Below are 72,089 nucleotides of genomic sequence, written 5' to 3'. Positions count from 1 at the left end.
AAGAGAGAAACCATGAGAGTGAGTTCCTTTAGACTGCTCTTGTTCTGGGAGGAGGCCACTAGAGAGAACACCCTTCACCCTCTGTGTGATGGTTTCAGCGAATACCTGGAGTCCTTTATTGCCTGACTGGATTATTCATGCTGGAAAGTGTAAGATCATTTACTTTCCTCTTGGAGCCAGAGGGGCTAGAGTCCAGTCTTGCCACATTGCTCCAGCAAACCTCAAGGGTAGCGGAAAGCCCAAACAGCGGCAAAAGCGAGCCAGGGCTCGCTGGAGTTTATTGATGCGTCACCATCATCACCGACATAATTAAGGTTGTTACTGTTTACTTTATTGCATCTCTGGAGAAGCAGGCTCTGGTTTCACCAGGAGGAGTGGGAAGTTGGCTCTATTTGAGCCAGCATGCTCTGCTCCCTTGTATCCTCTCTGCAGAGCTGTCTGTAAATCTCTAACACAGACTTCAGGTTTCAGATGATCTGAAGACCCTCTCAACTGGGCAAAGAGAAAGGCTTGATTTCTACGAGCAAAACAAGGCTCCCATCAGAGCGGCCACCTGGAAGCCACATTGACTCGAGGTTGCTGTTCCTTTGTCCTTTCCTTTTTTAACCTGTTGGCAGGCTCTTAATCTCTCTTGGCATTCAGTCTCTTGCTATGGGACTTGTCCCAGTGGATGCCACTCGTGCAAAGTAACCCCAGGACAGGGCACAGACTCAGCATAAACATGGTTCCTCATGACTCAAGCATCTGGGATAACTAAACAAACACTGGTCTGAAAACCTGGGACTGGCTATTATTGAGTGCCGTCACCTGCTCCTCGTCTCCAGGGTGCTTGGGACTAGCCAGGCTGTGGCGTGATGTCCATGTTCAGAATTCCGTAATGGTCAACATTGTATCAACACTCAACGACCTACCAAACACTCGAATCACTTACTTGTTCCTGGCTTCACTTTATTTGATAACAGAAGTGTTCTGTGGAGAAATAACTGTTTACATGTGGGTATTCGTGGGGCTCAGAGGCCCCCAAAGTGACGCTCTGCCAGGTGTTTTATTGAATGGAAGGACGTTTTGTCACATGAGGTTGAAGGAACCCCGTGGTTATTATAAACTGGGGAAGAATAAACAGACTATTTTATAGCTCATGTAACTGATTCTATCCAATGAGGGGCTGCACTGAAGTCTTCCCACATCCTGCCTGTTTCAAGAGGGCCTCATTCTTCTTGTTCGCACTGATACTTTAAGAACTACCCACAAACCCGGAAGACCTGTGGGGCCAGAGCTTCTTAGCTGCTGCCACACAGGGGCTGGTGACAGTGGATGCAGTAAGCGTTGTGGTAGGCAACCTGGGTGATTTATAGAGATCATTTAATATAAAACCATGCCCCGCTTCATGTCAGTCTCTAAGATGTGGGGAAAATGTGAAAGATAAAGAGGTGATCGTAAGGGAATGTGTTCTTCTGCGGTAGTGGGGCCTGCTGGTTAAATCTGCCCATGTATTTCTGATAACTAAACAAATACTAGACTGAAAACTTAGAACTGAGTATCTTGGAGGTAAACTGGGAAAACACAAGTAGATGCAGCCCCTGTGATTAGAGAATTAAGAGTGAAGGGGGGGGGGCTAATGAGTGACATCTTTAGAGATGCCATCTAGAAATTACGTTTTATCCTGGGACAGAAGACTTGCCAACATCGGCCTTTGGAGTTACTCCGAGGCTGGCCCATCAGAAGGTAAGGACAAGCCCTGGGGAGCAATGCAGGATGTAGGGAAACTTCTGTCCTCCGATGGGGATAAGCATAGTATGCCTACCAGCAGGGGGCGCTTTCAAATATCCCCTGAATGACTTGGCAGTGCTTAGCATGGGGGTCTGTGAAAATGGAGAACAGAGGAAGTGGAAGAGGATAAGAGCCCTGTCTTCGTTGCGTGGTAATGCTACTCTGTAAGGGAATGCTGGCCAGCTCCGCATGAGGAACCATAGCCAATGGATTCGTGCATGTGCTGGGCAAAATAGAGAGCTCAATCAATGTTCTCTCAAGTCAACATGATCATGTGCCCATCCACATTGTGTGGCTCATACTAGGTACCAACCGTGGTCTGATATCAATGATAAGGTCATGGGTAAGGAAGAGGTCTTATTACCCTTTCCTAGCTCAAATGTTGGTCTATGGACCAACTGACTACAGAGATGGCTGTTGCCATGGAGAATATCTTTTTGGAGTCCTACAAAACTTCTCTTTTTATGGAGAACCTACAAGATCTGAGAATGAGATTGAGCACTTACACAACTTCAAGGGTTCAGAAACAAAGACAGAGACACCCAACAACGGAAATGTCTTTTTAAGCCTCTGACAGCCTCAGGCTCTTCACTCAGCTGTTGCAGGGACTTGAGATCTGTTGGTCATCCTTAGTCACCTCAGGTTCCTCTGGATCAGCAGTGACTGGCAGGGACTTCATAGCTCTGCCTGGGGCCTGGCCCATGGGTCTCTGGATGGATTTTGATGGTATATACAGCACTTTTCCTGAGAGATAAAGCCGGGTTGTTGGGCAGCTGTCAGAGTGGGCTGCTGGTCCATGTTCACGGAAGTTGTCTGTCACTCAAAGGCACAGGGATAAGGTAGGAAAGCCTCCTGTTAGAGCAGCCGCTCTCAACCTGTGTGCTGTCACACCTTTGGCAAACTTCTGGCTCCAAAAATATTTACATTCATAAAAGTAACATAATTATGAAGTAGCAACACAATAGTTTTATGATTGGGGGTTACCATAGCATGAAGAACTACATTAAAGGGTCACAGCATTAGCAAGGGTGGGGAAAACCTGTGAGAGACCTAAGGGGAAAGAACGGAGACTCTAGGTGGTAAAATCAGAAGTGTTGTGTGAAACTAGAACCAGAAGCAAAGCTGTGACCACCAGGAACAGGATCTTTAGAGAAACAGATCCCAGTTATGGACACCTGGTACGAAAGCCAAGAGTTCTTCATAAAGCCTATGAGCCCACCAGCCCTGCATGTTCTCCTGAGGATGAGCGCAGAAAGCTGGGGTCTGAGCTCCACCCGGACTATCAAGAACATATCGTTGTTGATGTTGAGTGTGGGAGCCATGGTTCTACCCTGCCTCTCCCTTTTCTGTCCTCTCTTCTCCTACTCATTAATTTCTTAAAGACACGGGCAGGAGGATATTAATAACCACCAAGAGAGAGGACTCAGTCTCTCCAAGGGGTGAGGCCCCTAGGTGGTTATCCAATACAAAGTGGTCACATCTGAACTCTAGATATCTGCAACATCAAATATACTTAGCAAGTTGTATTTATGTATTTACAAGTATATATATATGTGTGTGTATGTGTGTGTGTAATATACATACATATATATTATAAGAATAATACAAAGAAAAAGAGGACATTAATTTGAGAGGGAGTTGAGAAAGGGAAGGGTTGGAAAGAGGAAAGAGAGAAGTGGTTGTATTTTAATTAAAATTTTAAAATTACAAATAAAAAGACATGGGGAGGTAGAGTGCATGAGTCTTGGGGGACAGTGTCTTAGACTCTTCAGATCCTGTGTCTTCCTCTATCATTCAATACTCAACATCTTAGCTTCTTTGCTGCAAGGAGCATGACAATATCAACATGGAGGCAGCGTCATGTCCCACAGAATACCTACATCAAAGGAAGGCCTTGTTTTCCTGTAGGGAGCCAGATATTAAACATTTCAGGCTTTGAAAGTCACATACATTCTTTCTTCCTCTTTGGTTTTTACAACTCTTTAAAATTTTTATAAGAGACAAAATCATGTTTAGGCCCCAGGCCCCAGAGAAACAGGTCATGGAGCAGGTTGGGCTCCTAGATCATAGCCCTCCCCATCCCACACTACCACAGTGGTCTAGACAGCCCACGTCCCTGGGTAGAGCAACCGTGAGAGAGGGTGGAAAGTCTGTAAGGGTTTGGAGTCAGAGTGACAGTTTCTAAGTCCTACAGGAACAGACTCTGCAGCTGATCTTCCTAACTTAGATGATGAAAAGGGACTCGTTCCCCAGGTCAGAGGCAGAGTGCTGTGTGGATGCTAATGCCTCAGGCAAAACGCCAAGTGCAGCTAGTGGCTACAGTGTGTAAGATGTCATCTTTGTGTTTGTGACAGTCTAGTGTCATCTCTTTGAGGACCAGGGGGGTAAGGTTAAACAGGATCAGTTCTGTGACACCCCCATGTTCTTTGGACTTCTGCAGGTCACTGCCCCAGCCTCTTCTCTGCTGCTACAATAGAATGCTCAGGCCAAAAGCAGCACAGAGGAGCAATGGCTTTACTTGGCTTACACTTCTAGGTCTCAGACTGTCATGGAGAAAGACAGGGCATGAACCCAAGCGAACACTACGGAAGGTGCTGCTTGTTGGGTCACTGAAAGGGTCGCGCTTAGTTAACTTCTTTATACAACTCCAGAGCCACCTGTCCAGCGAATGGTGCTGACCACAGTGGGCTGGAACCTCCTATGTCAATGAAGACAATCAAGGAAACACTCTCCCCACCCCAGACATGATCACTGGCTAATCTGATCTGGAAAATCCCTCCATGGAGACTTGCTTCTCAGGGGGCTCTAAACTGTGTCAGCTTGGCAGTTAAAGCTAATTGGACAATCTCTATAACTTTCACCTTTACTCTAAGAATTTATTATTATTATTATTATTATTATTATTATTATTATTATTATTAGTCACAAGGTAAGGAGTTGGAGGAAAATGTCTGGAGAGCCTGTTGGGCTTTCTCCTCTATGGAGGTTGGGGGAAAAGATACTAACTTCACAGATATGGGCTTCTAACAGTCTCTAAGGTTTCCTACTCTGACTCTATAACCAGGAAAGCAGAATTTATCTCAGATCATAGTGTTTGTGGGCTCAGTCCTCAAACGTGGCACCATGTTACGGTCTGTCTTGGTACCAGGCGCCTGGGCAGAGCATCATAGTAATGGGAATGTACACAGAGAGAGACGTGCTGCTCAGCTCGGGGCAGACAAGGTAGTGGGGCCAGGGAGGCCAGAACCGTGACACCCTCAAGGTGTTGTACTTCCCAGCAACCCGGTTGCCTCAGCTAGGTCCCACCTCCTAATGTTTCTAAAACCTACCAGTCCAGAGCCAACAGCTGAGGACTAAGTTTTTGATCCACTGTGGGGTATTTCATATTTTAATCACAAGACTCACCCAGTAAGCTGAAGATGGAGAGAACGGACTGAGGTTCTCTGAAACAGAAGAGGTCCTGTCTCCAGGAGGCCTGGGGATGCAGGACTGTAACATCAACTGGTAGAGTTGTCAGCCTCTTGGCCTAGAATGTGGGTTGTAAACTTGGGGGTCCTCAGTACACACCCCCCTTTGTTGTGTCTGCGGAAGCCTGACTGAAACACCACAGAGTTTTGGAGAAAACAGATTCATCTTGGTTGTGAATGACTAGGGGGCATGCCTTGGGCAGAGATGTCAGAAGCACGTGTAGAGAATGAATGCACTGGGGCTTTGACAGAATGCCTTGCCATCGTGGTGAGGGCAGACCACACCCCTTCCTCCAGGAGTGCCTCCCATTACACTTTAGTGCAGGTGGGACCTAGTAACAACTTGTCTGGTGGCTGAGGGAGCACTCTAGGCCGCACTCAACACCCACTTGGCAAAGCTGAGGCCACTGTGGGAAAGAGATCAATCACTTGAGCATTTGCCATTTTCAAAGCTACCTGCCGTGAGCTATGGAGTTTGCTCAGTGGATAAAGCAATTACCACACAAACTGGAATTTGATCCCTAGAATTTACCTGGAAGCCCAGCATTTACAGAAGCTACCTCTAGTCCCAGCACTCAGGAGTCAGAGACAGGGGATCCTGGAGGCAAGCTGGTTAGCTCGAATAGCCGGAGTCAGTGAGAGTCCGGTCCAAGTGAGAGACCCTGCACTGACGAAGTGAAGAACTATCGAGGAGGGCACCCTAAGTCAGCTTTGGGCTTCCACACATGCATGCACACAAACGCATGGTCACACCCTCATACAAACACGTCAACACACATGAAAACACAAGCACACACGTAAATGGCATACCACACACACATTAACATGCAAAATAACCATAATCATAGCTATGCTTCTGCTAAGATCCAAGATCCCTGTTTGGGGCTAGAAGATGTAAGTTGTACTGAGGTGTGTGTTAAAAGAGAAATGTGCTTTTATTCACTTTTTTTCAAGGGTGTGTTCTACCACAGCTTTTGTTTTTTTATGAATGTTCTTCTCTGTTATGGGATAGACCATGTCTTCTTCTCTCCCGGAATTCCTTTGTTGAAGTCCTAGCTCATAGGACCTTACCTTCTAACGGTATTTGGAAACAGGGGGATTCATTTAACATGAAGTTATGAGAATGAACCTTAGTATGACTGGCATACTTAGGAGAAAGAAGACAGAAGATCACAGAGTGCTGTAGAGATGTAGGGAGAAGATACCATCTGCAAGCCAAGATGCGAGGCCATGGAAGAAAACAGTCTGGCACCCTCCTGATCTCAGACTTCCATGACACTAGGAAATGCCTCTCTGATGCTAGGACTCCCAGTCTCTGGTACTGGTTATAGGAGTGTGGGCAGTGTGTTTACCCCTCTCTTGGATTTGTGTTTCCTGACCTCATGTGGGGCATCGAACTGCCGAATGGACGGGGTGGGGCTCACTCCCTAGACCTCATCAGTGTCTATACAAGTGATAGCCCAACAGTTGGCTCCTGGAGCTCAGGAGAGGAGCTCAGCAGTTCTAGACCCCAGGTCTCCTTCTGTACAATCTAAGGGACAATGTATGAAGGAGGAAGGTGGACACTGGGGGGGGGGGGAACTGGAAGCGGCAGCTTGGTGAGCTAACCCTAAATCCTCCACACACACAAACTTCAGGTCAAAGCTGCCAGTCCTTCTTGATGTGTCGCTGATGAGGACTCTCAAAAATTTTAAATGTCGAGCAAATCTCTCTCTCTCTCTCTCTCTCTCTCTCTCTCTCTCTCTCTCTCTCTCGTGTGTGTGTGTGTGTGTGTGTGTGTGTGTGTGTGTGGTTTTGAGACAGGGTTTCTCTGTGTAGTCCTGGCTTCCTGGTACTTACTCTGTAGACTCGACTGGCCTGGAGAGATCCGCCTGCCTCTGTCTCCTGAGTGCTGGGATTAAAGGCATGTGCCACCACCGCCTGGTGAAGATTAAACACACACACACACACACACACACACACACACACACACACACACACTGCTACAGTGGTCCTTAGGACACAGTGTATCAGTGGAAAGCCCCCTGTTCTTAGCGTCCCATGGCTGGTTTCAGGCTCTGGAACCTCCAAGGACACTGTGACTTGAGAAACTACAGTGTATTTCTACATCTGTGGACAGAGCCCCCAGATGTCACTCTGCCCTCTCACTTCTCCCCTCTGACTCCCCTTTCTCTTCCTTTCCTGTTGAAGGCATCATAGGCTTCAATGAAAGTAACTCTGAGATTCTGCCCTCGGTGCAGGTTTTACCTCATGAACTTGTTAGGTGAGTCCAGGTAGTCTTTCTACTGTGTGCTAGAGAGAGTTCCAGGATTGTCTGTGAAGTTATGATCTTACATCTGTCTCTCACATGGGTCTTGATGCCCAGGACACTCAGCTCTCCACCTGAGGGCACTCAGTCCCAGGCGGACTGGGAATACATCTTCCTGGTGTGTTCCTGAGGATTCGGGCAATCATTAATTTTATATGTAATATAAAATAAACTATAGAGTGGAATGTAAGGTTCTCATGAATTATTCAGATCAGTAGAAAACTTCAAAGACTCCTCATGTTCATTACAGGGTTGCTCCAAGCTATTGCTCTGACCCCTGGCCTTCTGACTTCCTCTGCAGTTAGAAAGAACTCGGTGGAACATTCTGAGAAGTTCTGGCTTACAGAGAATCATGGACATTGAGATTTGTTGCTGGCTCTTAGTAGTCCAGGGCTCATCAAGTCTTTTGGCCAAAGTGGCTGAATTTCAGGTGGACAAGCCTTTGGAGCTGAGTGGAAATGTCACCTTCAGGAGTAACACAGGGGTTCACGACACTATGGCTTGCGGTGACACCTGGGGGGCTCTCGCAGTTTCTGCTGTGTGGCAGTGCAGGTCAGTTACACACTGTGAGCTAGATTTGTCCCAAGGCTCATCTGGACTTGGGCCAGCTGTTTTGTCCCTCTGGCATCCATCTGCCATGGCAGCAAGGGTGGGGGCATGAGTTTGAACCTTCAGTGATGATCGTTGCCGGTATCCCTAGGTTGTTGCCTATCCCGAATCCTCAGGTCCTGTGCTAAACACATCAGATACCTCATCAAACACCCTTTCCATTGCAAGCAGGAAAGACAGCTGTAAAGGAGATGCCCCTCATTTGCACAAACAGGCCTCTCTTACTAAGAGAAGGTCTGTGGCTGGGGTGCCTGCCAAGTGCAGTTTAGATTCCAGGACTGCAGAAACTGGGTGCTTTGAGCAAGCCTGTTAGGGAGAGCCAGACCCAAGACTCAGTGTCCTGGTCTGTTTTAAGCAGGTCCCCACCATAACCCGGGCTTGTTTGCCAGTATAAAGGAGAGATTGGGTAAGGCTCAGATTTTGGCTGACATACACCAGGAAGTAAGAAGAGACTGGAGTCTGGCCCAGTTCCCTCCTAGCTGTGCGGTCTTGGGTTATATCCCCACTACCTGTACCAGGTCTCCGTGCCTGACTAGAACATAGAATTCATCCTTCACAACCAACAATGAAAGCCGTGAGTGTTAATTCAATGAATATGGGCGAATACAGCTCCTTTAATTTACCTCTTATCAGGACGGCTAGAGCATTGGAAGCCATCATTAAATAAGAGATTGTATTTTGCAATTGAGATGTGATAGCTCTCTCCAGGACTAAGATTCTGATGCAGGCAGAGGAACAAAGAAGGAATACAGGCTTCCTGGATGGATGCCTTTAGCCCCTAGGGTTGCACAGGTGCCTGACAAGAATGCTGTGCCAGGATGTTTGAAGGGACAGCCAGAAGAGGAAAGTTTCAAGAGAAGGGCTCAAGGAGCGCAGCGATTGGGGGAAGGGCACATTTCTAAGGAGCCTCAGTGGCATCTGGCATAGTCTGTGTTTTTCTGTCCATGACAAGTGGTTTCTCCAAGTCTCCCGCAGGCACCTGTCACAGTCTGGAATGTGTCCGAAGATCACTAATCACTAATCCAGAGAGGTAGGAACATCCCTTTGTTTCACCTTCTCTAAGCAGGGTGTGCGTGAGGATCCGGAGGAATAGATAGAGCAGAGGGAGGAAGACCTGCTTCCGCTCCAGTCCTGGTCCCTGCATTGGGATCTGGAGGAACAGAGACAGCAGAGGGAGGAAGACCTGTTTCTGCTTCAGTCCTGGTGCCTGCAAAATTCACATGTAAACTGAACTACCTTGGGGCATTTAATTTTTTTTTGTTTTTGTTTTTGTTTTTTAGTTTTTATATATGAATATTTGCCTGCTTTCATGTCTGTGTGCCATGTGTATGCAGTGCTCATAGAAGCTAGAAGGGGACATCTATTTATGGATGGTTGTGAGCCACCATTTGGGTGCTGGGAACCAAACCTGGGTTGAAACATCCCTCCAGACCCATGGATTGCCTGTGTAATAACTGTGTTAAGAAATGGAACTTAATGAATATGTCACGGGGACTCTGTTCTCCTGAAAGGATTTAGACCTTTATCATGGGAGTGGCTTGGTTACTGAGAGAGAGAGAGAGAGAGAGAGAGAGAGAGAGAGAGAGAGAGAGAGAGAGAGAGAGAGAAAGAGAGAGAGAGAGGGACTGGGCTTTAGATGTTTCTGGGTCTACTGCTTGAAGAATGGATTGGACTTCTGAGTCACAGCTCCCATTGCTGGGGCACAGTGGGGCTGTATTTTCCTAACTTCTTCTTGCCTAGAAGGTGGTATGGGATGCAGAAAGTCAAAAAGTAGCCAGAGCAAAGGAATGTTTAAGTAAAACTTTCTGACTTTGGAGGTAGGGTGTGGTTCCTGTTACCCTTTGCTAAACCTCTCTCTACTGGGTGTTTTAGGCAGTGGTTCTCAACCTGCGGGTCATGACCCCTGAGGGGTCACATATCAGCTATCCTGCATATCAGATATCTACACTATAATTTTTAACAGTAGCAAAATTACAGTTATGAAGTAGCAACAAAGTTAATTTTACGGTTGGGATCTCCACAACATGAGGGACTGTATTAAAGGGTCACAGTATTAGGAAGGTTGAGAACCACTGACGTAAGGGATCATACTTTGAGAGTAACACACCTGGGTTAGATCACCATCTCAGCTCTTGTCAGACAGATAGTGACAGCTCGGCCTTGGTGAAGCCAACCCTACCGTGGGGAAAAGGCTGTGGTGCTGGTTCAGAGAGGGCTGGCCCGAGACAGTTCCCACCTGTGGTATAAGGCCTGCCGTTAAGGCTTGGTAACCTACCGACCTCTGTCTGACCAGAGTAGGGTGGGTTTCTGTGGCTTGTCCACAGGCCCCTTCCATTCTGCTCACAAAGATCGTGACCCCTGCCAAACATAAACCTTCCTGACGAAATGGAACAGATGTAGTTGTGCTGATTTCTAAGTGGTGGAATTCAGTCTCTCACAAGCCAATCACAGCCTATTGTGAGAACCAGAGTCTACGACAGTTTCTTCTTATGCAGACATGCATGACTGGACTGGACAGCTTTAGATATTGCCATTATTTTGTGATTATTTGTGTGTGTGTGTGTGTGTGTGTGTGTGTGCGCGCGCGCACGCGCGCGTGTGTAATGTGTGTGGTATGTTTGTATGTGGTATGTGTGTGTATGTGTGTATATATGGGCATATGTATGTATGTGTGTGGGGTGTGTGTGTATGTGTATTACAGGAGAATTGTCTGTAATCTGTCAGTCATGTTATAAATAAACGCTGATTGACCAGGCAGGAAATATAGGCGGGAAAACCAGACAGGAAGTAGAAATGATCTAATGAGAAGAGGAGAATTCTGGGAAGGAGGAAGTTGATTACCCCCACTCCTGCCCAGATTACCAAAGCAGCAGGATGTGATCTGCCTCACTGAAAAAAGGTACTGAGCCACATGGCTAACATAGATCAGAAAAATGGGTTAATCAAGATGTGAGAGTTAGCCAGTGAGAGGCTAGAGCTAATGGGCCAATTGGCTTATAACTTTTAGAGATCTATGTGTGATTTTCTTTGAGGCTAAACAGTTGTGGGGTACCAGGCGGAGCAAAAAACCCCAACAACAAGCAGGCTCCCCACTCATGTTACAGTGTATGTGTGTGTATATGTGATGTGGGATTCCCCTCTTGTAGTAGGGGCTGTGGGCTGCATTCCTGCTGCCCAGCTCGGCCGCCTGGCTAGCTTATGCCCCGAAATAACAACACACAAATTGTATTCATTTAAACACTGCCTGGCTCATTATATCTAGCCTCTTCTGGCTAATTCTTACATCTTGCTTTAACCCATCTTTAATAATCCGTGTAGCACCAGTCTTCCCAGGAAAGATCCAGCATGTCTGACCTGGGTGGCTTGCTTCATCCCGTCTGCCCCAGAGAGGAGAGCTAGCAAGTCTGAGCTCACCTCCTCTTCCTCCCAGCATTCTGTTCTGTTTACTCCACCCACCTATGTTCTAACCTATCAGGGCCAAGCAGTTTCTTTATTTAACCAATGACCTTCCTCCATCACCCTCTGTTTGTATGAATATGTTTTATTGCCATTGGTTAATAAAGAAACTGCTTTCAGCCAGTAACATAACAGAATATAGCCAGGCTGGAAGAGATATATAGAGAGACAAGGCTGTGGCTTACTGGTAATAAAACATATTCATAGCACATCATCTCCCCTCTGTATGCTATGAATATGTTATATTACCAGTGCTTAATAAAGAAGCTGCTTTGGCCTATGGCAGGACAGAATAAAGCCAGGCACAAAATTCAAACAGAGATATATAGAGAGAGTAGGTATAGTCAGAGAGACACAATGTAGCTGCCAAAGGAAAATGATACCAGAACCTTTCTGGTAAACCACAGCCTCATAACAATACATAGATTAATAGAAATGTGGTAATTTAAGATGTAAGAGCTAGTTAGGAATATGCCTGAACCATTGGCTAAAGTAGCTTCTTTACTAACCAATGGTAATAAAACATGTTCACAGCATACAGAGGGGCTTCCCACATCAGACCTGTTACCCTGGTAACCAGAAATGAGACAACATGGAAAATCTAGCTCCATTCCCTGCCTCTTCTTACCCTTGCTTTTCTCTGAGACTGTGGCTCAGATAGCCCAGGCTGACCTTGAACTTGCCACATAGGAAGAGTAACGTTGAACTCTGGTTTTTCCAGCCCCTGCACCCTGACTGATGGGATTACAGGTATGTGCCACCAAGGCCAGTTTGTGAAGTGCTGGGGTCACACCCAGGGCTTTGAGCATTTAGAGGGGCAAGCAGTCTACTCCGGAGCTACATCCCTGGCCTGCCATGAGATTTTTGAGTTTGTTTCCTGAGCACATTGTGACAGATATGTGTGCAATTCTGGGACACAGAACCCTCTGAAAGTGTGACCTACCCAAACTCACCTTTTCTGGGATGATAATTTTCCAAACTTCCCCACTCTTTCCTTTCCTAAACAAACCCAGTTTTTAAATAGATAAAAGGTTCCTTTTGGTTCTTGGAAATTTCATTATGTATTTCGATAAATGAAGTGTAAAGAAGTGAACAATGTAGATCAAATTCCCCTTAAAAATACATGACTTCTCTTCCAAATGAGGGGAACTGTGCTTCGCAAACACCGTGGGTTTGGTTTCCCTGAACCAAAAGCACTTGGAAAAAAAGAATAGTTTGAGACATTCAGCAATTCCAAACTGTGGCAGGGTTCACCCACCCTCAATTTCAAGGGAAATTAAGTCCAGCTGTTTCTCATTCATGGCCATTCAGCTCACCACATGCTGTTTGGTCAGGGGCAATGGGACATCCGGGAAGCTGCTGCAAGGCTGTTTTCAAGCCACACCGCTTCAGCTGGGAAGTGGGCTTGGCCAGTGCCTCTCTTGGACCAGTCTCTGTCTTCCACGCGGAACCCACAAAGTCCCCAAGAATTAGGAACTCGCTGAGGCAGTGCGTGGTTACTGAGGGCTCTGATGGGTCAGCCTGTCCAGTCTCCTGCATCAGCACAGGTTCTAAGGTTCATCTTATGAGTCCTTCCACTCCAGTTCTGTCCCCATGTCATAGCTAATCGGTTCTGTCACCGCTGTTCTTCCCCTCAGGAAGTTCCCTCCCTGCTGTGCTGGCCTACTGTAATGGAGATTGTTGATTCATCTCATGGCTCCCCTGAGACCATTTTCCCAGCTGTCCATCCCATCCCCCAATTCCTTATCAGCTGGAATCAGGAGTCCTTAGAAAGGGGGTGGCCTACTTTTTATCTTAAATGGATGGAAATGCTTGGCTGGCTTGCCAGAGGTAAGTTGTCATAAGGCCTTAAATCTTGTCTGCAGTTATACCACGCTTTAGTCTAAACTGACTTCTGCAGTTCCAGGGATATTGAATAGCCTCCCGTTTCCCTGGTAAAGGCTGGAACTGTTCCTCCAATCCCCAGAAGCTCATAGTACACTTTTCTATCCTGTGGACTTTCTTAAATGAGTCCGTAGGGAACCACGATGCTCTGTTGGTGCTTGCTAGTGTAGTGAGGGTCCTCATTCTTGTGTGAGGCTAATGGTCAGCTTGATAGGAATCGGCTAGAGGCAACCCTCAGGCACACCTATGAGGAACTGTTTACATTAGGTTGATGTAGACTAAGCCTGGGTGGCGCCATTCCCTGGGCTTGAGTCCTGCTCTGTATTAAAAGGATCATGTGAGCTAGGCACAAGCATTCCTTTCTCTCAGCTTCCTGGTTGTGGATGCCATGGGGCTGATGCTTCAAGCCCCTGACGCTTTGGCTTCTGTGCCACGATGGTTTGCACCCTAGAACTGTGAGTCAGAGGAAGCCATTTCTTCCTTAAGTCACTTTCTGTCACAGTAATAGGAAAAGAAAAGGACAGTGAGGATTAAGGCCGAATGGGTGTAAGAGTTACAGCGATCTGCCGCACTGGGATAGTGCTCACCGTGGTGGGACGGGGCACAGGGCTCACCGCAGTGGTCCACAAGGCTCGCCATGGCTTGCTGTGGCCCACAAAGCTTGCTGTGGCTGTGGGGGACATAAGGCTCGCTGTGGCTGTGGGGGGAGTGGGTCACAGGGTGGGGGGGACACAAGACTCGCTGTGGCAGCTGGGGGGCGGGGCACCGGGTGGAAAGGAGGCACGCAGTGTGAAGAGGTTCGTTGCAGGATGCTTAGACTTGAAGCTTCCTCTTCTGACACACATTATGATTTGAACATGGAATGTCCCCCTAAAGCCTCACCTGACACGGGTCCGAGCTGGTGGCACTATAACACGGGGGCTGTATGAGGAAGGTGCTAACTTCATCGGTGGGATGAGCAAGTGACCAGTTAATAGTAGAATGGGCTGGGGAGGTGGGCTCAGGTGGAGGAGGGAGGCTGGTGCAGGTGGGCTTTTGAAGGACGTTTCCCCAGGGTTTCCTCTTTGCTTCCAGCATGCACGACTGGAGGGTTGCAGCTTCACCACACGATCTCCCGCCATGATGCTCATTCCCACCACTCAGGCTTGCGGCCACGGAGCTGGCAGAGCCTGGTGGGAACTTCTGAGACAGGGGCTCCAGACAGATATTTCCTCCCTTGAGTCCTTGGGCATTTTGTGACAATTACAACACTGTGGTGTTGGGGGAAGTCCTCTCACCTGTGCGAGGCTTAGTCGCCATATTTGTTATTATGGAGGAACCTGCTTTTAGATGGAGAAAGAGCTGAGTGTCAGTACGGCTGAGAGAATGTGCGGCAGTTAACATGGAAGTCAGAACAGACTCTGCTATGATTGTTTCCAGCAAATTCGCAGGTCTGGAGCGTTCAGCACAGGAATTTGGGCGCAGGATACAGCTTTACATTGTTGATAGACGCGTGTTAATAACCCGTGAGAAAAACATTCATCAAGTACCTCCAGGTGAACCTTATGTGGATTGGGTAATCTTTTGTTTTGAGACGGTCTCGCTGTGAATGTCAGGCTGGCCTCAAACTGAAGTGCCCCCTGCCTTTGTCTCTTGGGAATGGAAGGTTCTGAGGGTCAGGGTCCTGGAAGTTAGGAACTCTGCTCAGCAGGTGAGAGGCTGCTTGGGGGAGAGTCTTGCAAATGTAGAAACTCAACAGTGACCTAGGCTAGGTGAAGCAGGAACCGCCCCCCTTTAACCACCAGTCACCAGGCTCACACTAATCTTACAATCCATTTCAAGTGCTGAAACCCTGTGAATAGTCCAGGTTGATGCCCTGAGGGAAGCAGGGATTTGCGAACCATCCTTCTGTTAGGAGGTCCCAGGTGAGGGGAGGTCCTCTAGGACACCTCGGCGTTTGTGTCCTGGGAAGATGACCCGTGTGGAGGGAGTGAAAGTGACAGACCGTGATGATGGGAGGGAGGTGGCCCACACTGCAGAGGGAGGGACAGGAAGAGAGTGACATTTGGAGACCATGGGATCGGGGGATGGAGGGGTCTGGAGAAGTGAGTGTCATAGACATGGAGCCTACAGAGGGGCTGCCAGAGAGAGCTGACTGTTGTAGATCATCTAAGGGGCTGGAGGAAAACCAGCCACAGAGAGAAAAACAGCTAAAATGGCAAACGTTATTAGAACCAAGAACTCCCTCAAAAGGATGCGAGGAGCCTCAGAGGTGGGTATCTACGTAGGGTGGGACTTGGGGTTAAACGTCCATAAACTCTCAGTGCCCTCACGGTGGGTTTCTTGTCCTTCCCCCTGTCTGGTGCCACCCAGGGGCCTCAGCAATCTGTGTTGATTAATAAATGGTTGTAACATCCTCTGAAAGGAGGACACTCCCAGAGCCAGGAGCAGCCCCTCTTAATAGGGTCAGTCTCTGCTTTCCAGATTGATCCAAGTTCCCCTAAACCTTCTTCAGCTTCAGTAAAAAATACAAGTTCCTTTGCCCTAAGAACTGTTACCATGCTCCTTTGCAAGCCGCCTTTCCCACTTCCAACCCTAGCAACTGTTGCTATGGAGTGTGTTAGATTGTTTAGGATTTGTTGTGTTGGGTCTTACAGGATGTGTTTGTGTCTGGCTCGGGATGAAGACTTTGAAATCCGTCTATACTGCTATTGTCATTAGAGATCTTCCATTTTAATGGCATCCCATTGGGTGGACCAGTTGGCTTACCCTCTCATCTGCTGGTAAGCAGACTGCTTACAGATTCCAGAATGCTTCTGAATACAGCGTCTATAGACAATGGTGCAGGGGCCCGAGGAGATGGCTGGTTTCATGCCAGGGTGGAATGCTCAAAGAATGGCTCAGCCAGATTTTTCTGGTAGATTTTGGGATAATTTTTAAAGAAAACTAAGAGTGGCTGTTCTGCATCAACAGAATATGACGGCTTCTCTAACGACTCTCGCATTTGACTTAGCCGCTGTTTTTAAAATATTCCGTTTTGTTTTCTTAATCATGTGCACATGTGTGTTTGCGTGTGGGTTTGTGCACGTAAGTGCAGGTGTCCTTGGAGACCGGAATAGGGTGTCAGATCCCCAAGGGACAGAGTGGCAGGTGGTCATACAGTTTCCAGATTTTATTTCCTAAATCTGTGCTGCTGGTGACCCTTAAAAATATAGATTGAACTTTTGTAAAAGTAGAACAGAGGTTTTATTTTGTAACGGAGCTCTTATACCATGTGCCCTTATAAACTAAGCTAGCAGTTCAAATAACTTTCCCTAAAGATTTAATACTAATACTGTAACTTTTCAAATTTATGAGAATTACTATTATATCTAATTTAAGCCTATAAGGCTTGAGGTTGTTGGGTGTCCTGGCTACCCCTCATCTTCTGTGTGGCTGTTTATGTGTTCCTGTGAGGAGCACACACATTTATACATCCCATAAGGAATGTGTCGGAAGTCAGGAGCAGGCCATTGTCTCCATGTGTTATTGTTGATCCTGGAAATCGTTTCTTCCTGAGGTTTCCATCTGGCATTACTTCCTGTAAGCCTAAAGATATCCCTTTAACATAGGCATACAGACACAGACACACAGACACACATATCACACACACACACACACACACACACACATAGACCACATATGCGCGCACACAGACACACACACCAGAGAGACACATACAGACACACAGAGAGACACACACAGACACACACATAGACACACACACACATCTCTCTGTGGCTCTGGTAGAAGAGTAATTTCTCTCATTGTTCTGTTATTTGGTCGTTATTCTTGAAGCAGTTCTTTTTGGTGGCACTGGAATTCTGGACTGACAGTTTTCCGTTTGGGTACTTCATGCTCTGTCCCTGTTCGCTCAGCGGGTGGCTCCTCTTCTGCAGCTGGTGGGCAGTGGATCTCCATGTTCCTGTACACATCGGGGTCATTCTCCTCTTTCCTTTCAGAGGGTTTGTGATGCCGTTGTTGCTGAGAGAATCTTGACAGGCATTTCTTAGCACACACCGGGATTTGTGTCCTGTCTGGGAACCTCTGGGCTTCTGGAGCCTGTCAGTCTGAATTTTGTCTTTCACTAAGTGATTTCTGTCTCTGTATTTTTAATCTTTTTTCCGAACTATATTTTTCCATTTCTGAGGACACTGTTTCCTCTCACAGTAGACATATACTGTCTCACGGGTTCTTAGAATCTGATACAATTTTCCAACTTATTTTTCTTCAGTTTGGATAATTCTGTTGATTTATAGTCAAGCTCATTATCATTCTTATTTTGCCACTATCTTTTAATCCTTAGACAAATTTTGTTAGATGATTTACTTCTAGTTCTAAATTTTATGCTTGGTTATCTTCATCCTCTAGTGAGAATTACATTTTTACTCACTGATATTGTGTGCTTATTTACCTTTTGAATATGAGGGTGTTGCTTTGGTTTATTTTGCTTTTACCTAACAGGTTATTCAAACCCTCTGTCCCTGGGCTAAACCCCAACCTCATTCACCATCACTCCAATTAACTGCTTTAAGACCTTTGTATAATAAGTTTGGCATCTCTTCATCCTAGTGTGAGCATCTGCTGGGTCTTTTTTTTTTTCCTGGAGAGTGGATTACTGTGTGTTGTTTAGTTTTTGATTGTTTCCGAGACTTTATTGGAGATGCAGAAGTTCTTAGTTCCACTGTGAGCTCGTAGTGTGGGATATTCTCCCCTAAGTAAGCTTGGCTACGTGAAGCTTTCTCTTTTCCCTTTCAGTGAATATATGTTGCTCTCATTGGCTAATAAAGAAGCTGCTTCAGCTTATAGCAAGGTGGAATAAAGCCACGTGGAAAAGTCACACTGAAAATAAAAGAGGAGAAGGGCGGGGTCAGAGAAAGAGAAGAAGCCAGCCAGGGAGGACGCAAGACGTGTTAGGAAACACATGTGCTAGAGATGTGTACAGAGCCACATGGCAAAATACAGATGAATAGAAATGAATTCATTTAAGTTATAAGAGCTAACTAGCAATAAGCTTGAGTTATAGCTTATTGCTATACATTCTTTAACTGATCCAAGATTTTGTGTGATTGTTTGGGACCAGGTGGCCAGGACAAAAGGAAAGCTCCACCTCCATTTACAGTTACTTCTCTTTATTTTCTTCTTAAAATTTATTACTAATGTTTTTAAGTTAACTTACTGAGCAGCAGGTTTCCTTGCTGCGTTTTCATACATACTTCGTTTTGGTAGATCAGCTCCTCCTGTCCTGCCCTCTTCCCCGTTTCTACTCCCCCCTCTTTCCCCGTTCATGCCCTTTGTCCCAGTATCTCCCCCTCTGCCCTGTTACAGCCTATGTTCTATCACCCCATCTACACCCCACCCCGTTACATCCCGTATTCTGTCACCCCATCTACACTCTTCTCTAAAGCCTCTTATTTTATTTTTCTTCTCCCATGGGTTCTCTCACTTTCTCTGTTCGGTTCCTCCCGCCTTGATACACATATTGCACACATGAAACCTTCGCACACGAGAGGAACCATGCTGCTTGCCCTTCGAGCCAGGGTGGTCTCACTTTAATGTAATTTTCCCAGTTCTGTTAATTTTTTCTTGCAAATTTGATTCTTTCCTCCATTATGGATGCATGTGATCCCGTTGTGCACACACCCCATTTCCCTCTTCAGCCTGTCCGTCAGTTGGCATCTGGGTTCCCGTCCTGATGAAACTTGGTGAGAGTTGAACGTCAGAGCTGGTCTCAGAGGTGTTGACACCATTGGGATGCTTTGGGTTTTGCGTATTGGTCTGCATCCCTGGACTCCTCTCATCCATCACTACCCCGGGTACCTCCCTGTTTTTAAGAGTCAGAAAAATAGCAATACCCGAGTGGTGTTTTCCTTAGGACAGAGCCAAGGAACATGGGAACTTCCCTGTGCTGGCTGCTTTCAAGAACATTCTACTCCCTCCAAAGGCTGCCTGCCGTTTTGTTCATTCTCTCAAGTTTTTCTACAATTGGTTTTAAGTACTTTCCTAACATTCTTTCTTCTTTTTGAGAATGTAGATTTCTTAGAAGAAAAGCTCTTGATGATTTAGCTTCAATTTCATTAATTCTCTTCATCCTATTTTGGGTTTAATTTATTCTTTTTCCAATTCCTTAAAGCTATAGCTGAGATAAGAAATATTAGATCTTTCTTCCTTTCTAAAATAAACTCCCCAAACTCTTACTGACCCCATCTTTATCTAAAATTTTAGAATCGTGTCTGTCATAGGTGTTATATTAGTTTTATGTAAAAATATTAAATTAAAATATTATCTTGATTGCTGAGATTTTATTACTCCCCAAACGTCCCACCCACAGCAGAATCTCACGTTGTTCTCAATACTATTGACTTTAATATGGACTAGAGTAGAACCACCCCCTAAAGTGGGCACACCAGTGTTGCAAATGCTGACTCTGGTGATGCTCATATGTAATATATATATATATATATATATATATATATATATATATATATATATATATATAAAATACATATGGATAGTGTTCATAATTACCTTATATTACATATTTCAAGTCCTGTTGTTGTAGTTTGCTTTCTGTTGCTGTGATAAAAGCTATGACCAAAGAGAATCTGGGGGATGAAAAGGTTTACTTCACCTTACATTTCTGGGTAGCAGTCCATCAGGAAAGACTCAGGGCAGGAGCCTACAGGCAGCAACTGAAGCAGAGGCCATGGAAGAGTGTTATTTACTGGAATGTTTCTTAGCCTCCCAGACAGCTATCTTTTCATATACCAGGACCCCTACCTAGGAATGGTACCACGCACAGTGGGTGTGCCAGGTCCTCCTACCTCAATTTGTAATCAGGAAAATTCCCAGAATATGTGCTCACAGGCTAATCTGATCAAGAAAATCTCCCACTTACGACTTCTTCAGATAACCCTTGGCTGTGTCTGTTTGGAGGTAACGCTGACTGGGACACCGGTCATGATAGCAGGTGACTTGTCAAAGGGTGGGTGCTGTGAATCGAGAGGAAGATGTCCCTGGCTCATCCTGACACAAGGGTGGTGGACATTATCAAGAAAGCCATGACCACCAGGTAGCCTGCTCCCCAAGCAGGAGCTGGACAGGGTTGGGCAGGAGCATCCTGAACAAAGAGAGAAGACAAGCAAAGCCCAGAGGCTGAGAGGAGCAAGCACATGGGGCTTGCAAGTGTTATTAGAGACAGAGTGGAGAGGGAGGGAGGATGAGGGGAGGCATCCAGACCTGGTCCAGGAGAGGGCGCTATGCCTTTCTTCTGAAAGATCAGTCTTAAGTGATAGGAGCCAACCTCTGTTTTAGCAGGAGCAGCCTTGGCACAGCGTAAGTGAAAAGAGGGGACGAGACTAGAGACATGGTACCTGTTCGCCAACCAAAGGAGCTGGCCTGAACATGGAGGAGGGTTGGTATGATAGAGATGGTGGAATCTGAACGCTATTCCATGGACTGTGGACGATGGCAGTGGTGGAAACTGGTGGCTGGGGAGCACAGGACAAGGATGGCTCTTAGGCTTCTAGCTCCAGAGAAGGGGCTTGTAAGGGAGCACAGTGTGTATGACCATCGTCCTCAGAGAAGGGGCTTGTAAGGGAGCACAGTGTGGGGAGTGCAGTGTGTATGATCATCGTCCTCAGAGCAATGCAATGGTGCTCAGGTCAGCACAGTGATGCAAATGGGATGACTTTTCAGTCGCATGTTAGCTTACGATGCATGCAGTGCCACTGTGACAGTGCACACCTGGTCTCCTGTATTGTAGGAGGGATCCCCCAACTCCACTGTGGTGGTGCACACCTGATCTCCTGGACTGTAGGAGGGATCCCCCAACTCCACTGTGACGGTGCACACCTGATCCCCTGGACTGTAGGAGGGATCCCCCAACTCCACTGTGACGGTGCACACCTGGTCTCCTGGGCTGTAGGAGGGATCCCCCAACCTCCACTGTGACGGTGCACACCTGATCTCCTGGACTGTAGGAGGGATCCCCCAACTCCACTGTGACGGTGCACACCTGATCTGAACTGTAGGAGGGATCCCCAACCTCCACTGTGACGGTGCACACCTGATCTGAACTGTAGGAGGGATCCCCAACCTCCACTGTGACGGTGCACACCTGATCTCCTGGACTGTAGGAGGGATCCCCCAACTCCACTGTGACGGTGCACACCTGATCTGAACTGTAGGAGGGATCCCCCAACTCCACTGTGACGGTGCACACCTGATCTCCTGGACTGTAGGAGGGATCCCCCAACCTCCACTGTGACGGTGCACACCTGATCTGAACTGTAGGAGGGATCCCCCAACCTCCACTGTGACGGTGCACACCTGATCTCCTGGACTGTAGGAGGGATCCCCCAACCTCCACTGTGACGGTGCACACCTGATCTCCTGGACTGTAGGAGGGATCTCCCAACCTCCACTGTGACGGTGCACACCTGATCTCCTGGGCTGTAGGAGGAATCCCCCAACCTCCACTGTGACGGTGCACACCTGATCTGGACTGTAGGAGGGATCCCCCAACCTCCACTGTGACGGTGCACACCTGATCTGGACTGTAGGAGGGATCCCCCAACCTCCACTGTGACGGTGCACACCTGATCTCCTGAACTGTAGGAGGGATTCCTCCAACCTTCACTGTGACGGTGCACACCTGATCTGAACTGTAGGAGGGATCCCCCAACCTCCACTGTGACGGTGCACACCTGATCTGAACTGTAGGAGGGATCCCCCAACTCCACTGTGACGGTGCACACCTGATCTGGACTGTAGGAGGGATCCCCCAACCTCCACTGTGACGGTGCACACCTGATCTGAACTGTAGGAGGGATCCCCCAACCTCCACTGTGACGGTTGCACACCTGATCTCCTGGACTGTAGGAGGGATCCCCCAACCTCCACTGTGACGGTGCACACCTGATCTCCTGGACTGTAGGAGGGATCCCCCAACCAACATGGTGACAGTGCACACCTGATCTGGACTGTAGGAGGGATCCCCCAACCTCCACTGTGACGGTGCACACCTGATCTGAACTGTAGGAGGGATCCCCAACCTCCACTGTGACGGTGCACACCTGATCTCCTGAACTGCAGGAGGGATCCCCCAACCTTCACTGTGGTGATGCACACCTGATCTCCTGAACTGCAGGAGGGATCCCCCAACCTTCACTGTGGTGATGCACACCTGATCTCCTGGGCTGTAGAAGGGATCCCCCCAACCTTTGTAGTAGGAGACACTTCCCACCAAATGCCAGATACGTTATTACAAAGTGCCTATGGAGGTCAAATATTCCCAAACTTCTCAAAGCCATCAGGAAACCAGTGAACTCTTTGGATGGTGACTGAAAGAGGAGGCTCAGTACATGATCGGTTCATAGAGAGTGTGCCAGCCCCTGCTACTAGAAAACCATGTCAGAAATGTTCTCCTTGAGGTAGAACAGCTGAAGCAATTGCCAAGAGGCAGAGCTCTTCATTCCCAACCTTTCATTTATCCCCATTAGGCACTTACCTTAGTGAATTTCCAAAGAATCAAAGATGATCAACTCAACAGGTAGAAAGGTTGGATTGGACTCACGTATGTAGAGGTTTCAGCCCCTACTTGATTGTCTGTGTTACTTTGGGTCTGTGATGGCACAGCGCATCATGAACGGGAGTAAGTGGTAAAGGAAGCCACTCACTCAGTGGCATCTTGGAAGCAAAAGATGAGGAGGAAGTAGCCTGAGTCCCAGTATCTCTGTCATGTGTTTGCGTCCATACTCTTTCTTCCTCTATAATCCACTGTCTATGTTTTCTCCCCCAAAATAATATCAGGCTGTGAACTAAGCTTTCGACACATGGGTCTTTGATGAACATTCTCAGCTTAAATTATAGCAGTGCAGGTGACCAAACACTGTCTTAGGTGGGTCTCAGCCTACCCTCCTCTGGTTCAGCTCTCTGCAAACCTCCTTCCAGTTAGCACATCCCAGAGCCTTACCGAATTCAGCTCTTCCCCAGCTACTTCTCACTCCTGTCTTGGCCCACCTCTTGCTATCGAAGGTTCAGCCTTCGTTTTGTGTTGCCCAGCAATAGAAATTTTGAGTTCCTTCATTCTTTGCTGACTCTCTTGGTTTGGAAGCACTGTGTCTAAACCTGTGCTCTGGAGCTTCATTCTCTTGGCCTTCACCAGTTAGTATGTGCTTTACTATGCTACTCTCTTGTCCGTCCCACCTTTCATCAAGTCACTACAGTGTGATTCTTGAATGTCCCACAAAGGCACATGTATTAAAGGATTTATTCTCTGTTTAGTGCTATTGGGAGATGGTCAAGTCCCAACATAGTAGGACTTGTTGAGAAGCTTTTAGGTCATTCAGATGTGCCTTTGAATGGGACAGGAGGAATGATGGCTTTGATAAAGAGCTAATGGTCAATAGCTAGGCAGGAAACGGTTGGGTAGGACTTGCAGGTAGGGGAAAAGAGAGAGTGGTGATGGAAAAGGTGGAGTTGCCAAAGGAGCAGAGGAAGCAGGAGGTGAACTTGCTGTGCTAAAAACAGTACTGAGCCCCGTGGTAGTAATAGGTAAGAAGTATGGGTGGATTTAAGTTGTCAGAGTGAGTTAGTAACAAGCCTAAGCTATCAGTCGAACATTTATCATTAATAAGTCTCTATGTGGTTATTTGGGAGCCTCTGGTCCCAACGTAAAACTCTGCCTATGTACCATGACCTTTCTTCTGCTGTTACTTAACTCTGGTCTCCCCATGTCTTGTCTTTGGGCAATCTTCTGTCCATGCTAAGGTGGACATCAGAGTTGGGTATTCTCTTTTGGTCTTGGTGACTGGCATCCACACTACTGTGTGCTTATTGTTTGGTTTGCTTGTATGCTGTATGGTTGTGGATGTGTGTGCATGCCTATGGGGTCCAGAGATTGACACGTATGCATCCCTCAGCTGTTCTCTTTGGGTTTGGAGAACAGTCTCTCTCACTGAACCTGGAATTACTGATTAGCTCGACAGGCTGGGCCTCCTGAGGTCCACCTGCCTTTGTTCGCCTGGCATTGGCCACATCCAGCCCTTCATGTGGGTGCCAGCATTCTGAACTCAGAACCTCATGACTGCCCACTTACCTAGTGGGTAACTCACCCACTGAACTAGCTCCCCAGACCTTCCTTCCTGTCTGCTTTTTAAATGATCCCTGTGTCGTCTCTACATCTGGATCCTTAACCCACGTCCTCAGTTCCTGAATAACACATCCCTCGACGAATAGAAGACCTCCAAGGACTCCACCCAGCTTCCGATCTCATGCATCCCTAGGTAATCTATTCTGTTAGTACATTTGCCTGGAGTCTGACCCACCTCGTGTGGAAATTTGCCCCACAAGTAGAAGTATATGACAAACACAGAAATCAGGAGCATAGGTGAGGAGAGCAAGACTCAAATGGCTGCTCTGGGTTTTCTAGATTACTCTGGATGAGTGGATCTCCAGGGTCTTTTACAATGTGCAGTTAGACCTGTCCTACCTCCTGCACAGGATATGAGATGCCTGCAGTTCCCTGACACACTTGGGGCTATAGGAGTTTATAATTTGGGAGCTGGATAGATGACTCAGTGGTTAAGAGCACTTGCTGCTTTCAGAAGAATCCAGTTTTGTGCCCAGCCCTCAAATCACGTGGCTCATAACTATCTGTATCTTCAGCTCCATTGAATCCAACACCTCTGGCCTCCGAGGGGGCCTGCATGCCCACCCACCCAGAAACACACACAGAATCATTTAAATATAAATTTTTAGAAGAATGTAAAAGTATTAGCACACTGCCAAACTCGAGTAAAGGAGTAGCCAAAGCCACAAAAAGAACAGATTTCACAGGGCAAGTGGTTCTGGGAAAGTGTGGACTTTAGCAATTCAACCTCTTTGTGATTTTTATTTTGCTAATTATTATTATTGAGTGTGTGTGTGTGCGTACGCGCGTATGCATGTGCATGTGCTATATGTATGAGGACATGCAGATGCTATGTGTGGAGCACTCCTGCACACACAAAGGACAACTCTGTGGGTTCCCTCCTTATGCCTTTGTGCGAATTTGAGGAACGGGGCTGGGATTACCACAGTGGTGCGGCAAGCACTTTGTCCTGGGTCATTTTTCCAGCCTTTGAGTCAGAGTTTTAAGGCTGCCGTCAGGTGAATGAAACCAGGGCTTTCTCAGAGGAGAACATGGAGCTTCCACATTGCCACTCTAGAGTCAGGACTTCACATCCAGAGTCCATGTGCACTGTCCCCAGGAAGGGCTGTATAAAGGCGATACTGCTGCACCTCGTGAGCGAGGACAGCTCAGTTCTCAGGTGACATGTCCCAGTGAAATAGTGGAGTTGGAAACAGAGTGAGAAATTTGCTGAAAATTCAAGCTCACAGCCTAGCCTCGTGGCCCTGCGTGTTCGTGAAACAGGCTCTGTCCCACTCCAGGTTTAACCTACTGTCCTCAGGGTTAACCTACCGTCTGCCCAGGCGTATTTCTTTCCAAAAGTCAAATATTCACACCAACCTCGAGGCCTCATCAGCACTGGGAAGTCACATTAGACAAGCTCAGCTGCCATTGGGAAGCCTCCTGGCTGGGACTCACAGTCTCTATGTTGTGTGTGTGCCTAGTTTCCATGGGAGACTGCTAGCAGCTGTCTAAGGGACACGTACCTCTGCGGCGTGGATTCTAAATAGGTGTGTTGATTCACAGTCACAACCGTATCCAAGCCTCGAAGACATCTGTCAAGAAGTGTCTTTCTCTGAGCCTATCAAAGAGCTGTGGAATGTTAAGGATTTGAGTAAGGGACTTAGAGATGAAAGGAGGCCCTGACAGAGCGACTGGGTGGATCTCTGATCCTAGGGGGAGAGATCGAAAGGAATTAGAAGAAAGAGGTGAGGCCGGGATTGGAATTTCACTTTCTGTTCTAGGATTAGAATGACAACAAACACATTCCTTCAGACTCATAATAGCACCTTCCACAGGGGGTGGGACACTTTTGGAAAACCAACCACTAGGGAGACTTCGCAGGAAGACTGGCAAGCGAGGGTGCTCTCTGGGCAACTCAGCAAGACCTTGTCTGCAACAAACAACAAGGTCTGTGAAAGAGCTCAATGGCAGAAAAAAAATTAGTATGCACAAGACCTTGGTTCTGAGCATACGCACGCACCACCAACAGCGCTGCCTTAAATAGTCTTTAGTACCTGGTCACGTCCTCCCTTCTGTGACTATTGTTCCTAGGAAAGGCTGTTCCATGTGAGATGATTTCTGATATATCTGAGCACAAAATAGAACTCTCTCCATTTGAGCCAGCATCAGCATCACACCACTAAGATCGGGTGAATGAAAACCAAACACGGATAGCATCCGGCTTTCCCGAGTAGCAGTGGTTCCCATGGTAACAAGGACAGAAGCAGGCTGCTTGTGGATACACATGCTATAGTGAGTTAGTGTGACAAACAGAGAAACAGGTTCATCGAGTGTGGAGGACATATTTAGACTTGTCCATTCGTTTGTGGTTGGGCTCAGGACTGACGTGCACGCATATTTCAGTCAGCGTGGTATTTCCGTCATGCACCAAACCATGCTCCAACTTTGAGAAACACGCATTGCTATCCTGATACAGTAAATGCTAGTGTCAGAGTAGTTGTGAATTGGGGAAAAGTGGGGTCGTTCATCTTGATATCACAATGCAGAGGTCACATGATAACAAGAACTGGGGTGTCAGGATTTGAGAGACAATACACTGCCAGTTGTCCTAAGTCGTCCCCTGATGGCTCCTAAATCAGACTGTTCTTTGGGATTGGGTCCCCATTACCTCCGTGTGAATTTTATTAAGCAGTTTCCTGGAGTGCACCCTTTGGAACTGTAGATTCTGTGTGCTGAAGTCTTGAGGCTTCCTCAACAGCCTACAGAAATAACCCTTCAGAAATAGACCTGGCTGGCTATCATCCTGCCTCCCTCTCCTGACTGCTATTTAATGCTCTGTCTGCACACACACAGGGCTTCCTTTTGTCATCTGAGGGCTTGTTTTTGTAAAAAGCTCCCACGCAGTCAGGCTTCCTGTGAGAGTTCGGTTCAGTTCAACATCCTCACTCCTCAGCCGTGACAGCAGAAAGGAGAATGGAGTTTTACTCTGCTGGAAACACCATAGCCTCTGGGCTCGTCTCTTTACTTTCCACAGTATTAAATACATATGTAGCTACTTTTTGTAGTATTAATAAGCTAAGAGGTGATGTAGACTTTTTTGTAGAAACTTTTCGTTCATAGACGGTAGCTTCTGAGTTTTAGCTTGTTAGGGACAATGTGCACCGATATCAATTGTTGTTCCCTTGGAAACTGACTTCAAGTGTGTTCTAGCTTTTACTTACTTGTACATTTTGGGGGAACCAAGATAGATGTCACTGGGCATGGGGAAATAAGGTTATTAAATAAAATTTGAACAAGAATCAAAATTCAATGATAGTTAAGGGCTCTATCATATATAGTAAGTGGTTAAACACAGGGAATTTGATTACATGATTTTAAGATAACCCCATTTTTCAAGATTTTAATGATTTTTTTTGTTTACCATACAAATAAAAGTGTTTTGCTTGACATTAGTTTCATGCATAGACGAAGGCTGACTCTGTAGATCTGCCCCTCATGTGATGGTGAAGAGCACAGGCCCAGAAGCTGAGGTCTGCTCTGGAGCCCGGAGTCTGCTTTCTCCACAGCTGTGACAGGGAGGGCTGGCACTCGTGACTTAGGGCTATAACCAGAAATGGCTCCTCCCAGCTAAGCAGGCTCCGCACTGGCTAGCAGAGTCACAAATGGCTCCACACTCCATTGAAATGTGCTTTGCTGACTGTACTGGTCAGGGAAACATGCGTTTGGATGACCCGCTGCTGTGGTGTTGGCAATGTGAACACACTAACTTCAGAGAAAGGGACATGCATTTATGCCCTTTCTAGAAATGGGCCTAGATCGGGGTTGTGTAAAGGCTCTCCACAGGCTTGATGGGGAGGGTAGAGACTTCCAGTTACACCTAAAGATTTTTAAAATTTGATTTTATTATTTTAAAATTATGTGTCTATGTGTATGTGTGCACAAGGTAGGGAATTACATGCACTCTAAGGCGGGTGTCCATAGAGTCCAGAAGAGGGTATCACATCTCAGGGAGCTGGAGTTCCAGGTGGTTGGGGGATGTCGTGTGAGAGCTGGGAACCAAACATGGGTCCTCTGCAAGAGCAGCAAGGTCTCTTGACTGCTGAGCCATCTCTCCAGCCCCTAAATTTGAGGATGTTTTAAAGGTTGACTAGGCCGTTTGATTATATATGAGACTGACTGACAGCAGCTGCTCAAGAAGCCAGGCCAATCCTTTATCCTTTAAAACCCCATCCAAGTTCTGGCTTCCTTCATTTTGCTGCTGATTTGCACTCTGGAGATTGCAGAGCTGCTCAGGTGTCATTTTCTGAAGCAGGTGACCACTTATTGCCAGTCACAAACCTGAAGATCAGTGGGCAAGCAACATGGATTAATGGCAACATGGTGGTCACATGGGCAGAGTGTATAGGTGACCCTCAGAAGTGAAATCAGAAGTGCTAGACCTAAAAGGGGAAGGCTTAGAGGGACCTCCTAGCCTCCTAGCAGACCACAGTCCCATAACCCAATGCTGCCTTAACAGTGTGCAACATAGGAAGTAGAAATCAAGACTCAGGTAGAATAGATTTAGTTTTAAAAATCTCATCAGGGAAAACTAGAGTAAGCTAGCCTTCATCTGAAATGACTCTTTCAAACAGTGTATGGGCAAAGAAACTCTAGGAAGAAAGATATCAGTGCATGGTGGTATATCCATCATAGCCCATGGCCACCAGGCACAGAATCAACACCTACAATGAGTCTGTGGTGAGCGTGCTAAGAAGCCAGGTTTACCCCCAAACACCCTCCACACCCTCCACACCCTCCACTCCCTCCCTCCACCCCCACACAATCAATTTCCATCTGCTTTCTCCCCCAAGTTCCTTTCTTTCCAGCCTGTCATGTTCTTTTCCCATGTGTTACAATGATCTAAGTGAGAGAGAACTGTGTGTGTAGAAAGGCCTCTCCACACCGGAGGAAACGGCCACTTAAATATATATAAAACTGAATTTTAATTTCAGTGATGTCAAAACCACAACCAATTCAAAGTAGAAATTTAATTCAAATAAAGATCAAACAAAATGGGTGTTTACATTTATCTAAATATTTGGTCCACTAAATGAATATTATTATCTTTTCTTACCATTATGCATTAATTGTAGATATTCAAAAACTGCACTGTTAATTTTCCCCATGAATAAAAAGAAAAAAAGAGCAACAGTGTTTAGTTCGCACCCCCAGCCCAAGGTGGCTCATTGTGCAAGTCAGAGGTTGCAGCTCTTTTTGGTGTCTGGGGTCCCGGGCAGCAAGGCAGAAGAAATGGCTTTGGTGTCCATGGATCTACTTCTGCTGGCCCCGTGGTCTCCACGGTGAAGCACGTTTTGAGCAGCCACCGAGAAGGCGGATACACTGTGTTTTTGGAAATCACAAAGCTTGTCTTAGGTTAAACACTCCATGGTTTTGATGACGCTTATGAATCTGTTTCCACCTGAAGCCTGCCTAGATCACGCCTAGTAACTTTACACTACTTAACTCCTCTGTTAGCATATCACCACGAGAACACGAGAGTGTGCCATTCAAAGTGATCACGGCTAAGTGACTCTGCAGACTGTTGAGTTTCAAACCAGTCAGCCAGAGAACTATTTAGTAAATATTATGTTGCAATATGATTTATTGTACTTTTTAATAGAGGAGTTGACATAGTGCAGGCGATATGTCCTCAAGGCTGGCCTTGAACTCCTGATCCTTGTGCCTCCGCCTCCCACGCACTGGGGTTACAGGCATGTACCAGCACACCTGGCCCATACATTGGTTTTGAAGGCACTGTGTATACTTCTGTGTATTGAAAATAAATCAAATAATCAGATATTCCAAATTTGGCTGGCAAAGATGATTTTGAGTCTGAGACATCCTCACTGTACCGTCTACAACAGAAGCAGGTCTAGTTACTGAGTTGTTGGTATCAGTCGGATTCAGAGGGCACCAAGGTGGATGTGTGAGCAATTTCATAATGCAATAGAAAAGACACACAAACAACCCTGTGGCATGGTTTTTCCTATTGATTCTACTATTATATACAACATGAATACACAGGATCAGTGGCTAGAGGCAAATGGCTAACAGTTTTTGAAGAGTGGTAACCTAAGTCTGCCATGAAATCAAGAACAGAAAAAATATTCCTGTGTATTTACTTGTGTGCATGTGTGTTCATGCACATATGTATATGTGTGTGCACGCATGCATGTGTGTATGCCTGGAGTCCAGAGGAGTAGGTACCTGTCCTCTTCCATCAATTCTGCCTTATTCCCCTGAGATGGGGGTCTTATATTAACTGAGCCTGGAGCTCATCTGGCAGCCAGGAAGCTGCAGCTGTGTTCCTATTTCAGCTCCCCACAGCACTGGGGTTACCGGCATATGCAATCTTCCATGGCTCTTTAGATGGGTGCAGAGGATTTGAACGGGTGACCGCATGCCCTCACCACTGGGCCATTTCTCCTGCCCTAAATCCTCCCTTTATTAATAGAAATTATTCTGCAAACTCTTCCTCAATGAGTCTCTGACTCTCGCTACACTAACTCAGTTCCAATTCAGAGATTTGACTTTCACATTTTGTTGTTGTTGTTCAAAGGAAGAACACTTGCAAATGTGGCCACATGAAGATATGGCTGGGTGTGCAGCAGCTCACACCAGCAGCTGGATCCAGTTAATTCTCCCCAACTTCTCGGAGTCAAAGTGTTCATCTTCTTATAAGATCAAATAAACATGAAGGCAATGCAGGTGGACTTTCTTACGTGTGGCATCTGATGCCAGAGGCTTGAGATTGTGTTTGCAGAGTCAGGGCATACGTATACATTTTGTATGAGGTGTGTGTGTGTATGTGTGCGCATGTGTATGTAGGTGCATGTGTGTGTGTGTTGCCTGCACATTCATGGTTGCATGGCACTTGAGAGAATTTACAGTTTGCTCTGATTTGAATAAAAGGAGCACACACTGTTTTACATATTTACCCATTCCTGGCCACTTATTCTCTCTCCCCTAAAATACAGGCATTAAACTCTAGTATTTTTAGAGGTAAAATGTCCCCCTTGTAAGGCTGAGTTGTAGGAGGTGTGTTTAGGCTCTTGCCTGAGGGGTCCCCTTGCTTACAAACACCTCTCCCTCCTCTCCCCTTCTTCCTGTTATCACCCGGCCTCAGGAGCTGCAGGATCTATGCAGACATCCTGTATTATGACACAGCTTCAGTTTTCTTTTGTGGGGACTATAATGATCAAGCCACATACTTATCATGGCTGTGACAATCACAGCCCTCGGGGGAGCTGTTTCATTCTTAAGACATCGGTGATTTTGTGTAATTTCTTTGTGGTCAAGGTATGCACACAGGAAAACACTGAAATGTCTGAGAGATACTGACAACAACCTCGACAGGAGGGCGGATCTGGCGGTCATAAGGACACAGAACCCACACAGTCATTTTTTTTCATATGGATCTAGAAAAATGACGTTGACCACATTGCTCGAAGCAGAGCTTATAATACTGATGGTTCTGTAAGCCTGGCTGAAACCTGATTGTGTATGTTGCCAGCATGTCCTGAAATGGTACTGTTTGGCTTGTCTTGAAGGCAAAAAGAGGCTGGTGCATGCTTCCCCCAAGAGTAACGGGGATGATAGAATCAAGATACAGATATATTGCAGAACTCTTAGATCCTGGTTTGGTTACTTTCACACCACACAGTTAAGTCCACTGGAAAATGTCAAAATGAAATGAATGTATTTTTCAAGCTTGAAGTCCCTGCTTTCCCAACACTTTTTGGTCATTACCAGGTAGCCGTCACTGCAAATACAACATACATACTTAAACACGAGAAGGAGCAGGTTCTCAGGCAGTGATACAAGCAAATAGTGAATCCCACCTTAGACCTCACCTACTGACGATGCCCTTGATAGGTGGATTAATAAATACTTCAGATTATAAGATGATGTTCTTCTACAAACATACATTTCATTCTGTCAACATGGCTACATGTCTGTCACCCAAACAGGAATTCCCTCTATTTTAGGGGGGCAAAAATCTGAATTTGAGTGTTTAGTCCTGACCAGGCACTCTGAAGAAATCTTTTTATATGCAGAGAGGTTTGTTCAGCCACCAGAACAAAGAGAAAGCTGGGCCATGAATATCTTTGTGGTTTGATATCAGGTCCTGGCCCATGTTCACAGCAGCCGTTGGTTTTTGAGAGGAGCCCTGGTGAGGAGGCAGCTCTGGGGGGGCCCCAGAGGCCAGCCGGGGTCAGACATTGCTCTGCTGTAGCAGGAGGCTCCTCAGCTCTCGCTCCCTCTGGTCCTCCTGTCTGTACTGCTCTTCCAGCTTCTGTTTCTCAGAATCCGCACAGTAGAAGGTACAATCCGGGCTCTTCCGGATCTGCTCAAACTGGCTGAAGTCAGCCACGTACTTTCCATTTTTGGAGAGAGAAACCACAGGCACAAACTCAAATCCCCAGTAGATCTCCTCCGGGATGTAAGATGTTCGACTCTGGCAGACGGCGCTGGTGGACTCCACAGTGGCATTGAGAAGGACCACCAGTTCAAACTCCTTCTCCTTTAGGTTCTGCGGGGTGAGGTCCCGCAGGGGGCTTGTCTCGTCCAACACGTGGTAGAAGGTCATGGGCAGAATGAGAAAGGGGCTCTCAGAAGAGGAGTCCACGTGGAATTTGACGGTGGCCTGGTTGAGGAGGATGCGCTCTCCCTCCTTGGTGACGTGCGTCTGCAGGAGTTTCCCCGAGAGCTGACACTGAATCAGGAGGCTCTTCCTCATGTTGGCCACCTGGATGACCAGGCACAGCTTCCCGTTCTGCTTACTGATGACAGCGCAGTGGCTAAACTTGATGGTCTCAGCTCGCTTCTTGGGTCTTGCGATCTTGGCCAGGAAGGTCCCCGTAATGAAGATCTCAATCAGTGTAGTGATGACCAGTTGGGCAACCAAGAGGAAAATGGCGTGAGGACACTCCTCCGTGATGGAACGGACCCCGTAGCCAATGGTTGTCTGGGATTCCAGGGAAAAGAGGAATGCTCCCGTGAGAGAATCCACCTTCATAATGCAGGGCGTGTGGTTAGAATTAGGGTCCCCGAGTTCCAAGTCACCGTGAAGGAACGCTATGGCGTAGTAGACCACTCCAAAGAGAAACCAGGTCATCACAAATGTGGCCGCAAACAGGGTGAGTTTGTACCGCCACTTCATGTCGATGACCGTTGTCCACAAGTCCTGAAGGTAGAGCAGATAGATGCCATCTACTTTGTCAATTCTCACATTGCTGTGTCCACTCTTGGACATGACTCGAGGTCTGTGGGCCTTGAGTCCAACTCCATTGGCGTGCTTCACCAGGGGGGCACTGGACATGCCAATGTGGATGGCATCCATTTTCAGGCTCCTCGAACCACCTAAAGAAATAACAAAGATGTGTCTTACCATGTTTTACTTCCAGAAAGTAAAAAAGGTACTAGCAGAATCCGATTGTTACATTTTGGCTGCGACCTTTTACCACGTGCAATAACTGCATTTTGTTACCATGTGGAATAAGGTTTGGGTGCTAAGAGGTCCCTTGGTATCTGTGTAGGCTTTAAGTGTCAGTTCAACACAATCTGAAATCACATGGAAGAGAGTCTCAATGAGGGATTGTCTGGGTCCAGTTGGCCTCTGGGTATGTCTTAATTGTGGTGGGAAGAACCACCCACTCTAAGTGGCACCATTACTTGGAAGTGCGTCCTGAAGTATAGGAGAGTAGAGAAAGTGGGCTAAGCAACTCTGCCATCCTTGCTCTCTCTCTCCAGTGTGGATGTGATGTCTCCAACTGTACCAAACTCCTGTCTTTGTTACTTCCCTTCCATTATGAACTGTAATCTGGAATTTTGAGCTAAAATAAACGCTTTCTCCACTTGCTTGTATAAGTGTGGTGGGAGGTTGTGTCTACTGAGGTCAGAAGCCTGAAGAGTGATTGTGATGCCTCTCTTGGATGCCGGGAATGAACTCCAGTCCTCTGCAAGAGCGATAAGCTGTCTTAACTGCTGAACTGTGTCTTGGGAGCCCAGCTAAGTTGCTTTTGTCGGGGTATTCTAACATAGCACCAGGAAGCAAAGCTAAAACAGTTTCCAGGGGTCCTGTTTCTGTCCCCACCCCATGCATACAAAACTCTTGAGTGATCATGACTCCTCTAGGTAAGCAACAAGTTATGTGCATGGGATCTCAGTACTTCAAACCTTGTCTAGACAATTTAGAAAACTTAACAGGATGAATATAACAGACAGAGAAGTAGCTACCGCACTGTCTGCTGGGGAATGACCACAAGAACAATGTCAGCATGTGCCCAGCGCAGGTGCAGCCGTGCCCAGTATCTTCGACCCTCAGTAGCTCAGACCTACAGATAGAGAACTCTGGAGGCAGAAGGAAAGATGAGTGTGGAGATGCCTAAGGAAGTGGAACTGTGAAGGCCACCCTAGCTGGCTCGTGCCAACATGAGGGCAGCGGAGGAAGGGCTTGAGGCTTTGGGGGAGAGCTGACATGACTGAAAGATGCCTCTGCAGCCGATTAGCTGTGTGGCTCAGCACAAACCTTCATCCTTTCTGGACCACAACTCTTTCATTTTTAAGTGGGAGTGAGTCCTTAATGCCTGTGTGGGCTCCCATCTCAGAACCAACTCCGTCCCTGTTTGGTTTTTGTTACCTGGTGATAAAACACTGACCAAGAGCAACTTTTAGAGGAAAGAATTTATGCCATCTTATGGGTTACAGCCATCATGAGGAAAGCTGGGGAAGAAACTCAAGGCAAGAGCTGAAGCAGAGACTATGGAGGAACTCTCCTTACTGGCTTGCTTCCTCCGTCTTGCTTGACTACCTACCTTTCTTACACAGCCCACACCGTCCTGCCTAGCGGACGGCACTGCCCACAGTGGGCTTGAACCTCCAACATAAATCATCAGTCAATGAAATGGCTCACGGGTTCCTCGATTGAGATTGCTCCTTTCCAGGTAGTGTGTCTGTGTTCCGTGGCCAAGAGCTGTGGATGTCCTTCTCATACATGACAATTGTGATGGTCAGGTGCGCATCCAAACAAAGCCTTGTTCTAAAAACAGAATTGCTTTCTCTCGATGACACAAAAGGTTATGCAAATGCCTTATGAAATGTTACCAGCATTTATGTATAATCCGCTTTAATGACTTGACATGATAATACTTAAAACTTAATTGACCAGATCCAGAACTGATCTTACATGTTAGATCAACCACCTATAAAATAATTTTGGTATAGCAATCGAGAATATTACTGCACATCTTCAGAGCCAAAGTGATATTAATACATAATTTTAGACCTTCCTTTTGACTCACATACTTTGGAGCAATTCATTTGCCTCCCTCCCTCAATGAATATCTTACTATCTATAGTTTCTCCTGGTTCCCATGACAGCTGGGAAAAGTCAACTTATCAAGCGACAAACGTCCCACTAACAGCAAGTAATTAAACTTTCTTAACATCTCGTGCAGGCTATTCTCAGACACGTCCCACCACGTCATTCTAGGTGTGATATTTAGGTATACACAAGTCTGCCCTGTTCTTTAGATCAAAATAGAAGCAGCCGGAGGAGTCTATTTTAAGAACAAACGTATGTAGGGTATCTAACATAACAACAGAAAAAAATAAATAAATAAGAATTTAAAAACCTACCCAGAAGCAGCACTGGGCTCCCCACTCAGACCCAGGGAGGTTCTGCTCTGCCTCAACACTCAACAGTTGGAGGAGAACTGTGAGCACACAGAGCATCTTATAGCACCTGCCTGCTGCCTGAGATAGCTGACCCCGGCATTCCACGAAATAAAGATAACGTTGGCAATGATAGAGTAACTCAACCTGGCTGGAATACTTTTTTTAACCCTACCTCATTGATATTTTAAGAATTGGAGGGGAAACCCCCCCTTTGAAAAGCAATATATGAAAATGCAGTGGTTTGTGATTCAGATGCTAATCTTTCTGGCAGTGGGGCATTATATCAATAAAAGTTTTACAATGGATGCAGACAGATCTTTTCATGGAAAAAGCAGGGCTCCCAGTGGAGGCCAGCACCTGCTCAGGATGCAAAATGGAGCCACTGGGCCATTTAATCTTCCTGTTTCCTTATGAAAGGCATGTCTCTTACTAAATATTCCTTACTGAAATTAGAATTTTTCTTGGAAAGTCACTGTTCTGATTTCATTGCAAAGAAAGGCCAAACTTGCACTACTCAGAGCTTTAACTTCTTGAAACCTGCTTCACCTTTCCTGGGATCTGTTATTTAGAAGCCAGGGACATCGCAGGGAGCACGTACCTTCTTCCTTTTTGTGCCCCCCGACTACACTTCTTAATTCATAATAAAAGAAGGGAAAAACAACCCCATTGAGGCTTGGAAAGAGCCTGCTGCCCTGCCTGAAATGGGGACAGGCCGGTGACAGGAGACCCATGGAAGATAACACAGCCTACATGCAAGTGACGGATGTACTTAGGAGAAAGACAGAGGAAAGAAAACGGTGCGTGACCTCGCATGCCACGCCGTCCACTAAAACCAAAACAAGGTTTTCCAGGACAAGTGAGGCACGAGTGTCCTGCACACGGAAGAGATGCTCGCCATACAGCATTCTGGGGGGGGGGACTGTGGCCTTGTGCCCCGGAAAGTAGCACTGTGGGGCTTCTGTTTGTTCCGTGCCCTCGCTGAGGAGCTGACCTGGCTTGGGGTGAACAGTGTACTTTCCTGTTTCTGTGAGCGCTCCCTGGCTGTGAGCCTGAGCACCTGGTTCTGGGGTCAGTGGCCTGAGCCCTGCTTCCTGGCAATCAGGGTTTGGGACCTGGGACCTCTGCAAGGGCACAGTTCAGAAGAGCATGGTTCCCTTTCTGAGGGCCGTGGGTCTCGGGATGGCCCATCTCCTCTGTCCTCCAACCCCAGCCCCCGGTCTAGTACCCTCTGCCCTCCAAACCCTCCTCTGCTACCTGGTCACTCACTCTGTAAGTCAGGAATCTTCTGCTGGGCAAATGGCACGTCCTCGCTCCCCTTCACCCACCTGGCTACCATGGGGTCCTGCTATGGCCTGGAAGAAAGAGGGACAGACACGTGCTGTTTACAAGTAGGTCCAGAGCGCCCAGCAGAACTGGCCCCTGAAGATCCCCTCAAGGCGACAGGTGTGGCATTTACCTTCGAATCCCTAGCCATCTGGCACAGTGCCCAGTACAGGCTAAATGGCCCAAAACTTTCAAGAATGAAACCGTTGCTACCACCACAGCCTTGCTATGAATCCAGCCCCTGGAGGGAGCTCATTGACAAAAGGCGCTGGAGAGAAAGGGTCAGCCCACCCCCACCGGGGCCACAGTGATCTGAGCAGGCGGCAGGAAGGGGAAGTGCGGAGGAAGTAAACAGTGCACACTGGAGGGAGAGAGTCCAGAATAGCCCCACCACCGGTGGAAACGCATCGCTCCTGTTGACTCAGAGAGAGAGGTAAAGAGGATTGTCAACACTGTCTTGGAGAGTGGCAGACCATAGAGAAGACAGAAGCCTAGAGGGGAAGGCTCTGCTGGTGCTGGGGAGGAAGGAGGTGCAAAGGCTGTGGGAGACACAGCCATGCTCTTTCCAATACACAAAATTCCCGGTCCTCTCTGCTCTGTGTGACCTGGTGTAAACTCAACTCAAGGTGCTTTGCATTCTTCTTTTCTGAAATAGCGTGTGGTGTGTGATTTGCCAGTCGTCTATCAACCAGTTATCAATCATCTATCATTTTGATTTTATCTACTATCTATCATCTACTTATAACTTGTGCCACAGTACCTATCAGATCACCTATTAATCTACTAACTATCTGCATTTCACCTACCACCTGGCTACTACCTTCGTCCTCCGTCCGTCCACCTTGCTTGTTATGCATCTTTTTCTATCAATCTTTAGACCCGTGTATGGGCCTCACTCAGGTACACAGTCTCCTTATTGCTGATCAGCCATTATATAGTTGATATAGCCCCTCCAGCTAGCTCCCTGAGCCTCCTCCAGAACAGATCTCAGTGTGTCCACTGGTTGGTTGGAGGGCAACCCCTTGGTCCTTGCTCTCTATGCCCAGTAACCTGCCTTGTACCCATCAGTTTGGCGGTTTGTTTCATTGACTTTATACATCACAACATTCTCTTGATTTACTTTATATGTTTTCTGCAGCCTCCTTTCAAATTGTGTGCTTCTCGGGTGCTGGAGAGATGGTTCCGTGGTTAGGAGCACTTGCTGCTGTTTCAGAAGACCTGAGTTGGGTTTTCTGCACCCACAGGGCAGCTCACAGCCATCTGTAACTCCAGTTTCAGGGCTTTGGATGCCCTCTTCTGGCCTCCAAGAGTACTGCATGCACACTGATGCCCATAAACTCATACATACACATTAAATAAATACACGGCATTGAAAAAAAGAAATCTGCTTCTAGTATTCCCATTTTAGTTTTAATAACATAGCCTTTGATTTTTTTTAGTGGTTCTACAATCCATATGGCTTATCTTCTGCTGAGACATCGATAGTTTTCTACAAGCTAAATATGGGTAGGAAGATAAAAAGGGATTGCCATGTGATTCCCTGTCTCTTAATCCTCCAGATAGGCAATACTCCCATAACCATACACACAGTGTTGGTCTCTGGAAGTAACATTTAGTTTCCCAGGTTTTTCATGTCAACAAAGCTTACAGGTTGGGATCATCATTGCAGCGTATTATTTATGTTTATTTTATGGGTATTTGTAAGTCATGTAGACTATAGAGTACATGTATATTATGTACTATCAAATGTATGCAAAATACGTTATACAATTTATATTAAATACTTATCATATTACTTATTTGCACAGTGTCAATAATTCTAGCTAAAATTAATCTACACAAATCATAAAAATATTTTATTTATATTTTGGCCTAAATATATATTATAAAATAAATAATTCTGGCCAAAATTTAGTACAGAGATATTTTTAGCATTCACAGTTTTCACCCATCATTTTTGCTAGCCCACTCCTGTTTACACAGTACTTTCCTAAAAAAACAAACTCATTTAAGAATCCCTTTCCCCTCCCAGTTAGCACAGTTTTGGGACTTCCTGAAAGTTTAAAGTCATTTCTAATTGGATATTGTAAGTTTCCTGTGTTTTCATCCTGGGAAAACATCATGTTGTACTCAACATGGCAGACAGACAAGGTGGGTATGCCAGCAGAAAAAAAAAAGAAAGATTCATCTTTCCCTTGATGGGAACTACCTGCTTTTCAATCAGGTCTCTAGAGTCCCCATCCCATAGCTCGCAGGGGAGTGGGAGGTGCTGGGGAGCAAACCTGACTCAATCTGTACCTTGCTTTTCTGGACTAAGGAAATGTGAAGGCTCTGACTTAAACCGTGACGACGTGTAGCTTCTTATTGATATGAAAAGTTGCTTGAAAAGCTTTCTTGGATATCAACTGCTTCTGACACTGAGTTTTGTGTGTGTGTGTGTGTGTGTGTGTTTCGATAATCTACACGCCCAGAGATTGCCGAGTTTAAATGTCATGTTAAGTATACGCAGGCTTAAATATTAAGTAGGACAAAGTGCTTGACAAGAATCTGTTCGGGGTTCACTGAACACAAAAGGTTTAAAAGTAATTGAAAATAAAACCAGCCAGGCTTACTGTCCTTTGGACCCTGTGATAGGTCACATAAACACACACCAGGAGATTTGTGCTACAGCCTTATACCGAGTTCCTCTCTCCCTCTCTCCTCTGCAAAACCATTTGCCATTCACTTCAAAGACTGGCTGACAGAGTTCCCAACCCAGTTTCACTTCACCAGCATGGGGCAGGGCACCCATTGCCTTGTCCGTGCACACCAGCATATTCATGAGCTGGTTTCCCAGGTCAGTGGTCTATACAGGTAGAGTTGTGGCATCCGGTTACTGTGTGTGATTGGATGTTGACTCCAGTTATTCCCAGCATTTCACTGCTGGATCCCATAAAGGATCCTGACCTAGGCCTTTGGGCTGCCTGGGCGGGGAGGTCATGTGACTTTTCTGAGCCCGGGTCTTGCGATGCTCCTGGGCTGCTCTTCAGGGGGAGAGGGAGGAAGAAGAAGATGCCCAGGGCTGGACCGTCTCAGAGCGGCCGCTAACTTGTAACAGGCAAGAAAGGTCGCTTGCGTGAATCATGGAGGTTTTGGAGGTCTGGGTTCCAGAGACAAAACCTAGTGAAAACTGGCACAGAGAAGCCCTCACTTCAGATTCCATGCTAGCCTAAAAATACGGAATCCAAAGAAAGGCATAGAAGTCTGAAATCGCCCTCATGGGACCGCCAAATGCTCCAAATGTGGTCTAAGATGAGAATTTGGAGCAGAGAAATGACGGCAGTCTAACCTGACGCCTGCAGGAAGATGGGTGTGTCTGGTCTCAGATGGAGGTCATTTCAAAGTCAGCACTTAGGTACAAGGCACAGGTGAATCTTCAGAAGGTGGCACATAGGAGACCCACTGCTCCATTCCAAACTTCCTTTGATCTGCGGATCTGATGTCTCTGTGACACGAAATGTTCAGGGTCTTTACCTCTGTGCCACTGACAGCTTTGGTTTCAGGAGGGGGCTTTTTAAAACAACATCATTTTTATCTCATCATTCCCTCTACCAGCAGAAGAAAAAACAATGTACTTCCTAAGTGGGGAGCTTAAGAGTGGAGAGATAAGTAATTTATGCATATACGTTCAGCCAGGAGGCAGCAGGTCTTGTCCAGAGAACCAGCTCTGTCTACCCTTGGCATCGGCCTCCTAACTACAACACCATCACAGGGACACGGTGATACCTGCCTTTTCTTGGTGACTTGTGACGAAACTGCACACTGCATGGTCTCCCCGTCATAGAGTAAGCAGACATCCCTGACTCATCGCTTATGCCCTCCCAGCCCTTGTATAGGCACCGTATCTGACCCTCATGTAGAGCCTAACACAGTTACTACTGTTACTGCCGTATTCCTGATGAAGGCTCAGCTATGTGTCTGTGAGCCCTCTAGCCACTGGAGGGGACTGGAAGGAGGAGAATGGCCGGTGTGGAGCCAGAAGGTCCAAAGGCTTAAGCTCCTAGGTGGTGCCATTGCTGCAAATCTTGAGGTCACACTTGGAGAACAGAGTCTACACACAAGTTACAGAGAATATGGGGAAGATAGGCATGGTGGCGAAGTGGCAGGAAGCTGATGGGGCTCAGAGTACCACATGGGACTGCAAGGAAGTTGCAGCTGTCCTTGAAATGTGCCCAGAGCACGGAAGCTCAAGTGGACTGTCTCAGAGAATAAACAATGATGATGAAGAGCTGGAGAGGTTTGGATGGGAAACACTCCGTTGAAAATTACCCCAAGTCTCTTGCTTACATAAGCACCATCCTATAGAGGCCCTCAGTTCCACACTGAATAAGAACTCTGGAGGCCTGACCTGCAGAGATAGCTGGACTCCAGGGATGGGTACCCAAGCATCGTCTGACTCAAGGCAAAGTAACGTTAAAGGCATTTGTAGCAAGTCCAGCTTGGATGTTTTGTTAGTTAAGGCCAGGCTGCTACAAGCTGAGAACGCTACAGAATCACGTGAGAGATATGCATACATCCACTTCCTTCCTCGGCTCTGCCTTGTGGGGCCAAGTGTTAGCTCCTGTACCACGAGGGGTGTGCATGCACTCACTCATACCATACCTGAGCAGAACATCCAGCCTTGGTCTGACATTTGGAAGCTGTCTAGGGAATACTGATCTGGTTCAGACTGCCCAGATCTAAAGAGGGTCCAAGAGTGTGAAAGACTCCTCAGCCAGCGGCTAACTGGCTTCAGGCTGGAACACAATCGTGCTTCCCAGGCTTCTCCATCGGCAGAGGTCACTCCTGGTTAACATGACATGTCTCTAGCTGTCCACCTCACTGGATTATGAACACAGGAGGCCTTGAAGTGTATGCACCCCTCAATCGCAGCATCAGCCTCCCTCTGGGACCTTGCTCTTCTCCCGTGGGTCCCACCTCTAAGCTAAAAAACCCAAACTTCTGGAGGTGCTTCCCAGGAGCTCGAGCCTTAAAAGGAACTCAGTTTCCCAAAAGATTGCAGGGGTGTCTTAGAGAAATTTATCCTTTACCCTGTGACACACAGGGAAAGCAACAAATGACCCTTCAATGACTAAAGCCCAATTTTGCAACCCATGGGACCCTGTCAGGAGCCCATTTGCCTCTGTGGCCAAATATTGAGCTGTCTTCCTATGTCTTTGTTCCGTTATTATTCTTTCAAATTCCATAAGTATTAAAAAAAAAAGAGCTCCCTCCCTTTCCATCCTTAAATGTGGTTTGCATAGTTGTTCCCTTTTTCCTCAATGCAGATGCCTTCTAATTTCTTTTTCATTCCATAGAATGTCAACCTCCTCTCTCCCCAGCAAGGACAAGTCTAAACGGATGCCATGCTCAGCAGACTCATTTTCCATTCTCCATGGCAAAGAATCTGAGCCCTAGAGTAAGTCAGAGCTATCATTTGCTGTGTATTTTTGTAAAGACAGTTTAATTTTAGGCTCCTTATTTGCAGGAGAGCTAGCTAACCCAAATAAAACATTATACATCTGTCTGTTGTTACGAGTGACCAACTTCAGCTGAACATTCTTCCCTAATAACAGCAGGCTTTCTTATAGACTAGGGACGACGTGCAGCAGCTAGGAGCAAGTGGAAATTTCCTTTGGTTTACCACCCTCGGTCTCGCTTGCTCCAACATGTGAAGAACGCGGGTAATAGGCATCCTCTCCCCTTTAATCACAGCGTGGCTTGGACATGCATTGTTGTGAGGTGATTGGTGAATCAGGGAAATTTATGTCTGGGGGAAAAAACAACAAGGCGAAGAGTGTTGTGTTAACGTTCCAAAATGTTCTCCTCAGGGAACACGTTTCTCCCTGTCTCCCAGTCCCGCTTGCTGCTCTTGTCCAGATCAATTCAAACGCTGGGAAGAAGATGGATTAGCCGTTCTGTTTGGTGAAGGAGGAGAAGGCAGAGCCTTGGGGATTGTTTGACTTGACTGTGTTGAGGAAAGCGTTTGTTTCTGCAGACAGATTGGGGGAGAAACAAACATTTTATATCATGTGTTTTGATGAAACTGCAAGCTGGGTGCAGTTGGAGCTTTCAAGGAGGAAGCCAGCAAGTGTGGAGGGAATAAGGAGATGACTTCCCCTAGTTCTTATCCTCTTAAGACTCGGGAAGGACTGAGTGTGTGCTGCCTTCTCGCCATACATCCTTATGTAATTTACAACACTTCGGACTGATTTCGCTAAATAAATCTCCCATGTGAACTCACTGGGTGGAGAGCCTCTATTTAAAGTGATGAAGGCAAAGAAACACAGGAAGCATCTTGTAAATGTGGTGTCTTCCTTCTGGCCTCATGATACTCTCTCTCTCTCTCTCTCTCTCTCTCTCTCTCTCTCTCTCTCTCTCTCTTTCTCTCTCTCTCTCAATGGAGCTGTGACCTGGGTGACTGAATGGTGACTGGTGGATTTCAGTGTGATTCACCTGCCGTTGCAGCTGGAGTTCCTCTGCTTGTTGCTTTTCCTGCTCGTTATTATCCTAATGGGAATCGCATTCCAGACAAAGGAAATGACTGACTCCTGCTTGGTTTGGAACCAAGTTATTTAGGAGCAGGACCCGTGTCAAAACGTTTCACAACTCTGTCTCACTTAGTCCATGCTTTGACCACATGCCTGTGACATGGGAACTGGAGCACTCAGGTCTCGGGGAGCACAGCACATACCGACAGTCTAACATGGAGAACGATGATCGGACCAGAGATGCGTCTGAACTGTTTGCTTCAACACCTAGTCACATGTGATCTCTGAAATGTCTTCACGTTCAATCAAAAATCTCAGCCCTTTGGCAGTTAGCTAGCCTTCATCAGTAAACACGGACACACGATACACTGATGTCATCTGTACTTAATTAAATGGAGGGTGTTTGGCTCAGTTTTGGTCGTGTTAGGGTTGCCAGATATGATATAAGATGCTCGGTTAAATCTGAATTTCAAGTGGATCACATATACTTTTTATTATAACTATGGTAATATTTAATAATAGTATTCATATACTAGAAGTATTCATGTTTTATCTGAAATGCATGTATATGTGCTCCCTATATATGTATATATGTGTATGGACATATAGATAGCACACTGGTCTTTATTTATATGTGTTAAATCCTTTTTATTTATTTTTTTTGAGACAAAGGTTTCTTTGAAGCTTTGGTGCCTATCCCAGAACTAGCTCTTGTAGGCTGACCTCGAACTCCCAGAGATCCGCCTGCCTCTGCCTCTCAAGTGCTGGGATTAAAGGCGTGCGCCACCACCACCGACCGGCATATGTGCTAAATCTCATATCCTTAGGGACGACAAATCTACCTTCCAGAGTAGATTGGAAGGACAAAACATGTACATACCAGGTTTTATACATAGACAGTGTTCTTAGAAGAACAGTATCTTGGTACTAGGAACTCTGAAAACAAACGCAGGCATTGTGGCATTGAGGAATCAGGAGGTAGCCGTTTCCTGAATGATTCTCAGAAACGACCTGGAAGCTGGTAGTCTAGTCCTATCTTTTGTTTGTTTGGGGGATGGTGGCATGTGCCAGCATGCCAGGTTCATGCAGCGCTTGGGCTTAAACCCAGAACTTTGCAGATGGTGAGCTTTCCACCAACCGAATCACATTCCCAGCCGTGGTCTTCCTTTTGAAAATTTGGCTCAGGGGTTCTGAACCATTTTGTTTTGCTTTTCAGGACAGGGTTTCTCCGTACAACAGCTCTAGCTGTCCTGGATCTCACTCTGTATATGAGGCTAGCCTCGAACTTCTGCCTCCCAACTGCTGGGATTAAAAGGTGTGCGCCACCACACCTGGCTGTGAACCACTTTTTGTATTACGGTCTTTTTTGGTGACACACAATTGCCTTCTCGGAGTATAGCATTTAAGGAGATAAAGACAAACCATGGGGTCACCAGCAACAGCATCGCTGTGCAGTCCTGAGTAAGTCATCGTGTAAAAGCCATTTTTACAGTCATTAAGCGAAAGCTATTGTTCTGAGTGCAATGAACAGAAATGGCCATTAAAGTCACTGGGAAGCCAACAGAGTGTTGGTGTGTGGCTGTGATAGGGTCACTGCTGGAGCTGTTGTACTGCACACATTGAGAGTAAAGAAGACAGAAGTTTGTATGAGTAAAGTCACTGAAAATAAAGAGTTCCCTTTCTTCCCTCCTCTGAGACCCTCTCTCGTTCACCAGGCATGGGGGCCTGGGTTTAGATTAAGTTATACATCCTAAATGCAAAGGTTCTGGTAATGTCAGTCGACCTAGTCCAGCCTTCTCTACTTACTTCCCTCAAAGACACAGAGGTCTAATATATTATTTACATTATAAATACAGCATGAATCCTTGCTGCCAAATGTGATCATCTGATTTCACTTTGTGGGACATGCGTGGTAGAGGGAGAGAACCAGCTTCTGTAAGTCGTCCTCTGACCTCCACACTTATACTATGGCACTTATACACACCCATGTGCGTGCACACACACACACACGCTCACTCACTCACTAAAAATGTAGCAAAAACTTAAAATAAATAAATAACCACAATTAATCTCCCTCCCTACCCAACGGCACACACCATATCAGGATGGACCTTATGTCAGTATCTTGAGCTCACACCCAAGGGATGCAGTCCAACATCCACTGCTCTAGAAGCCATGACACCCTGTCCTCTGACGCGGAAACAGTGGAGGAAATGACAGAAAGCGGCTGAGAGCCGTATGTCGTCATTGCTTTTCATAATGGTGCCTGGTGTTTCTGAGAACCAGGGAGCCGCAGCTCTGGCTAAGGAACCACGGAGCCCCACACAGCTTAGATGGCCAGGGTTGCAGCAGAGCTCTCTCCAGGAAGGAGAAGACATACTCTTCCTGCAGGGCGCGTGTGCACACAGAGCAGCTCCTAACAGTTTTCCAGTGACTCCCACTCCCCGTGGGGCAGGTCCCAAGGAACCTTTAGAAGGCACCGCGCCCCCGCTCAGGCCTCGCTCAGGCCTCGCTCAGGCTCTCATTCCTCAGCTTTGCTCTCTCTAGGACGAGCCTGGCTTCCAGCTTGGTGCTGTCCTCTTCCAGAACAGCTCATTGCCCTCAGGGCTCCATGTCTGGGAACGCCTGATTCTTTCCTGAAGGTTCTCCTTCCTTCTGCTGTTGGCTCATCCCACCTCTCCTTCAGAAGTCAAGCTGAGCATGGCATCCTCTGTCCTTAAAGATACACTGAGCACTGTAGCATGAAGACGGATGGAGTACTCACTGTGTTCCTGTTGACACTACCTGTGAAGCTTTGGACAGATTCTTAACCCTTCGGAGACTTGGTGTCCTCAAGTACAGAATGGGGGGATGATAAGACCCGGCCCCCAGAGACTGTGAGAGGTTAAAATCCGTCTACCATATCACATGTCACAAGAGAATTCACTGTCAATTAGAGACTCCCAGTAGAAGGAGCACACAGACCACTGGCCGTGAGGAAAACACATTCACCACAGAGAAGTGCAGAGAATTCTATCTGAATCTACAAAGTTCTCATAGGTTCACAAGAACCATCATCTGGAGCATCTAAAATCACACAGAGGAAAACCTGCGACAGGCTGAAAAGACGTTTCATTCCTTCAGTGTGTGCTCATCCACAGCAAGAACTTACTGTGTAGCTGAGTGCGGTGTGGACCCGTCAGGGAAGACAAGTCACTAGCTTTGCCCTCTAGAACAGGATGGGGAAGTGAGGCCTTGCACGGTCATCAGGCAGCCATTCAAAGACAAACCTGGGTGTGCTGGGGAGGGAGTCCAGGCTGGAAGACAGAAGAAAGTGTGGGCGTATGGTGTGGTGTGTTCTAGTCTGGGGTTCCTGGAAGGTTTCCCAGGGAGGGGTGAAGAAACAGAACAACTTCTGGTCAGGTGAGAACCGGGGTCTGTGGCAACGGCCCTGGTAGATGGAGCTTGGTACCTTCCAGAAAGGAAGGCAGGTATGGGGAGGCTACAGGGTCCAGGTGAGAAGTTAGGGCCTTGGGAGCTTTTTGAGATCTGCTATGTCTTCATCTCGGGAAAACGAGGAACTTCTCGGGTTTTATTCAAAGGAAAGACAAGACTTAACATGCTCACCAGGTGGTTGCTTTGATATAGAGAATGGTCTGGCAAACCCAGCTCCTGACATCCTAATTAATTAGCCCCTCCAGTCGTTCAAGCTGAAATAACCACTGAGGTATAGCCCAGGCTGGGGCCAGCTGCTTGAGAAAGGCGAGAACCTGTGAGCTGAGGGCTCCTGTGGAGTCAGCAGGTGTCTGGGGCACAGCTAGGGTGACACAGAGGAAGAGAAGGTCTCAGAGAGGATAGGAGAGGGTCTCATCCTGTAGTCCAAGCTGGCATCAGACTCCCAAGGTGGACCAAGCTAGCCTTAACTTACAGTAAGCCCCCCTCCCCCACCTCTGCATTGCCAGTGCTGGGATAACAGGCATGCACCACTCTGTCTGGTTCTAATACTCCTTTCACAAGGCGGTCGGCAGGGCTGAACACACAGTGTGCTCTCCCTCTCTCTGCCTCTCCAGGTAAGATTAAAGTGAGATGCTTTGCGACTCCAACAGTTCTCATCTCTTCAAAGGAAACACAATTAGAAAGGATTTCCAACCAGACTTTCCATTTTATGCTGTTAATCTGAAAATTCAATTTCCCCCAGCACGGCTCATTCTCGGTCCGTCCAGATATTACTGTAAACGAGATGTGCTTACCGTGTCCATGGGAGAAAATTTCCACACCCTGCCACAGCCAAATCTGTGGAATCATTTACTCTCAGACATGTTCCAGTTGTGCAAGTCCAAGAGCCTAGTTTGCAGCGAACAGTGAGGACTATTATTTTCTGTTCGCTTGAGGCTTCCTCTAATTGGCTGAGGAGTCTGCGCTTGGCCCGGAGGGGTTGCTGATACAGCAGATTCCTGCCTGATGCCTTTGCTCAGGCAGGTCAGTCACTCCAGAGACCTTTCCACCTTGCAAACTCCTCTTTGCTCCTCACAGCCCAGCTGACTAGCACTTTCTCTCCTTCCTCTCCTCGGCCTTTTGCACCTGGTCAGCACCTCGTGGCAGCTTCACTCTGCTGCTATCCACCTCTGCTCTGGAATGCGTCTTTTCTGCTCAGAGATGGGTTCTAGATGGATGGGTGCGCAGCTCATTGTGTGGGCGTGTGTGTGCGCACGCACTTGCACTGCACGCAGGTATGTGGGTGCACGTGTGTGTGTGTGCACGCGCACTTGCACTGCATGCAGGTATGTGGGTGCAAGTTTGTGCATATATGCATGACATGCAAAGGTTGATGTTGTATGTCTTCTTCAATCACTATTCATCTTACTTTTATTTATTTATTTTTTCCAGGTAGGGTTTCCCCGTGTAGCCCTGGCTGGCCTGGAACTCACTCTGTAGCCCAGACTGGCCTTGAACTCACAGAGATCCGCCTGCCTCTGCTGGGATTAAAGGCATGCACCACCACCACCTGACCTTCTTACTTTTTGACACAGTCTCTCACTGAATCCAGAAGCATGCTGATTCAGCTCTCTGAGCCAGTCAGCAAGCCCAGGGATTCTCCTGTCTCTACAGGAATTTTATATTCAATCATTATCCCAGTTTATTTTTATGTGGGTCCCGGGGATCAAATCGGGTCTCTGTGTTTACATCACAAGCTCTTCACAGAGTGAGACCTCTACCCAGCCCTTATCACTCATGCTAAAGATAAACCTTGACACATGTGAGGGACTTAACATTTAAGGGAGGACCAAGGGGGGCAGAGGTGCTGTCCGAACAAACTCAGAGACCCCTGGCTCATAACCAGGCCTCTCATTTACAGACACCGCACCCAGTGCTCCAGCTCAGTGAGAACATGGGTCCACAGCTAAGCACGTGGGGGACCCTTCAACAACAGGAACCATCAACCGGAAATGAAGATCTAGATTTCATATGTTGATTGACAGCACAAGCACATGCTTGGAGAGGAAATTATCTGAATATTCCTCAGATTGATGGGCATTAGTGCACCCAGCTTAGCCTGATGAAAGTCTCCCTATGATGATCGTGCATGCGGTGTGCCAATCAGTGTATCAGAGAGCCGGGTTCTACATAGTGTTCTGCCTGCTTAGCCGAGGGGTCTCTAGTGTGGCGAAGTATAATGCAGGTGGATATAGACATGAAAAATATTGATATTATATATAAAATATATGATATAAACAGTGACTCCTATTCAGCCTTACTTTATCCCTTTAAATGCTTATACATGGTATGTAGTTTTACGTGGACACACATGTCCATTAAAATAAGAATCTTCATACACCATACATGTGTGTCCCGAACCTTGGTTGGGGGAGATGAATGATCATAAATATTTGAATATATGTGTATGTGTATTTAGTATTGTTTGTTTGAGTCAGGGTCTTGCTATATAGCCTAAAACATTCTGGAACTGAACTCATGGTGTTCCTCCTGCCTTTGCCGTCTGAATACTGGGATTATAGCCCTGAGCTTCTAAGCCTGTTGAATTCACACGGCTTTAGAGATCAATGATCATTGACTTTCAAAATATGCACACATTTCCTGGGCATCACTTAGCATGAAAATTCTTATTCGGAAATTCTTGGCTCAAGTCTGAGGATCTTGAGCTCCCACTGCCTCGTGTGAGGCCAACCAGGGCTGAAGGTCCACAGCTCAAACTGTGTAGGGGTGAGCCGGGGCCCTCCTCTGAACCACAGGACAGATGGCACAGGAAGGGGCCCAAGTGGCTGACTTCCCATTTTTCCTGTGGGTGGCAGTCACTATTGTCTCCCCGAGCATAAAATAGAAGATATAAGTTATGTCAACCCATAAATTACGGTACAGGGAAACAAAGGTTCACTTTGCTGTATATCATGATAGGGAGGGCCCTGAGGGAAACCTGCTTCAGCCGACAGCATTCCCTCTGAGAAAATGCTAGGCCCGAAAGCATCATTTGTACCTCACGAGGCTGTGTTACACAAGGGTCCTGTGGTCAGCAACTCCTTCCCAGCTCTGGCTCTAATCTAAAAGCTTTTCTGCTGGGAAACATAGCTGGAGACTGAGGTCTTGACCACTCCTGGTCACGCAGCTCCTGTGGGACTCACACTAAGCTGGGGTTGCTGGGGTTGCTGAGTCAGGACAGGCAGCTCTGGCTTGGTCACCCTGACCATGCTGGCTGCAGAAGGCACAAGATAAGACTCATACTGTGAGGGAGGGAACACAGGTCCTCTTCATCCAAAATGAGAGGAGCGACACACACACACACACACACACACACACACACACACACGACACCACTGAATGAATCAACTCTCTCAATTCATGTTTGTGTGCCCTGTTACAGCTTCCCAAAGATTACTTTCGTCTTGTTTATATGAACTTCTTTTAAGACAAGATGTCTCAGTGGTCCAGATCTTGCCAAATAGTTGAGGCAGGTTAGACAAATATCCCCAGGATCCCCTATCTCTGCCTTCCTGATGCGAAGACTGCATACGCCACCACACCTGGCTTCTTATGTGGGTTCTGGGGGCTCAAATGCAGATCTTTATGCTTGCAAGGCAAACACTTAAGGAACTGAGCTATTACCCTAGGCCTGAAAATAAGTTTTAATTACTGTATGTGCTCTACTGTGGAAAATAATGGGATTAATTGCCTAGGTCCACAGCTCAAAGAACACAGCATCTAATCTTTTGATGTCTGAGAGAGTGATATTAAGATGGACAAAAACCATGGATGATGGAACTGGCGAAAGAACATTGCTTCCTGGTAGAAATGAGTTAACTCTTATAAAGCTGGTCGGTCAGTGTCCATATTCTTGCTTGGATCTGTCCTCAGCCCTGTTACAGGCAAGAGACCCCCTCTTTAGAGGTGGATCTGGGACTGAACTGTGGTTGACAGCCCTGGGCGGTGCCTCCACATTAGTTCTGTGTGCCCTACGGCTTCTTGTTCTTGTCACTGCCAGACCAACAGACCAGGGCGTGAAAATAGAACCCAAGATGCCTGTCTTGGAGCTGTGGGGACTACCAGTAAGGGAGGAGGGAGGACTCCTGGGCCTTCCACAGGACACCCAACAGAGGTTCTGTTCAGGCTGTCTCATTTCTGAGTCCCCTCCCATCCTTAACAGATCAGTCTTCTGTCTTTTCCAGCTGTTTAGTCCTGGTCCTCCCAACAGAATGAACCTGGTGATTCCCTAGACACTGCCAGCACCCTTTACAGTTCTGAAACTTCCAGTCATCTCTGGGTGTGTGTCGTTCTGGTGAAACTCCAACAGGCTCATACTTGAGGTCCCTGTCTCAAGTCATCTTTGTTCTAGAATATTCTATGTAGTGAAGCTACCGCGTTCCTCTAAAACCCAAATTGTCTAGATGAGGGCTCTCTGTTAATCAAAACATCACTCCTGACCTTTTGAACGTGGATCTACAGTTGGCCCTACTTGCCTGGCTTTGGCTTGAGAAAACAGTTGCACTAGATTATTAAAGGAATTATGACAAGTAAAAAACACACACGCTCCAGTGTAGAAGCAAGCACTTCCTCCTCAGCACACAGGATAAGAAAAGGAGTCAAGGAGAGTGATGCTCAGGCTGTGTGGGCCAATGATTGCAATCTGTGAGCTGGGGGAGGCCACGGCCCTCAGCAGGGTGCGGTTACTCCTCCCTCAGCAGGGTGTGGTTACCCCTCCCTTTGCTTTCACAGATTCCCCAGGGGCTTGTTGTGTGGGGTACATTCAAATTTTGCATTTTCAAACTTCCTACAATTTTCTTTTAAGCGTTTTAAGTCCTCTGTTAGTAGATTCTTCTGGTCCCAAACCCATCACTTTGTCCTTTGATGACAATAGCTTCACACTTGAGGTTCCTGTCTCAGGTTATCTTCCTTTAAGAATGTTCTACCTTCTGCTAACTCAGAGGTTCCTGTAAAGTCATCTGCTGCCCAGATCACCAACATCCACTATCTTCTAGTCAAAACCTCACTCCTGAGCTTTTGAACATGGCTATGAGAGCCCACTTGCTAGCAGGCTTTGACACCGAGCATTCCCCAGCCCTCTGCCTACACAAGCTGAGTGACTCACAGCTGTCTTGAAGAGCTGGCTCTGTTGATAACAATGCTTTTCACCTTTTGCCATGGTCTCCCTTCTGCAAAACCTGCCTCCCTTTGCCTTCCGTTTTTTTTTTTTTCTGATTTTGTTTTGAGACACTGATTATTCTAGGCAGGTGCTTTTCTTAGTTGTGGTGATGGATTCAGCATTTCCCTCCATGTCTGACTGGGCTTTTATCTCCGAGACTCCTTAGCTCCCCGTGTGGAATGGTTTGCTTCCATGCCTATGTGTGATAAGATAATTAGCAACATGAGAGGTGAGAGTGTCCACGCGTCCAGCACTGTGTTGGCAGGGAACATACTTCTGAGTCCAAATTTCAGAATGACCAGTGAAACTCTGATAAAAATAAGTAAATGGAGACCAAGATAAATTTAAGAGTTGGCCTGAGATTATGTCTAGACCACGGTCTGTCTGTTTTCAATGCCAGCCCTCCCTCCATCATAGCTCAGGGGTTCCCAATGGAGTGTAAACTACTTATACTATATATACCTGGGCCCAGGACACAGCGGGGCTGTAGTGTGTGTTGAGTGTGTGCATGTATGAAGAAAAGAAAAGGAAACGTGAATCTGTCATTGTAGAGCAGTATCCCAGAGTCTTATAGTGAATGCTTCTGCATATCAGCTGCAGGTAGGAGCTGAGTCAAGGGACTCTCTGCTTCTGTACCATGCATACTCTTTGCTGATGGAGGATGTCAGCATTGCCTGGAGGCTACAGTGTGATGTTATCAAGGGGGATGTCATCAGCCTTTCCCTTGAACCTACTATTGATCCACGTTCTTTGAACAGTCCCATGGTCTTACAAGTCAGGCACAGAAGTCCATCTCCCTTCCTTGGGATCTATAGCTCCATAATCTTGTTTCAGCTCCTGCACAATCTGTTTCCATGCCTGCTTCTCTGTTCTTTTGAGACTATCCTGGTGCAAAACTACGTGTCTTCTCTGCAAATCATTTTAACATGTTGACTGCTGTTTCTCGGGCTACAGCGGACCTTCTTCATGCCACCCCCATTTTACAGTCAGTTTTTCTAAAATGCAAGAACAGTTTCTTAGAGATGAGAACCTCTGTGTGGTTAGGACCTGCAACCCCCATCCCATTCTACCCCTGGTTCAAACCTCATTGCTCCTCATTTCCTATTTTATGAAATGTCAGCTCTGGACCCAAATTGCAGGTTTCTTTCGTCTAGCCCCCAGCCATTTTGGCCGTATCTCTGGAGTTTCCTCTCACAGTCCAGATCACCTTGGCTCTTTCAACCTGTTCCTTCTCCTATTGTCTTCCCTGTGTGAAGAGCCAACCGTTCTGATAGCAAGTCCCTTGAGGCTGAAACCAGTGCTTGTTTTCCCCACCTCCCAGCACAGAGTCAGTAAAGAGTTCTCCATTTCCTTCACCACTGCAGTTGTGACGCCACCTTCCTTACTCCTGTAGCCTAAAGCTCCAGAGCTCTGTGCCCCTCCCTTCCGGATGGCACACGGGTTGGGCTGAGTTCCTCCTGTGCTCTCAGCAACAGACCCTGGCATAGGATAAGTCTCTAAAACTGTTTTATGACTCATGACTCTAGAATGTGTGAGCACACGAACCAGGAAGTGGATCATTAGTCAGTTCATAAGATGAAACATAAATTACCATCAAAGGCACGACCAAGAACACGTGAGTGGTTCCTATGTCCTTATCACTGCATGCAAAGTTTTCTAAATTGTTGACTTTGAAATGTTCTGCCCTTGCACATTGTTCTGTCTTTCTAGGAAATGGGTTTTCATGTTTTTAAAATCCCCCGAATTAAGATGCATGTGTGTTTATCTGTCTTGCCTACTCAGACACTCCTGAAGGTGTCACTGATGTTCTGAGAGAGCACACGGGCATTTAGAGGTAGCTTAGAGGTTTGGACTAGAGAAAGCAACAACTTTCACATGCAAATCAGGTCATTGTTCACTTAGGTTGCATACCCCACCAAAAGCACACCTGCATAAAATTACCACAGGAAATACCACTACACTCACGGATGACCATGAAAACAGTTTAATCAACAAGATAAGCAACTTTAAGAAGCTCAAGAGTTCAACTTGGGAATCGTGTCAAGGTCAAGGAGAAGGAGGGAAGCTGTTGGTCTGTTGGGTGGGTCCTCTTAATGCCCTTCAATTCTTTCCACCACCCACCCGAGTATCACTTTTCATCTCCGGCATTTATTTCCTAAAGTCAAAGGGGGATTTTGACCTCTTAGTCATTAGAAATGGGACCTATTTTTAAACATGCAAGTATCATTCTCACTTTAAAAACACTCTAGGAAGGCGGGGGGGGGGTGTAGAAACCTTATACACAGTTTAGGACTGAAAGTTATGACATGAAACTTTGAGCCTTGGTGAAACTCCTTACCCCTGCTTCAAACTCTGAACTATGGTGCCATTTTCTTGGAAATTCCTGTCTTTTCCAATTAGGCCTCACCTCCAAAACATTCATTTTTTGGCTCATTCATTCTGTAAGCATTTAATACTTTTTCTGTCCTTCAGATATATAAAGATGAGTATGATAAGGTTCAAACACTCAAACATACCCCATCAGATAGAGATACCCTGTATGTCATTGTTTTTATACCCAGCACAGCAGACTCTTCATATCTAAATAGTTCCCATTTACTCGTGGATGCTTATCCATTACTATGATAAAATTCAGTATTCCATGGTTCATGGGTTTCACTCATTGCAAAAGATTGTCAGCAAGGACAAGGACCCGATCTTCACCTCCACCTTGCCTATATCCGGTAAACTTGAATGAATGTGATCAATAGAGAAGATTGCGGGTTTCCAGGAGAAAGTCAGATTAGTTTCAATTCAGAAAGTCAAAGAAGTCTTTGCTAATTTTCTGCAGCCAAGAAGAAACTGGAGAAAGAGCTTTGCCACAAGAGAGAGATCACCCAGGTTTTATTTGGGTTGGTGAAGAATGCCCAGAGTGTTCTCTCTCAACTGATAAGAGGGTTCATCAGACACCAGTGATTTCCACTGCACATAAACATCACCAGGCACCTTTCAGATGTGCTAATGCCTTGGCTTCAGCACAAGACAGAATCTCCTGGAGAGGGCATGTGGCTGGACCTAAGTCTTGCTCACTTTTTAAAAGATCTTAATTTGTTTCTAGTGTGTATCCCTGATTGAGGATCACTGGGGAACCAGAAGCAAAGGTAGAACAAGGCCAGGTTGTGGGCACAGCATATTAGTAATGGACATTATAAAGAGGTGGAGACCAGACTGGGGAGTTCGAGCTTTCAACAGGCAGAAAGGATCATTTTCATAGCTGGGTGGACTGAAGGCCAGGAGAGTGCCCTTGGGAGATTATCTGGAGGATTAGATGAACTGTGCATGGGCCCAGGCAGACCCTCAGCTCGGTTTGCCATCAGGTAAAACTCACCCAGATATACACGAAGAGGTGATGAGAGGCTGAAAGTGGGAAGGATTTTGGACTTGCTGGTTAGATGGAGAAACCTAGTAGACACCCACAGGATATAGTGGGTGAGACAAGCCCAGTGATCATCTGCACCAACAGAAGGAGGGCTGTCCAGGAAGGAATCAGAGCAAAAGTCGCCAGATGGCTAGAAAGTTTATCCAAATGACTAACTAAGAAGATGGTGGATAAGAATGACCCCGAGGTTGAGGGTTTGATGGAAGATAAAGAGGCATTAATGCTCACAGCGGTAAGCGTTGGTGAGGAAGTGTCACCTGCTTCAAAGAATAAAACCACTGCGTGCACATTGGTGTACAGGCATTGGGATGCAACGGGCAGGCAAGATGTTGGCTCTCGTGGAGTTTATGTTCATGTAAACTGATAGAATCACGCTGAAGAGGATGGGGAGGGGATGTAGCTCAACCGGTAGAGTCCTGACCCAGCATTAACAAAGCCCTGGCTCACATTCCTAGTACCGCAGAGACTGGGCGTCTTAGACACATGCCTCCAATGCGGGAATTTGAGTGGTGGAGGGAAGAGGTTCAGCAGTTCAAAGTCATCCTTGACTACATAGCTAGTTGGAGACCAGCCTAGGCTACTTGAGATCCTTCCCAGAAACAAACAAGGACAAAAACTCACACACACGGGTGTGAACACAGGTCCTTTGGTGGAAGGGGCCAAGGGATCCAGGACATCGGACAAATTTAGGCTGCTTCCTGACTCACAGCTAGGAGGCAACAACTGTGGAGAAGGCTTTGGTCAGGATCAGGGGCTTGTGATGGTCAAGAGGGAACTTGTATTTCGTTTCACCTGCTATACTTCATAGATACTGAGCAGCCTAGAAATGCTGGCTGGGTATGGAAGGAGTGAGTCACTCTGGCCAGAGGTCCCAGAAGCCTTAGTAGTAAAGGTCACTGCAGCAGGAGATTGCAAACCCCACGTTAGAAACATAAACACTTGCAAGCCACAGAAGGTGGAATCTCGGGGTCATAGCACACTCGCCAGCTTGTGCAATTTTTAAACTAACGGAACACACGGAGGAGCCTGCTGGCCCTGCTATCTGGCGAGAGAAGAGCTGTAATTTAGCATCCCTGGCTATCAATTAGTCCCATTTTCCTCATCTGTAAAATAATAGGTTTGGATGAAATGACCTCAAGGTTCTCTTCCAGCCTGGTGAATGGTGAAGGTGACAATCTGAGCATTCACTGGCAACTTTAATGGTTGTTTTGAATGTTTAACTGTCCATATTCGAAAAGGCAGTACCAGGCCTATGCCCTCCAAGCTCTAAATTTTAGGAACCTCTGGTGATACACAATCTAAATTCTGCTGAGAGAACTCCTCAGGGGTCTGGGGAATTGCCCATTGTGATGGGTAGATGACGGATTGGACATTGAAGCAGACCATCTAGAAAATGATTAAGAATGTCTTGAGTCCCTGGTATTTGCAAGGCAGCAGCTCTCGATGAGGACTGAAAGTGACTGGCTTCTCTAGTGTTAGGAGGCTCTGCCAATGGGACTCATCCCCAGGAGCCCGGAGGACTCAGAAGAATGCACACAGCCCCTCTTTCATCCCCCTCAAGTATTTGAAATAAGGGATGGAGAGATGGTCCAGCACTTAAGAGCTCTGGCTGCCCTCCCAGAGAATGCAGGTTCATTTCCAGTTATTAAACCCATATGGTGGCTAATAATTGTAAGTACCTTCATTTCCAGTGAATCCAACACCCTATTCTGACCTCCACAGGTACTGTACACACTCATAGCGCACAGAGATACATTCAGACAAGAAACCTGTCTTCGTTGGGGTTTCTGTCGATGTGAAGAGACACCATGACGAGAGCCACTCTTATAAAGGGAATCAGTCATTCAATGGAGCGGCTTACAGTTCAGAGGTCAGTCCATTATCATCACAACGCAACATGACCTGTGCCTGCAGACGTGGTGCTGAAGAGGGAGCTGAGAGTGCTACATCCTGTGCAGGCAACAGGAAGTGGTCTGAGACCCCTGGGTATGGCTTGAGCGTGTATGAGACCTCAGAGACTGCCTCCACGGTGACACACTTCTTCCCACAAAGCCATGCCTACTCCAACAAAGTCACAGCTCCTAGCAGCGCCACTCCCATTGGGAACCCAAGCACATAGAATAAAATGTAAAAGCCAACCAGGCTATCATGAGCTCTACATGTCCAGTCTGACAGTGTCCTGCATGGATGGCATGCAGGCAGTCTGCATGGGATGACGACAACCGCTAAGAATTGTGGACATCGAGGTAGAAACAGCACGTCTTAGACGGCCTCCTGGTTCCGTCTTATGGACCTGTTTTCTCAGGCCACCTAGCAGCTCACTCTGCTTCAATGCTAGTGGATCTTTCCCACATCACTGTCTCCAGAAGAGGGAGCAGAAGGAAGGCTAGACTTGTCCCGAGTCACTACCACCACCCAGTCCCTTCCCAGGAGGTCTCTCCCTCCATCTTTAGGATGACCCAGCAGGCACGTGGCCTTCAGTTTCTGTTTTCAGGTTTCTGTCTTAGCTTCCCTTCATGATGGACTATCTGGCAGCCAAATAAACCTGTTGTAAACGTTGATCTGCACCCAACATAGTTGCGGACCTAGCCCCAGTAAAAGATGGTAGGCCCTATTGTAGCCAAACACAAGATGTCATCAGTCTTCCAGGGACTTAGCGTCTCTTGGTCATGTAAAGGTATCCACCCCAAACACACTCAGACGCAGGCCAGTACCCACTAGTCACAGACACATCACAGACATCCTGAGAGTTTGCTCAGCCTAGAGAAGATGAAGTTCTGGGAATGCAGGGCTGGTCATGCTTTATGAGGTTGGAAAATCCGAGTCTGGGGAAATCAGAGTCTTGGGGAAATGGATAATGAGGTGCTAATAGGAAAAGCAAAGTCCAGCTTTCCCGGAAGGGGCACTGCCATGTGACGAGGGAAGAACCCTTCCGCCACTGGATGGGACCTCACAGGGAGAGGTGGGACCAGAATGAGTGAGTGGAAGGGCTGGCGAGGAGAGCTCAGAGAGAAGAGCCAGCCTCCCCTCCCCCACCCTCCCAGCAGCTTAGGCTACAATGGCAGGTGCCTTGGATGCCCAGGCTCAAGGGACACATCCAAGCTGTTGGTGGTTAGCCTGGTTCCGATTCCCAGGGCAGCAGCAAGGCTCCTGAGAGCAGGAGGTACGTGGTGTTCCTGCTCCTCATTTCCAACAGCCTTGAGGTTTTCTCTCCATCCCAGCCTGAGCAGAATGCAGCCAGTTTATAGTTTATGGGGGTTTCCTGCACCCCCATCTATGTTTCCACTGAGGTCTGTGCTTTTTCCTAGACCCACCCGGATTCCAGAGCACGGCTCACTTGCATGCCAAGTTCAGACTTGCTCTTTGTCCTCCTTCCTTTCTCCAACTAAAACACAGGAGCGTTACCTTTCGAAGGCCTCTGTGTATTCCTCACAGACTACAAGGAAGGTCCCTAAAGAACTGGGGGAGTAATATCTAACTCATTTTGCATGCAAAACAATAGCGCTTCTAGAAATAAGCCACTAATCAGTTCTCTCCCATCCCACGTCTTGTTTGTCAATTTAAGAGGCTTTGTAGTAGGATAACTTGTGTGTGTGTGTGTGTGTGTGTGTGTGTGTGTGTGTGTGTGTGTGTGTGACAAACTTGGGTGTCCTTCATCATTATTGTTATTATTGTTTGAAACGGGGTCTCTCGCTGGCCTGGCACCCTCCAGGCAGGCAAGACTACTTCACTGAGATAGGAACTGCCTCTCTCTGCCTCCCAGACACTGGAATTATCATGTACTGACTGTGTTAACATGGATTCTGAGGGTAAAACTTAGGTCTTCACGTTGCAAGGCAAGACCTTTACCAGAAAGCCATGTCCTCAGCCCTGCGATGCCCTTTATAGGTTAAAGGACAGTTCTTAAAGATTCTGTAGGAGTCACAACTTAGACACCAAAACTTAGGACTTCTTTGCAAAATAATTTTTTTCTTTTCTTTTTAAAGTGGAAATGATTAATAAGGGAATTGGGCCCATGGAGGAGGAAGTTAGGAATTATCTTTTTGGTCATCTGAAGGCATTTGTTCCCTATCAGTTCATACAACACAAGACTGGCGACTACAAACACTTTCACTCAAATCAGCACACGCGACTCTCATCATCCCTGTGGTAGGCATTTCTCTGGCGTTTTCAGGGAGGGAAAATTAGACAGCTCGCCCAGATGAAGCTTCCCTGTGAGTGGAGATTGCAGTCTGGGACTTCTTCCTCCATCTCCCACCTTCTCTTGGAAACTGACCCAAGGAACGAGCTTGCACTGTTCTTCTGGGGAGAGGAAGAAGACAAAGGGAAGGGGAGATCCCAGAGTGCTCTGTGGACCACTTCCACCACATCTGGAACACCTGTCTGGGGCCGGGAGCAGTCACACCTGGAATTGACATCAGGGACGGCTGGACTCCAAGGACCAGAAACTACATGGGGCCAGGCTGCCTGTCTCATCAGAATAATCCCCAGCTGGTTCTCCTCTACCCCCTTAGGGAGCTGCCTCTCTGTGCCTCTCTCCCCCTCCCTCTCTCCCTCTCTCTCCCTCTCCCTCTCTCTCTCTCTTTCATCTCTGCACCCCTCACTCTCTCTCATCTCTTCATAATTCTAGATATTCTTACCATGCATTTGTATTCTCTGTCCTGTCAGGAAATTTCCAGAATGAGTGTTACTTCTTAGATTAACTTCTGTCCCTTCCTCCCTCCATCTTTCCTGCTTGCTTTCCTTCCTTCAGCTGCCCGTCAACACGTGGCCTAGGCACACCTTGAACTGACAGACCCGTCTCTGTCTCCCAAGAGCTGGAGAAGGTTCTGGACCACACCTGGCTCTCATTCTACTTCTTCTAAGACAAACACAAAAAAGCTGTGATTACTTTTCCAGGCTACCTATGTAGTTTTCAACTTGGCTACCACGTGTTCTGCCGCAGTTCTGCAAGGTCACAGCACCGTTGGGGAAACCCAGAAGACAGACCCGGAAACAGGAACTGGGAGCTGTGAGAAGGCCCATGGCCCCCGGGGAACTGGCATGACTTCCTTGTTCTTGCTGCCTTGGCACTGCTGGCTTTCAGGTCCTGTCTGTGCTCAAAGGTCGCAGATCTTATGAAAGAATTAACATGAAAGGTCTTGCTTTAATCACAGCGGTAATTAGCAAGTTTGGATCCAGCATTATCTTTCCTCGTTTTTTTCGTTTTGTTTTTTTAATTTATTGGAAACGCGTTCAAGAACAGGCTTGTAGTTTGCTCATTGTCTTGGAAAACTGAAACACATTCCTGGCAAAAACCATCTACTCACCCACTTCTCCCAGGCAATGCCTTTCCCAAATCAGTTTCCACTCCTGAAACCTGAAGCTAACAGACTTAGCCTCTGTCCCCTGCTCGCCTGGCCTGCAAGGGGCTGATGGTGAGGTTCCTTGTGTGGGTCGGAAGTTCTCAACCCAGTGTCCAGTCTTCTGTAGGGTGTAAGTCTGTCAGGGATGCTAACTGGCAGCATCTCTCTCCTGTCCTTTCCCCACAACAAACTCGAACCTTGGGCACATGACAGCCACTCTGCATTGCCTGGCCAGCCTTATTTCGTTTCCATTGCTCTCTGACCTCTGACGGTGCCTCCCTCCCCTCACTTTTGGAGCCCATTCTGCTCTTCATGGCTCATCTCAAATACCCTAGTACCCCCCGAATCTTTCCCCTTTCTTTTCCTCTGCAAAGGTCCCTCATTCAGCTCTCATGGTTTCCCATGTACCACGGCTGTTCCCAGGCTTTGGGTGTCTATACTTCTTCCAACTCCCTCCCTACCCACATCTGTCCTCATAACATCCAGAATTTCTCTGAGTTCAAGATCTAAGTTTCGGGGCCAGCTAGAATGCTTGGTGGATATTGTACTTGGAACCAAGTCCAACGATCTGAGTTTGATCCCCAGAACTCATGTGATAGAGGAGAAATCTGATTTGTACAAGCTGTCCTTCAACCTCAATATGAACACAATGGTATACATGTAAAGGAACACACACACACCAAATAAATGCAGTTTTAAAATTTTAATTAAAATGGCTAAATCTTATCACTTGGCAAGATAAAAGACCGCAAAACTTCCAATAGAGAAAGCTCCTAGCAAGAACCGGCTGGGGAAAGGTAACTGAAGGTCAGAGCTTAAGTATTCAGGATACAAAGGGGGGTTGATTTAAATCTCATTTAACAAACATTTCTACCAACCAAAGGAGTTACAGATATTGAAAAGTAAGCAAACTGCTGCATAGAAATCTTACTTTAAGAAACCTCCCCAGGATATTGAACTAGACAAGTTAATATCCGTAATTCTAAGAATTTGTGTTTAAATATGCATATTCTCATGAAGGCTTAAAGAGTCTGGACGTCTTGAAACAAGACACATTTGATTGCACTTATAGCAAATCAACTCTTCAGACTTTGGGTCTGACAGAGTATTTCGTGCTCTAGAGGGGAACGCCTAGAAACTTCTTTTTTACTTAAAATCTGAAAACCTCTGAGAGTCAAATACCTTTCCTGCCATGCACCCAGTCCAGCCCTTATGAAACAGCGTCTGAGGGAGGCCAACACGCTAGCTCAGTCGGCTCCTGGATGTGCCTTGCTGCGGACTGACTCACTTTTTCACACCCAGGCAGTGCAACCTTCTTTTCCCTTCTCTTTGCTTCCTGGGTCAGAATTGCAGCCCCCACCTCCACGCTGCACCTTACAGGCTCTGAGCTCCTTCTCTGCCTTATCTCAAGTCTCCCTGCATTTTTTCTTCCCCCAGACACTCTGGGTGTTTCCCTAGCTCCCCCTTTGGGGTTTGGAGCACCACGGTATTGTAGGAACAGAATGTTGATTCCCTCTCACTTATGAAAACACCTCCTTTCCTCATCCCCCACTAGTCCAATTCCAGCAGCTAGGCCCCTGGGCCTCGGAGTTCACCAAGGGAGATCAAGATTCACTTACTAGTTTTCAGATACGTATTTCAAGACATTTCCTATGAGAGGTCTACGCTGGGATAGATGTGGGAGGCCAGGAAAGAGGCAAAGACACAGCAATTCTACCTTCGTTTTCAGATACGTATTTCAAGACATTTCCTATGAGAGGTCTGTGCTGGGATAGATGTGGGAGGCCAGGAAAGAGGCAAAGACACAGCAATTCTACCTTCGTGTGGGTGCACACACAGACTCAGTAAGCGTGGCTTTCCCTGGGCGACAAGTCGGCAGTACAGAGGAGGATCTAAAATCTCCATCACCAAAGAGACTTCAGGCCTGCCTAGAGGGGCAACTAGGCTATTATAATGTCAATGAAATGCCTATATCCAGGAATGGGAGAAAATTCTAGAAGGTGCTAGCCCCAGCTTTGTAAGCCAGAGATGGTGTCCTCGTGCTGAGCTAGATTTGAGTTTAAACCGTGGGGAAAGTTAGCCACATCAGTGTGGGCCAGCAGATGATACACAGAGGGCTGTAAAGAAGCAGGTCAGCTATGCACAGCAGAGGATGGACATCGTCTTTCAGGAATTATGACATTGAGAACATAGACGAGTGATTGTAAAGCTATTTCTTCACGGGCTGCAAAACAGCGCAGGTAGAGGTACTGTCACCAAGGCTGAAGACCTGAGTAGACCACATGGTGGAAAGAATAGTCCACCACCTGCAAGTTGTCCTTTGACCTGAACACATGCCACATGGTACACGCATGCATGTGTATACACACTTACGTGCATATACACACGCATGAATTTATACCCAAAAGAAAGAAGGAACATGGCTAAAGAGAAATAAGAGACATTTGGCTTTGAGACAAAACGTGAAATACTTTTCTAGGGCTGACCGAGCAGGTCCACTGTGTACCCTAGTGCCACCACTTGCAGTCACCTGCAGGGGCACACAACTTACTGTAAGGTCATTACACAGGGTTCTCAGAGGGATCACGTGACCCCTTACCATGCCCCACTAATCGGTGTCCACCCCGTCCAGTGAAGCCGTATGAAAACGGGCCGGAGGAGTAAATAGACCCAGGGTGAGATGGGTCTTCTGTCTAATGCGGGTGGTCCAGCAGTCTCACAGTTAAAGGCAGATTGCTGCAGAGCTTGGAGATTTAATGTGCTAATGCCCAGGACCTGCAGGCTGGGAAGGACTTCCTGAGCCTGAGAGTTGGAACTGCATGGGCCACTCCTTGGACTCTGCACACCAGCAGGACAAAGCGGGAAGCTCCTCAGGTGATAGGAGACAAGACAGGACTAGTCTCTAAGAGGATTCCCGACACCCAGGAGACTAAAGCTTCAGCGTGTAGAACCCGAAGCTGGGTTCTTGAGAACCTGTTGATGGGAGAATCAGAGCGTTGTTTAATGCCACACATCGGCAGTAGGGTCCCTGGTGACATGCCCACACCACCGTAGCAGCCCTTACAAGGCAGCCTCGGCTCTTTAGAGTTAGCTTTTATACTTTATTTATTGATTTATTTTTGAGACAGGTCTCACGTTTCCCAGGCTGGCCTTGAACTCACTGTGTTGATAAGGATGATTTTGAACTCCTGTCTCTTCTTCCTGAATGCTAGGATTACAGGCTTGGGCTACCACACACAGTTCGTGTGGGGTGGGGGATACATCTCAAGGATTTGTGTTTGCTAGACAAGCACTCTATTAATCAACTGAGCAACTCCAATTAGCCTAGCCTAACCCTAACTAAGAAGTACAGATCTCTTAGAGTCATAGGAACAGGAGAGACAGCTCACTAGTTAAAAGCTCTTGCAGAGAACCAGAGTTAAGTTCCAGCCCCTACGTCGGGCTTCTCACAACCACCTGAAACTGTAGCTCCAGGGATCTGAAGCCGTTTTCTGTCTCTGAGAACTGCACTCATGTGTGCAATCTCGCACTCAGGCACACACGTATACACATAATTATAAAGTAAAAATAAAATCTGTTTACAATTAAGATGAGAAGTGTATTGAACGAATTATTGGGACCAGCGTGTGGCTGAGCCAACACGGGTGACATCAGAATAGACTGCTTACACAATTTTAGTTTCAGTGTTAATGCGCTGACAGAGAGCTCCCACGGTTTGTCACTTGCGTATGTACACTCGTGTGTGGTGGAGCCCGCTAGCTGATTGTAAATTCCTTCCACAGACTGCACACAATGCCAAGAACCCAGCAGAACTCTTACTTTGTAGTATTGCAGCATGTCTGATAGCCCATCCAGCTGGAGGTGTCCAGACTCTCACGCTTTCCTAACTCCTAGCTGGTCTGTGGGAATGATTTACAGGTGGATTCAGCAGATGTGAACTTCTTTTTGTTGTTGTTGTTGTTTGTTTGTTTGTTTTTAATTATAGGAATGGATAGAAAGGGTAAATCTAAGAATTAAGGTAGCAAGATTTAGACCTCAACTGTGTATTCCTTAGTGAAGGGGATAAAGGCAGAGCAGATATGGCCAACAAATTCCTGAGCGCACAGACATCAGAGAGGAGGAGCATTGTTTGGTAGATGTGAGTTTAGCAAGCGTTCATCCCGAGCAATGACATCGGAAACAGCGCTCATTCACAGAAACCGGGGAGGGAAAGGAGAGCTCCAGCCAGATACACAGGCATTTCACTGAGGCGACTGCTCAGAGTTCACTGGAGCAGATGTGCCTTGCTCACGAATCTGGCGTCACTCTGGGTTCCAGACTCATGGCCCGCAATGTGTTCTTTGTATCTTAAGTCTCCGGGTGGAAACTGTTCAGCGTGGACTCCACGAGAGGACGCGTGGGCTCTACAGTGAGAGGATTGAGTCCGCTAATTGCATCTTGCCCTGAGGCCTAAATGGGACCGGAAGGACCAGCCATCATATGGAAATCTGTCGTGGTCACACGCCAGTGATGTGAGGAGCATTCCAGACATCATGAGATTGAATTTTCTTAGCCCACTGGTGAGCAGGTATGTAGAGGCACAGGCCCATGCCTCTGCCTCTTCCCCAGAGTTACTCGTCACGCAGCTGGTGACTCCCATGTGCACACATCTGTCCCTTCACTGGGGAATCAGTCTGCGGCTTTCCGACATAAGACCCAGCGTGGACATATCCTGAGTTGATGGGATTCACATGCACAAGCCCTCTGCAAAACCTCCTTCTGATTTTACAGCCATGGTTTTGAGTTTATGTTCTTTAATGAAAGCCTTGCTTTGTATAATCTTTGGGCTCTGTGACATCTTGACCAACCTCAGCTTTGAGCGGTGGGAAATAAAACACACAAGAATTCTGTAACCATCAGCCTTACACCGAGATGACTAACTGAAACAGGATGGCCTCCAGCCAGACCTCCCGGGTCTGAACACTGCTCCTTCTCTGTGTCAAATCCGCCCACCTTGAACTTGAGAGGATCAGCATGGTTGAGCACGCCAGGGGTACTGTAGACTTGAGGTACTATCTGCCCTGACCCCCGGGCAAAGCAGGAGCGCTCAGGGCTGTCAGGGAGATTTTGAGCAACCTGGTATCAAAGGTGAACCTGCTGGTGTGTGGATGGCTGCACCCTAGGGGGTGTGAGCTGTGAGATCACGGGAAGTATCCAACAAGACCCAGTCCTTTCTGGAGCTCATTCTTCGCATGGTTTTCTCGTTATGTCCTTAACCGGGCTGGGGCTCACACATGCGTTTCTATTTAACTGCTCCATACTGGACACGGAGCAGCTTTGGGCACCTGTGTGCTTTAGTGCCCCAGATCGGAACCCTGATTTCTTCTTGTGTGTCTTCTGCTGTGAGCATGATCAGACAGCCTTGATTCGTCTTCATAGTGTGACTGAAATAGCTGGGATTTATTGTCTAGAGAATCTGGCGGAGACCCACACGGGCCTATGACTGAGTTTGGGCTTGCTGAAGTCTTCCCACACCAGAGGGAATGCACGTCGCTCGTTAAAGAAGGGCACAAATGTGTGTGACTCAAAGTCCTGGGAATGCGTGTGACCCTCTACAAGGGTCTTAGCTGCACTGTAAGAAGAGACTCCCCGTAGTTGTCTCAATGAATCCGGAGTGCATTGCAGCAGCTGTCTGTCTCAAGTTCAACCCTCCTGGCTTTTCCTGCATCCAGGAGGCAGAACCAGGGCTCCGTGCCTGCTGGGCACATGTTTTACCACTGAGCTATGCCCTCATCTTGCCTTTTAGAAGGAATGTCTGTGTTTCTATTTGTTTTCCATCTCAACAAAACAACATTTAGTCAACGAGACTTCTTTCTGGGAGTCCTTTGCTTAACCGTATTAATGTTTTCTCCACCTGCTGCTCGCAGTGTGCCCTTTGAAGGGAAGGAAACGGCTGGTTCCCTCCGTCCCCTCGATCCAGGAGAAATCTAAGACTCTGCTGTCCTAAGGTTGCTTGGCTCTGAACTTCTGAGAGCAAAGCTCTCTTACCTGACAGGGGAAGCGGCATCCAGGAAGCCACCTGAACAGCAGCAAGGAGCCAGGAGTATTGGGTCATACCTGCCTCTTTGTGGGGCACTGTGTCCTTGAGAGGCACAGGGCCAGACCTGTTTGTGGCTCACTTTGCTCCTGTGCTATCTGCCACCTCCTCCTTTCAGGGAAATGGCGGTGGCTCTGAGGAGATATATGTGAAGGACAGAGTAGCTGAGAGAGCAGGCAGCAACCTCTTTCTGCTCTGCTTCTTGCCTTTGACCACCCATAAGCAACTCTTTGCTGGTGTAGAAAGCAATATTAATCATTACAGGAACCTCCTGACTATTTTTGCATCGAAAAAAAAATAACTATTTCCACCGAGAGGATGTGAATGAACGAGGCCCCTGCATTTGCTGCACACACAGAGGAGAGTATAATTGTCGTTTCTGGAAGAAAATCAGAAGGCAGCCCCTCAGAGTCGTCTGCCGCCTCCTACAGGTGCTCCTGGGGCTGGCACTGACATTCTCTCTGCCCACCTTCCCTCACGGTGCCATGCTCATCCTGGGATTAAGTACAAATTCATTCTGGCCTAAGCTTGGGACTCTAAAGGGTCCATTCAAGGGAAGCACTGAGCTGCTGCAAGGCTCAAGTGGGTGGACCACTGCCTAGGAAAGTGTGGGACACTGATTGTGTAAGTAAGTCAGAGAAAGGCTTCTCTGAAGTTGCTGCCTAAAGCCTCCTGAGTGGGCTCTCTGATTCTCAGCACATTCTGTCATTTGGGTAAATATAACTAAGCATACATATGACACACATACACACATATCCACAGTGCACATACAAGAACACACATATATGCATACACACAAACACACATGTATACATGCACACACAACATACATACACATGCATTCATGCATATGTACACACACACACCCAACAACCACAGAAGCCTTCAGATTTCTTCCTTGAAGAAAGGGAGGAGGCATGCCCTCAGGTCTGAGGGAAGAAGCCAGAAAAAACCTGTTTTTGTTAGCTCCGGGCCCGCTGGCGTGAGAAGCCCGTGGTCTTACTCTTCTACCCCAAAATGTGAGCTGTCTGCACGGGTTACACGTGTGAGTGGGGAAACTGGGGAGTGGCACTTTTGTAAAGTGGCCACGGATGTTAGTGGGAGGAAGGAGTGGTAAGGGGAGGGCTTCTTAGAAACACATTTTGCCCGAAGCCAGCAGAAGCACACACTTCAGCTCCGTCTGTTTCCCTAAGACCCTCACAGTGCTCACGTGGGTATCCAGGGAAAGATTTGATCTGTTAGGACTCATGTTTCTGGGGCTAGGACTGCAGGCAGCCTGGCTAAAGTTTTTCAGCCTCCAGCCTTGTGTGGAAACCCCACAGATGACCTCTGGTTCATGCTTTGTGGTCATTTATTTTACTTCAGAAGGCGGGTTGTTAGGAAATCAAACCCCGGGAAGGTTTGGAAAGAGCATTTCCCTGGGACCCACGTGTGAGGTGAGTTTGTAATTAATGCTTCGTCTTAGGGTCACCCTCATGTGTAGTGTCCACACGTGAGCGGCATTTAACAGCACATTCCACTTTTTTGTGACAGTTTCCCCTAAGCCCAGCTATAAATTGGAGAAAATTTGTCACCCAAGGCTGTTACTGATGGTGACCTGTTTGTTTAACCCTTCACGACAGCGAGCAGAGCAGAGAAGGGTCCGAAGTCACCGAGGCTGCTGTGTGAGCGTGAGCTGGTGATTTGAGACTGCCAAGAGGGGACTTTGAAGCCCATTAATAACCTGGACACTGACCTGGGCTCTGGGGTGGAGGGTTGAGCGCATTCAGATAAAAAGAAGGTTGGCTGGATGTTTGGATTGTGGGGAGTAGGCAAGGTGTAGACCTCCGTTTTCCAGAGTTAATTTCTACATTTGCTGTGAGTTTTCTAACTTGTGACTGAAAGCATCTGTGGGGTCACAGAATGTCTAAGAAACAAATTCTTACTTCCTCCAGGCAACAGAACGCGGAAGTGTAGGGAAAAGACAAAAGCAGGCTTTGCAGGGGCCGGTGGGAGACTTCACTCAGCCCTGGGCTCATTAGCCAAGAGCAGTCTAATCCACATGGAAGTATACCCCATCAGCGAGAGCAGTGTTCTCCCTGGGTCGCCAACAAAGCAGTCTCTTAAGCCAGACTCCCTCCACTCCTTGACTCCCCACAGAGACTAACAGAGCCCTTTCTTTTTGTTGAGAGTTTTAAATGTTTGGTTGGGGATTTGCCTTACTTCTATCTAAACAGACTTCTCCAGTGACAAAAGAAAATGACAGCCAGGGGACTTACAAAAGAACTGTATAGTCCCTGGAAATCGGTAGCACGCTCCTTCTGACACCCAGCACAGGAAAGCATTCAAACAGTGCACAGCAATTCTCAGACTCTAGACCCCTTACACCCTCCCCACGCTGGGCAACATCTGCTTAGTTTATGTTATTTTCTGCAGACAACGATAAAACGCGCTCCCCTCCCTTTGCCCACATGTAAACAGCCCCTGTAAATCCCCAGATAAGCTTGGCCAGCTTGAACGATTTAAGAAAGTATTAAAAGAAGGGCAAGGTTTTCATTACCTTTAGAAGTCAGGTTTTTCAGAAACATCTCCAGAAAGTTGAGTGCCCCCACGTTGACATAGGCGCCTGCCTCTTACCTGCAAAAAGTGCCCAGTGCAGGCTCCTGGGCGACCAGGCAAGGAAATGATCAGTCCATGCAGGGTGCCTTGGAAAGATAGGTGCGGAGGGTTTTCAAAGTGAAGAAACACTCTGGCTGTTCACTGTCAGTCAAAAACAAGTTGGTACAAGTTTCTGTAGGAATTACCTGAGGGGAATGAGGAGAGAAAGAAAGAGATTGGAAGAGATTGAGTGGGGAAGGAGGGACAGAGAAGGAGGGAGGGAAGAAAGGAGAAAGAGGGGGAGAGAGGGGGAAGAGAGGAGAGAGAGAGAGAGAGAGAGAGAGAGAGAGAGAGAGAGAGAGAGAGAGAGAGGAATCTGAGAAAGGATCCCATGATGTCAGCATGACTTAAAGTCTTAAGGAAAAGTACAGACCAGCGCAGGGCGGCTCAGAATGGCACCGACTCCCCAGCACTCCGGGCACCTGTGTATGAAAGAAACTGAAGTCCTTATTACAGAACAGCAGTTCATTTCTGGAGAAACTTTGTCCCGTCTTATCAAAGTCCTCTTAAAGGTTCCTTTGCCTAAGTAAACTATAAACAGATTATCTTTCTTAAGGAGCCAGCCTGAGTCTCCTGTTCCCGCTCCCTCCCTCTTCCCCACCCCACCCCAAATGAACACTAATCAGCATCCTGGCTCCGGGGAGAGCAGGGGACAGCAAACTCACTTGAGCCATGTCTACCACAGATTATGCCCAGGGAGAATGGCACCGTGGGGAGGAACTGCTGTTTTCAGTTCTGCCCTCTATGGTTGCAGTGATTTTTTATTGATTGATTGATTGATTGATTTTGGGGGACTGATTTTGTTTACCTCCAAGTAGCTGGAAAGGTAAGGGTAAAGCTGGCTTCTTCCAGACAAGACAGTGGGAGCTGAACTAGGGTTCTGGGTTAGAATTAGGGCTTAGCATCCTTGTTCAGAGTCTGGCTTTTTATTAATTATTATTAACAAGAAGTAGCCAGCCATGCTGGGAGAAGCCCCTAAAAGGAGAGTTCTCGGGTGTCAAAACACCCATCTACAGGTCTGCGTCCTTCCTGGACTTCTTCTGCCATCTTCTAGCAGTATATACAGAGATTCTGGAGTATCCTTAGAGGGGAATAGTTTCCCGTGGAACTTCCTGAGTAGCAATGCCCTTTGCTAGTCTAAAGGCAGTACAAGAAAGAGCAAAGACTTTTTGTCAGAAGAACATGATGACGTACTTGTGTGTCCCCCACTTCCCCGCCCCCTGTTTTGCCAGGCACCTGCACCCCTGTTCTCGACTAGGCCCATACCATAGTCTTGATGAGGTCTTGACCCACACGGTACATGTCTGATGGGTGGTCCTTACCCAACACAGTCCTGCTCCAACTCTGGATCTCTGTTTTCCTTGCTATTTGATATGTCAGTTATCACCACTGGAAGCTCCTCTGACTCTGGCATTTGCTGTCTGTGCTTCATTTCCAAGTTCCTCACTTGTCTTAGATATTAACTATGTCTTTCCAGGAATACCCAGCACTGCATTAGTCCATACAAGCATCCTTTTTTTTTCTTTTTCTTTTTCTTTTTGGTTCTTTCGAGACAGGGTTTCTCTGTGGCTTTGGAGCCTGTCCTGGAACTAGCTCTGTAGACCAGGCTGGTCTCGAACTCACAGAGATCCGCCTGCCTCTGCCTCCCGAGTGCTGGGATTAAAGGCGTGCGCCACCATCGCCCGGCCATACAAGCATCCTTGCTCTTTGTACATTTACACACATATTTACATAGTATTGGTATTATTACATGTATCATGATGTTATAATACGTGTACTTGC

At 47.1% G+C, this 72,089-nt stretch overlaps 1 protein-coding gene across 1 annotated transcript; it reads right to left on the bottom strand.

The window, feature by feature from the left end:
• Positions 1 to 29,743: 29,743 nt before the first annotated feature.
• Positions 29,744 to 37,708, bottom strand: Kcnj15 (potassium inwardly rectifying channel subfamily J member 15). Its single transcript, XM_075954489.1, has 2 exons — positions 37,634 to 37,708; positions 29,744 to 34,051 (listed from the first exon to the last, which is right to left on the bottom strand). The coding sequence occupies exons 1-2, from the start codon at positions 37,701 to 37,703 to the stop codon at positions 32,904 to 32,906; spliced, it is 1,218 nt and encodes a 405-aa protein (XP_075810604.1). The 5' UTR covers positions 37,704 to 37,708; the 3' UTR covers positions 29,744 to 32,903.
• Between the last annotated feature and the right edge of the window lie 34,381 nt (positions 37,709 to 72,089).

Source organism: Microtus pennsylvanicus, chromosome 1, assembly GCF_037038515.1.
Source record: "Microtus pennsylvanicus isolate mMicPen1 chromosome 1, mMicPen1.hap1, whole genome shotgun sequence".
Lineage (NCBI taxonomy): Eukaryota > Metazoa > Chordata > Mammalia > Rodentia > Cricetidae > Microtus > Microtus pennsylvanicus.
Note: the sequence above shows the minus strand (reverse complement) of the source record. Positions and strands in the feature narration are given on the sequence as shown.

Excerpts from the sequence above, each read along its gene's own strand:
- Kcnj15 (XM_075954489.1), bottom strand. The coding sequence starts at position 37,703 with ATGGTAGCCAGGTGGGTGAAGGGGAGCGAGGACGTGCCATTTGCCCAG. Across the intron at positions 34,052-37,633 it reads GAAGATTCCTGACTTACAGA|GTGGTTCGAGGAGCCTGAAA; the intron begins GTGAGTGACCAG and ends TTATTTCTTTAG.